Source organism: Petromyzon marinus, chromosome 3 (genome assembly GCF_048934315.1).
Source record: "Petromyzon marinus isolate PM22_M1 ecotype Great Lakes invasive population chromosome 3, UKy_Petmar_22M1.pri1.0, whole genome shotgun sequence".
Lineage (NCBI taxonomy): Eukaryota > Metazoa > Chordata > Hyperoartia > Petromyzontiformes > Petromyzontidae > Petromyzon > Petromyzon marinus.
Window position 1 is genome coordinate 20,730,275 of NC_133669.1, and position 55,967 is coordinate 20,786,241.

The 55,967-nt window shown below is 50.0% G+C and overlaps 1 protein-coding gene across 1 annotated transcript; it reads left to right on the top strand.

Annotated features, from left to right (window-relative positions):
* Positions 1-26,600: 26,600 nt before the first annotated feature.
* Positions 26,601-43,730, top strand: LOC116958643 (lipopolysaccharide-induced tumor necrosis factor-alpha factor homolog). Its single transcript, XM_032981378.2, has 4 exons — positions 26,601-26,690; positions 33,841-34,020; positions 38,874-39,120; positions 42,499-43,730. The coding sequence occupies exons 2-4, from the start codon at positions 33,867-33,869 to the stop codon at positions 42,602-42,604; spliced, it is 507 nt and encodes a 168-aa protein (XP_032837269.2). The 5' UTR covers positions 26,601-26,690; positions 33,841-33,866; the 3' UTR covers positions 42,605-43,730.
* The last annotated feature ends 12,237 nt before the right edge of the window (positions 43,731-55,967 follow it).

Genomic DNA, 55,967 nt, shown 5'->3' on the forward strand with positions numbered 1-55,967 from the left:
ACCCCCCCCCCTCCCCCTCGTCACACATCGTCACAAATGTCTGACGCCTCCCCCCCCCCTAGGTGCGTGACGTCATTTATGGACGGCCCCGTATGGTCCATCAGTCTGTCTAAGCCGAGTTCTACTCTATGGGTCTCATCAGCAAACGCTGCTGGATGATCACCAGATGTTATCGGTGAGCGGACTCCATATAACAATACGGAGCACCGTTCAAAGCAAAACATCAGTATTGATTACGCGTGGTTTTATATCTATTAAAATGACAGCACGCAAACAACGCATGATGATGATGATGATGAGGGACACACAGGACAGGCTGATAGAGGAGGGAGACACGGGGGAGGTGACGGAGACACGGGGAGGTGAGGGAGACACGGGGAGAGGAGGGAGACACGGGGAGGTGAGGGAGACACGGGGAGGTGAGGGAGACACGGGGGAGGTGAGGGAGACACGGGGAAGGAGGAGGGAGACACGGGGAGGTGAGGGAGACACGGGGTGAGGAGGGAGACACGGGGAGGTGAGGGAGACACGGGGGTGTGAGGGAGACACGGGGTGAGGAGGGAGACACGGGGAGGTGAGGGAGACACGGGGTGAGGAGGGAGACACGGGGGTGTGAGGGAGACACGGGGAGGTGAGGGAGACACGGGGAGGTGAGGGAGACACGGGGGTGTGAGGGAGACACGGGGAGGTGAGGGAGACACGGGGAGGTGAGGGAGACACGGGGAGAGGAGCGAGACACGGGGAGGTGAGGGAGACACGGGGAGGTGAGGGAGACACGGGGAGGTGAGGGAGACACGGGGAGGTGAGGGAGACACGGGGAGGTGAGGGAGACACAGGGGAGGTGAGGGAGACACGGGGAGAGGAGGGAGACACGGGGTGTGAGGGAGACACGGGGAGGTGAGGGAGACACGGGGAGGTGAGGGAGACACGGGGTGAGGAGGGAGACACGGGGAGGTGAGGGAGACACGGGGAGGTGAGGGAGACACGGGGAGAGCGGGGAGACACGGGGAGAGGAGGGAGACACGGGGAGGTGAGGGAGACACGGGGAAGTGAGGGAGACACGGGGTGTGAGGGAGACACGGGGAGGTGAAGGAGACACGGGGGAGGTGAGGGAGACACGGGGTGGTGAGGGAGACACGGGGAGGTGAGGGAGACACGGGGGAGGTGAGGGAGACACGGGGAGAGGAGGCAGACACGGGGTGTGAGTGAGACACGGGGAGGTGAGGGAGACACGGGGAGGTGAGGGAGACACGGGGAGGTGAGGGACAAACGGAGTGAGGAGGGAGACACGGGGTGTAAGGGAGACACGGGTAGGTGAGGGAGACACGGGGAGGTGAGGGAGACACGGGGAGGTGAAGGAGACACGGGGTGTGAGGGAGACACGGGGAGGTGAAGGAGACACGGGGTGTGAGGGAGACACGGGGAGGTGAAGGAGACACGGGGAGGTGAAGGAGACACGGGGTGTGAGGGAGACACGGGTAGGTGAGGGAGACACGGGGTGAGGAGGGAGACACGGGGAGGTGAAGGAGACACGGGGTGTGAGGGAGACACGGGGAGGTGAAGGAGACACGGAGTGTGAGGGAGACACGGGGAGGTGAAGGAGACACGGGGTGAGGAGGGAGACACGGGGTGTGAGGGAGACACGGGGAGGTGAGGGAGACACGGGGAGGTGAGGGAGACACGGGGAGGTGAGGGAGACACGGGGTGTGAGGGAGACACGGGGTGAGTAGAGAGACACGGGGAGGTGAGAGAGACACGGAGAGGTGAGGGAGACACGGGGGAGGTGAGGGAGACACGGGGTGTGAGGGAGACACGGGGAGGTGAGGGAGACACGGGAGGTGAGGGAGACACGGGGAGGTGAAGGAGACACGGGGTGTGAGAGAGACACGGGGAGGTGAAGGAGACACGGGGTGAGGAGGATGGAGACGCTGTCATTCAGGGTGTTCCAACACTCCAGTCCCCGTGGCCCCAAAGACAAAGATCCCCCGTGTAGCCTTGACACACAGTTGGGCCAAGTGCTGCTCGCGAGTAGCACCCACGAAGGCCGACACGGCACACGAGGCGGTGGGTGGCCATCGCCACGCCCGGCCGCCTTTGTCTCCCCAGTGGCGAAATTTACACACAGGCACCCGGAACTCATTCGAGGCTGAGTCGACCTCGGGGAAGCCCAGGACCGATTCAGAGACTCGTCACCGGTGTTGGTGGCCGTGAGCGGGAATCGATCTGGGGTCGTCGGGTTCGTAACGCGGCACCACTCTCTTCACTCGCGAGCCTCCACACCACCACCACCATCACGCTCCGTCTCTCTGCTGTCACCAATTCACATCCTCCCCGTACAAAATTCCACGCTGCACGCGCCCGATGATTGTTAAACACGTCCCACGTGACGCGCGAAGCAATTTAAACGATGCCTGCGTTCACAGAGCCGATGCGCATGAGGATTGAGATCTGAGTGTGCGTGCGCGCGCGTGTGTGTACACGTGTTCCGCGTGCCGCGCGTGCACAGTAATACTCGCATTTACGTCGCCCCCTTTTTACGTCGTTTCGCGAATACGTCGTCAATTTATTACCACCACCAGCTGATTTGCGTCGCCTCGACCTACACTTACGTCGCAGACAGCATCATCGTCCCGTCCTTTCTCGATATCCGTCGTCTTCGCAGCCTTCACCACCAAACACCACCACCACCTACTTACTACTACTACCCTGTGCATCGCTTCGATTGACGTCGTTTCGATATTCGTCGTCGCACCTTTACAAGGAACGCATCCACGACGTAAACCGGGGAACTTACGGTGCACGTGTGTGTGTGTGTTGTACTTGTAGTGGGGAGCGGTAGTGTAGCGGTTAGCGCTACGCTGCGCTATGAACCTAGCGACCCAGGTTCGATTCCCGCTCACGGCCAACACCAGTGACGATTATCTGAACCGGTCCCGGGCCTCCCCTAGGTCGACTCAGCCTGAAATGAGTACCTGGTGCGGTGTGTAAACATCGCTACTGGGGAGACAAAGTCGGTCGGGCGTGGTTGCTGGCCACCCACCCCCTCGTGTACCGTTCCGGCCTTCATAGGTGCTCGCTAACAGTACTTGCCCCTACAGTCTGTTGTGGCTATACGGGGGATCTTTGTACACGTCCCGTGTGTGTGTGTATGTTGTACACGTGTCCCACGTGTGTGTGTGTATGTTGTACACGTGTCCCACGTGTGTGTGTGTTGTACACGTGTCCCACGTGTGTGTGTGTATGTTGTACACGTGTCCCACGTGTGTGTGTGTTGTACACGTGTCCCACGTGTGTGTGTGTGTATGTTGTACACGTGTCCCACGTGTGTGTGTGTTGTACACGTGTCCCACGTGTGTGTGTGTATGTTGTACACGTGTCCCACGTGTGTGTGTATGTTGTACACGTGTCCCACGTGTGTGTGTATGTTGCACACGTGTCCCACGTGTGTGTATGTTGTACACGTGTCCCACGTGACGCAGGCGGCACCGTTAATTCATTAGCGCGTCGCGTGGGGCGCGTTTAGCAATCATCGGGCGCGGGCAGCGTGGAGCGAGCTAAATAATGTTTGAATCGGGATGAGTGAATTGTTGGAGTTTGAAAACGTTGCTGTGTGATGTGTGGAGTTGAAGAGAAGTTGTCGTCGGCTGACTTGTTGACTTGTCTTTGTGTTTCCTCATACACACACGCACGTACACACACACACCGCACATGCACACACGCATATACGTGCACATATTTGCACGTGCACACACCGCATACATACGCACGCATACATACGCACACACGTACACATTCATATGCATGCACGCATAAACGAATACAAAGTCAAAGATCCCTCCGTATAGCCTTAACAGCCTGCATGAGCAAGTGCTACACACGCACATATACATACATAAAGACATACATATATATACACACATATACATACATACACACATACACACAGACCACGCCCACCCACCCCATAAACACGCAGCAACAACCGCAACCGCAACCACCGATGAAGGGCAAACAACCGCCCCCCCTCCCAGGGAACCCGCCCGGTGGCCCCGCCTACCCCACACAGGGCAACCCGCCCCCTCCCCCAGGGTACTCGCCCGGTGGCCCCGCCTACCCCACACAGGGCAACCCGCCCCCAGGGAATCCGCCCGGTGGCCCCGCCTACCCCACACAGGGCAACCCGCCCCCTCCCCCAGGGTACCCGCCCGGTGGCCCCGCCTACCCCACACAGGGCAACCCGCCCCCTCCCCCAGGGTACCCTCCCGGTGGCCCCGCCTACCCCACACAGGGCAACCCGCCCCCTCCCCCAGGGTACCCGCCCGGTGGCCCCGCCGACTGCCCGACTCAACCTCCAGCTGGGGCCGTCAAGTTCGGCCCCATGCCGGTGGGATCAGTGCCGCCACATGCGGGAGGTGAGGTGGGGGGGGCTGGGATGGGGGGTGGGGCGATGGGGGGGGTGCCGCCGGTTCTCCACACTGTGCGATGCCACTCCCCGTCCGTGTATTTGTCAAGCGGACGTCTAATAATAATTACCATCGAGACAATTCGTGTACGGCATCTGTCCTTCCACGTACAACAAATATTTTTACACAACCCATCAGCCACACGTGTTTCTTGGAGTGACATTTCCGCAGCATCGGTTCACCACAACGCAATTCCTGTGCCCCGTCAGCAGTCAGGTTTGCTTGAACCAATGCTGGGGAACTGGCCCAGATGTTCAAGGCAAGGGCCCCACCTCCATTAGATATTGAGTCTGCAAAACTAACCGCACTAAACATAGAAAAATATAATTATTCGTTGTGTACAATATAAGTAACCAGCGTCCTTCGCCGCTTGTTGTTGCAGAAGTTCGCGGTTCGATTTCCAGCGGCCGCCCTGGTTAATGGGCGCGAGTGTATTAACCCCCCCCCCCCCCCCAAGAATATATATATACCCGCCGTCTGCTTCAAAGTGGACATTTAAATACCCAGTGACGTAATTCTCAAGAGTAGGCCATTGCACAATCACAGCCACGTCGACGATGGGCTATCATCACGTGGCCAGGTAGCCTCTGAAAGAGAGCTAAGAGCTCAATGGGCTTCACCTGCGAGATAAAATGCTGTGCCTTAACTGCAGTCTTTAGTTTTAGTCGGGAATATAACCAATGTTGCTGTTGGTCATTCCAATTACTCGAGTTACTTTAACGAGCAATTGTTCTAACCGACTGTTCCCCCACCCCATACCACCCTCCTGCCCCCCCCCCCCCCCCCCCCCCAACAGTTGGTCAGGCCGTCGGTCCCAACGTGGTGTTCATGTCCCAAGTTCCGAACCAGCAGTTCAGATCCAACCACTCCGTGATGGCCACGTGCCCGTCCTGCGGTCAGTCTGTGATGACGCAGACGCAAGGCATCGTCTCCCTCTTCACGTGGATGTTCGCCCTCTTACTCTGCCTTATGGGGTAGGACAGCGGTTCTCTCGTCGGGAGGGCGGACGCCCACGGTGGCGATGTGTTAACTACCTCGCCTGGTGTACAGGAGGTCGTGGGTTCGAACCCAACCCTAACGCCTACTGTATGTATGGATGTTGCGTCTCTCTCTCTCTTTTTCCCCCGTGGTCGTGTGGATTTGTCTCCGGGTACTCCGGTTTATCCCTCCACGTTTAGAAACGTGTGTTTAGAGTATTTGGCTGCTATGCATTTCCACACGAGTCACTTCGTTGTGGTATAATTTGTGGCCAGGTCGCCAACCGAACCAACTTCACGGGCGGATTCCGAAGCTCTCTGTGTAAAGTCGATGCTGACCTGGAATGTAGATAAGTCGCTATAGTCACGGAACAGTGACATCGTCTTGCAGTAGTGGGCAATGCAGAGAGGTGGCCGTACGATTGGTGCATTGAATATGGACACATTGTATATTGAACTTCTTTCGCACCATTCGTAACCAACTGTGCTAATCGGAGGTGCGGTGGAAATACAGCAAACTAAACACAAAAAGAAGTTCTATAGAAATGAGTTTCAATTTCGATTTAACAGTTCATAGCTCCAGTGGCTTCCGAAAATAATAATTATTTATACTGTAAGAGCGTTCCAGACGGCCGCAAAAGCGCATCTGAAAGCGCGCAATGCGGTGACCGTCTTTGTTCGATGAGGTCTCTTGGGAGATGTCGCGTGTGTAGTGATGGTGGTGGTCGGCGATGTAATTAGAGCAATGTAATGAGGCACAGGTCTTTATAGACTGTTCTGAATCTACTCTTGTCCTCTCTTTGCCCTGCCCGCTTTGGACGCCGTGCCAACCTGCCGCAGCTGCTGGTTCTGCTGCTTCATCCCCTTTCTGGTGAATGACTGCCAGGACATCGAGCACAGCTGCCCGTTGTGCCACGCTCACATCTACACCTACAACAAGATGGGGTGAGCACGTGGCGTCCGCCCCCGCGCGTGCGTGCGTGCGTGCCCACGCGCGTCCTACCACGTGCACGACGGCGTCTACCAAACGAGATATGTGAGCACGTGGCGGCTGTCACGTGTGCGTGTGCGCACGCGCGTCCTACCACGTGGACGATGACGCCGACCAACGAGATCGGATGAGCACGTGGCAGCTGTGTCACTCACTCACGTGCACGGTCACAGGATACAATGAATCCGCGATGGAATGACGCGTTATGTTCGTAGAGAAGGAAGGCAATTAGCGTCAAGGGGCGGCCTAATGTTGGGTTTTTTTCGATCCACAAATCGTCGGTTTCGATCCAGAAATGTTGTGACAGGTATCACTTTAAATTTCACGGATAAAGCATGGACCAAGCTTTGTATCGTAAAATAAAACGTCGATTCCCTTTCCAATATTCCTTATATGGGCAAAGCCACGCCCCATTACTCCATATATGGGCCAAAACATTAACATAATGTATCATTCATTCTATCGCGGATTAATTTTTTCCTTTTACAGCGCACATGCGTTCGACGACGGGGGTTGTTGAAGGCGGGCAGCGTAGACGTGGGGGAACATAGTACAGTAGAACAACAATGGGTGTTGATGCATTGCCAGCCGTGGGCCAAAGCGTCGCTCAGCCGCAGCCGCTTAGGGGCCGTCCATAAATGACGTCACGCGATTTTGGACGATTTTTGACCCCCCCCCCCCCCTCGTCACACGGCGTCACAAAAAGTCAGACCCCCCCTCAAATGACGTCACAAAGCTCTGCCCCTCACCCCCAAAACCATGTTTCCATTTTCAAAATAAAACATGCTTCAAATCGCTTTAAACTATTGTCATTGTAGTGCGTATTTAATGTGGCGCTGCACTCTGATGTTGTAGGAGTGTTGTTGTAACAATTAGTGTTGTTATAACAATTCTATATTTTCTTTGGTTCTTTCGGTAAAGTCACGTAGAATGAGAATAAAATAATAAATTGATAAAATAAAATAACACAATAATATTCTCACGACGTTTCGGCCACAACACAAGCGGCCTTCATCAGGTGAAGGGGCGAGACTGTCTGGTAGGACAGCGCTGGAGTGAGAGAGCCACGTTCAGATCACGGCTTTTAAGCTGTGTGAGAGGAACAAAGAGCCTTGACAAAGGAATTAGCATATAATTTAGCATTGACATGGCTGAATGATTAGCTTGTGACTGGTCACAGAAATAGCTATGTTGAAAGTTAAAGCATACACATCCGCAGAGGCACCCATTGTTAAAAGGAATTAGCATAGAATTTAGCATTGAAATAGCTAAGTTAAGGCATACACATCCGCAGAGGCACCCCTAGACAATGGAATTAGCATAGAATTTAGCATTGAAATAGCTGAGTGATTCGCTTGTAACTGCTACAGAAATAGCTACGTTGAAGTCAGAGCATACACATTCACCGAGGCACTTAGTACAAATCAAACAGGAGAATTTAGCATTGAAATAACTAGGCGAATTTAGCATTGAAATAACTGAGTGATTTGCTAGTGACTGGTCACAGAAATGACTACACATCTGAGCTATTCATAGTACTATATAGTGAACCAATAAAAACTAAAATATAAATTACCTTCATGTTATCAATAAACTCTATATTCTCCAATCAGCTAAGCTACCAACAATAAGTCGTTATATATCACAATGCTATATGGCGAAAAAATGGGTGGATTCTTACCCTCAAATTTCAGCAACACGGATAGCTACGGGCCCCGTTCAGACGGACGAGTTCGTCCATGGTCGGAACAGAGGAGGGGGAGAGAGACAGCTGCGAGGCCCTAGTATACACCCATTTTTTCGCCATATAGCATTGTGATATATAACGACTTATTGTTGGTAGCTTAGCTGATTGGAGAATATAGAGTTTATTGATAACATGAAGGTAATTTATATTTTAGTTTTTATTGGTTCACTATATAGTACTGTGAATAGCTCAGATGTGTAGTCATTTCTGTGACCAGTCACTAGCAAATCACTCAGTTATTTCAATGCTAAATTCGCCTAGTTATTTCAATGCTAAATTCTCCTGTTTGATTTGTACTAAGTGCCTCGGTGAATGTGTATGCTCTGACTTCAACGTAGCTATTTCTGTAGCAGTTACAAGCGAATCACTCAGCTATTTCAATGCTAAATTCTATGCTAATTCCATTGTCTAGGGGTGCCTCTGCGGATGTGTATGCCTTAACTTAGCTATTTCAATGCTAAATTCTATGCTAATTCCTTTTAACAATGGGTGCCTCTGCGGATGTGTATGCTTTAACTTTCAACATAGCTATTTCTGTGACTAGTCACAAGCTAATCATTCAGCCATTTCAATGCTAAATTATATGCTAATTCCTTTGTCAAGGCTCTTTGTTCCTCTCACACAGCTTAAAAGCCGTGATCTGAACGTGGCTCTCTCACTCCAGCGCTGTCCTACCAGACAGTCTCGCCCCTTCACCTGATGAAGGCCGCTTGTGTTGTGGCCGAAACGTCGTGAGAATATTATTGTGTTATTTTATTTTATCAATTTATTATTTTATTCTCATTATACGTGACTTTACCGAAAGAACCAAAGAAGATGAATCATTGCAGTCACGAAAGCTTTAAATCGAAATTCTATATTTATTTAAAGTTGCGCATTTTGATGTGACGTCACATTTCTCAAACCCTCCCTCCCCCTCGTTACACATCGTCACAAATGTCTGACCCCCCCCTCCCCAGGTGCGTGACGTCATTTATGGACGGCCCCTTATTATATTATTACATTTTTATTTAAAGCTTTCGTGACTGCAGTAATTAATATTCTTAGCTCTTTCGGTTTCCCTTCAACGTGACTTTACCGAAAGAGCTAAGAATATATATTCTAACACTTATTTTGTGCGTCGTGGTTTTTACATTGTGCCTGGAATTATATACATATACGAGTATATTAAAAAAACCTGTTAATTGCAGTGTTGTAAATGTGCTAATTATAAGCACGACAAACACACACAGTTATGATTCTCAATCCGATTATTGACAATGACGGCGACTAAATAGAGTGCTGTAATTGTTTTCGGAACCGATAATAGTGTACTTAAATGTGTTTTCACTGTGAAACGGAGCGCAATGCTGTAGGGGTTTACTCTCATTCGTAGCATTCTCAAACACGTTGCCATACCCTGCAGATTATAAGACGCCCCCGCAAAGTAAGACAGAACACTCCACACTTGTGCCGGCTGTCAGTAACGTTGTACATATCTGGCCTCGCACGCACGCACGCACACACACACGTATCGGACGATAAGATGCATCCCCAACGTTTCTTTATAAGACGGGGAAAAAGAAGTGCGTCTTATTATCTGAAGAAAACCGGGAATGTGTGAACACCGCGCGTTAAGCGAGGACTTACTGTGTGTGTACATAAAAAAAAACATATTTGACGATGCTGCTGCATCGTTGCCAGTGGTGCACAAGCACAATACAAACACAAACTCGAACACACGTGTTCCTTTGTATATGGGGGTGGGGTGGGGGGGGTTGCTGCTCAATTGTTCTCACAAGAACACAGCTTGCCACGATGCATTGTGGCAGCAAACGTTAAAACACATTTTTATACAAATTAGGTTGTTGAAGAATAATTTGAATGAGTGAAGAATTCGTCTGGCACTCAAATAGCTTTGATGAGATAACTGTTCACGTAACCTGTTTAGAAACTGGTCATTCGAAAACCGATTGAAATCGTAATTCTCAGCCAGGCCCCATGCTGAGAACAAGCATAGTCCCCAGCTCTTATTTCCCATGTCGCTCTGGGCCTCTCTGTTCATGTGGTATGAAGAAGGGCCATTGACCGAAACGTCGCCGATTATATATTATTTTAAGACGGTAATGCATATATGGTTATTGGGGGTGGAATGATACATGGATTCATCGGTGAACATTTTTTCCTGAGTGTATGATAACAGGCATCAAACAGCGAGTGTTAAGAATCATTTTTCGAATGTTTTGTATGATGAATTTCACTGTGCACCTCCAGCCGCTAGATGCCGCTACACTGATCAGAACGTTTAGGGAAAAAAACCGATTCTTTAATGTCATTGTTACTCTGAATGGTAACAATTAATTGCATCTGGGGGGTAATAATCTGTCCACCCCTATCAGCTCTGCACGCATGAATATCCAGTATTCACCTTGGCCCAACCAACCAACGTTGGACTAACGTTGGCCCCACGTTGGTTCATCGGTTCCAACCACATGCCAACGTTGACCCGACGTCGTATGACGGGCAAATGTGTGTTTAACGGGTTCTATCATTATTTGTGATCATCAGTGCAGTAGTGTTATCTTTGGAGAAGTTTTTTTTTCAGGCAGTTGTCTTAATACCGGTTTCAACATTCTTTGTAAACCATCGGTGCAATATTGTATATCTTGCGATTGTTTTAATACTGGTTTTGAAACGTTATTGTAAATCATCAGTACAGCATTTCCCGTGCACCGCGTACAAGGGAGATGTGCGTTAGGACTGCTTTCACCCTTACCAAAGTTTGTCAGTTGCAGTAAAGCTCTCAACAGAAGCCAAACGCCATCGTGAAATATTAAGGAAATATAAAATGTCGAATCAAACTCACACCGATAATAATAAAAATCATGATGTGTATGTATATATATAAAACAACAATTCTGATGATGACTGAATTGATTGAGCGTGCGTCTCTGCGTGGGAGCGGTGGGGCAGCAGTTGGCGCACCGCGCTCCCAACGTGGCCAACTCAACGGTGGCGAAGCTATGAGCCGGTCCTGGGCCTCACCTGAGGTCGATTCAGCTTCAAATGAGCACCTGGTACGGTGTGCACACATCGCCACTTGGGGGAGAGACAGAGGTAGGAGCAGAGAGTGGTGTGAGCCACACACACACACACTCGCTCACTGCCCTGCGTGTGCCTTGCCGGCCTTCATCAGTGGTCACCACGAGCAGCCTCAATAGCTGTTAAAGGCTATAACCGGGGAATCCTTGCCTTTGTGTTTGTCGGTGAGCGACCTCAATGGGAGCTCGCTAACCATGCCATGATTACAGCGCTGCTGTCTCGTGAAATACACCCAAATTGCAGGCCACAGTGATGACTTTCAGACGCGCTGTTTTTTCGCCCTCCCCTTCGTGAGCGGGACGAGGAAGTTCTGCAGCGCTGCTTTGCATGAAGTCGGAATGTGGGCTGACTCGTGTCTCTATTGCGAGACGCTGCATTCTTCCCGAATGTGACTAAGTTAATGCTGCCCTACGCGTCGTTGAGAAAGATCAATACGTGTGAAACTTGAAACGTCAAGATATATACGAGTGATATTTTGTCTTTGTCGTGTGTGTGTGTAGGTGCATGTGTGTGTGTGTGTGGAGCGGTAGTGTAGCGGTTAGCGTGCTGCGCTATTAACCTGGCGACCCCGTTTCGATTCCCGCTCACTGCCAACACCAGTGACGATTATCTGAACCGGTACCGGGCCTCCCCTAGGTCGACTCAGCTTCAAATGAGTACCTGGTGCGGTGTGTAAACATCGCGACTAGGGAGACAAAGGCGGTCGGGCGTGGTTGCTGGCCACCCACCCCCTCGTGTACCGTCCCGGCCTTCATAGGTGTTCTCTAACAGCACTTGCCCCTATTGAGGCTATATGGGAGATCTTTTGTGTGTGGGTGCATGGGTGGGTGTGTGTGTGTGCGGTTGTGGTGAAGTGGCCAGCGCACTGCGCTACGAACCTGGCAACCCGAGTTCAGGCTATACGGGGGACCTTTGTCTTTGCGTGAGTGTGCGCGATCGGCACGGTGTGGCGTGTACAGGTGATGCGTCTGCCACTCATCTTCGTCACCCCATGGCACCTGGGTCTGTCCCGTGACCTCCTGCCAGCAGCGAGCCTTTGACATTTCACGTGGCCTAAAGAGTGCACCCATCCTAACACTTCGTGGCGAATGGTGGCTGTTGTCGTGTGCGATTCAATAGACCATCAGACAATCGGCCAGGTCTCTAGGTGGGTTATTCTTCATACTTTCGGGGTCCCTGACCCACTGCTCACAATCATGAAGGACCTTCATGACAGTGGGCAGGCCCGGGTAGAGCCAGACATTCCCTGTTCACCTTGGGGTGGTGCTACAGAGATGCCCCCTGGCTCCTACATTAGTTCATAGCAGTATATATCTCGACAAGGTAGTTCGAGAAGCTTTCTAGAGCTGTGCCAGAGGAATCTCAACACATATTCAACTAGTACAGATACAGTGGGAGGCTGACCAATGCCCGGGTGCAGTGAATATATGGCTCCCTTTTAGTCAACCATGTTTTTCTGCATGCTAATGATCTGGTATTTGCTGCTCACTCAGAGATAGGAGTGGGCGACTCCACCGGCTGAACCTGGAGGGTGCCACTGGGGAAAACAAATGAGGCCGGGCGTGGTGCTGGCCAAACCCACCCCCTCGTGTGCAGTGATGGTCTTCATAGGTGCTGTCCAACAGCGCTAGCCCCAACAGTCTGCTAAGGCTATACGGGAGAACGTTGTCTTTGTGTGCGCGTGTCAGTGCTGTGCATATTGGCATTAGATGCTGCATACATTCACATTGTTACCCAGTCAACTGTCACAACCTCACCTGTGCGTGCAGGCGAGGTGTCTATCGTTGACGGGATGTTAACCACCTCGCCTGGTATGCAGGAGGTCGTGGGTTCGATCCCGACCCTGACGTCTGTTGTATTTTTGGAGTTTGCGTGTCTCTCTCTCTCTCCCCTTGGTCGCATGGCTTTTTCTCCGCGTCCTCCGGTTTCTCCCCATCCACATTTAGAGTCAACATCACGCGTTGAGAGTATTTGGCTGCTATAAATCTCCACGTGATGATGATGATAAGCCACTCCGTTGGGCTGTCATTTGTGATAGCCAGGTCGCTTCTGAAAAACAGCTCTCTAGCTCAGTGGGCCATTACCTGGTAAAATAAAAAAATGAGAGCTTAGTTGAGAATGTGTAGTCAGTGCGTTGCGATAAAACTTGAGCACCAGCGACGCAAAAGCGGCTTGGTGTTGATGATAAAGGTTTTTTGGTTTGATCGCGTTATTTATAAATGTGTCGTAACCCTCCACCACCCGACACGGCCAATTAGTAAAAAATGTGTCACGTTGACAAAAGACAAATAGTTCACTACTTTAGCCCACCGGTGTGTTGAAGAGTGAATCCACAACATGTACAATTATTTGAAGGAGGGGACATAGTTGCTGGTGATGGAATGAGGATGGTGACGATGGTAATGCTGCTGGTCTTGATCCTGTGGAATTCGTTGTTGTGTTAAAGACTGCGATGGCATTGAGGAAGTAAGACTCTGAGGGGGAGGGGGGTTAGGGTGAGGAATTTGGGGGTGGGTGGGGGGTCAGTAACTATTCTTTTGTACACAGCCGTCTGCGGAGCAGGTGTTCGCGATGTGTGTGGGGGAGTGGGTTGCAACGTTTGGGCGGGGGGGGGGAAATAAGCCGAACATAATATGAAAAGAATCCACCCATTTGTTGCACAAGGCACCCCTTCCCCATGCGGCACGCGAGCGGTGTATTTTATAAAGGAGTCTCGGAGCGGGCGAATCTGGATTGTCCACTCGAAAGTCCGCACACAATATCATCGGAATAATAATAACAACAACGGTGCGAATGTTTCGTTTTATATGCAGCGTCGTCATCGTTCGTTCAAATGGCAGCTCGCAACCTGCCGGAGGATCCACCGATGAGCTGGAAGGCAAAACCAGCCAGGCGTCGCCAACAATTGCCCAATATCCGCAGTCTTCTACATATCAAGTTATTTACAGACCAACTGACGGTTCACAGTGGGTGCTCTATAATGCGCAGGGGGTGAATAGCGCACGTGCCCAGAGAAAACGCACACGTGCGAATCTTCACGTGGACCTCCTTACACTAGGTCAGCGTTCTTCACTCGTTTTCAGCGGGAGTGTGGGACACAATCGCCGATAAGACATCAATACGACAATGATGACGGGGGGTGTTTTCACTATTTGTGTTGTATTGTTGGGGGCCCCTGGCGTGCGCCCCACCCCCCCCCCCCCAGTGGGGCGCACGCCAGGGGCCACCTGTGACCTGCGGGCCTTGCGATGGAGAACACGGCTCTCGGTCGACTCAGTACATCGCGAGTTAAGACGGTCAAGGTGCGTGACGGTGGAATTTTGATGACATCACAACCAACCGTGTTAGGCCCATGACTGGAGGAGATGTTCACAATCCTGGCAGTTGCCTGACGATGCTGGTTGTAATTACCAGCAGGCCTGGACTGGCCATAGGGTAGTCCATTGGGCAAATGCCTGGTGGGCCCGTTCTTTTCGAGGGCTCCCGGTTGGCATTAAGTCCCTACCATATTGAACAGCGTCAAAAGATTCTTCTTCCTCGCCCGGGGCCAATTTATGTTTTCTTTGGACCCAGCCCAAATGGGCCAATGAGAAATTTCACGGCAATTGGGCCCGCTGTGTTTGCAAATGCCTTGGCCGATTTTTTTTTCATCCCAGTCCGTCAATGACTACCAGCGAATATTCGTACCCCAATTGTTAAATGTAGACTTGTTGTTATTGCCATTATACGGTCCAAAAGAAATAATAATCTGCGATGCGCGTCTCATTGGTTATTAAGTTCCCAGATTTCGCACGCAATTTGGATCAAAAGCATTGAACATAGCTGCCCCGAAGTGTATTTGGAACCCGCCTCGTTTCGTCTCTTGTCCTCATTCAAACTGACCCTATTGCAATGTGGCTCTCAGAGACACCGTCTTGTCTTCATGCATATTTATTATGAATAAAGTCCGCTGACAACTCACCGAGTAACCACGAGTGACTCTATACACTTGGGTAGTTAGGCGACTCTATTCTGAGACAACATAGCTCTAGCCTCAAGACAACTCGAAGATGATGGAGTCGCCCCATTCTAAGGCGACGACGACAACGGCGATTCCCCACACCGACAGCCCCCAGGTCCGGTTCGCGCCGGCTCTGATCCCTCGCACGACCCGGCCACGCCCCTATTCCAGAACTCTCGCTCACCGCACCTGGCCCTGTCAATCTCCGCCCTTATTACACTTTGCCGCAGTTGGATCCCGAGCTTCCCCTCACGTGACCCTGTCAACGCTTGTCCCATCAATCATCATTAGCACGTCCGATAGTAACCATGGCCTCATACTGTCCCTCTATCGCTCCGTACTCTCTTTACAGGTAGTCCCCGACTTACGATGGAGATGCGTGACGACGACCCCATTGTAAGTCGAAAATATCGCAAGTCGAAAATGGCCGAGCCTACCCAGGAGTCTTAATGAATGGTGATAATTTAGCAAAACAGAACAATTTACAGTACCGTACTGTATAAACTATATACTGTATGTATTCATTAATTACAATACTGTATTGCACAGTACAATTTAAAATAAAAAAACAAGGTAAATTCTTTGCCTACCTATATGAACTGCAATTTCATAGAAAGTTTTTTTCAGTAAACAATCGTATCTGCTATAAAAAAAACTTTCAACATGCATTGAACGTATGTACAGTGAGGGAAAAATGTATTTGATCCCCTGCTGATTTTGTACGTTTGCCCACTGACAAAGAAATTATCAGTCTATAATTTTAATGCTAGGTTTATTTGAACAGTGAGAGACAGAATAACAACAACAAAATCCAGAAAAACGCATGTCAAAAATGTTATAAATTGATTTGCATTTTAATGAGGGAAATAAGTATTTGACCCCTCTGAAAAACATGACTTAGTACTTAGTGGCAAAACCCTTGTTGGCAATCATAGAGGTCAGACGTTTCTTGTAGTTGGCCACCAGGTTTGCACACATCTCAGGAGGGATTTTGTCCCACTGCTCTTTGCAGATCTTCTCCAAGTCATTAAGGTTTCGAGGCTGACGTTTGGCAACTCGAACCTTCAGCTCCCTCCACAGATTTTCTATGGGATTAAGGTCTGGAGACTGGCTAGGCCACTCCAGGACTTTAATGTGCTTCTTTTTGAGCCACTCTTTTGTTGCCTTGGCCGTGTGTTTTTGGTCATTGTCATGCTAAAATACCCATCCACGACCCATTTTCAATGCCCTGGCTGAGGGAAGGAGGTTCTCACCCAAGATTTGACGGTACATGGCCCCGTCCATCGTCTCTTTGATGCGGTGAAGTTGTCCTGTCCCCTTAGCAGAAAAACACCCCCAAAGCATAATGTTTCCACCGCCATGTTTGACGGTGGGGATGGTGTTCTTGGGGTCATAGGCAGCATTCCTCCTCCTCCAAACACGGCGAGTTGAGTTGATGCCAAAGAGCTCCATTTTGGTCTCATCTGTCCACAACACTTTCACCCAGTTGTCCTCTGAATCATTCAGATGTTCATTGGCAAACTTCAGACGGGCATGTATATGTGCTTTCTTGAGCAGGGGGACCTTGCGGGCGCTGCAGGATTTCAGTCCTTCACGGCGTAGTGTGTTACCAATTGTTTTCTTGGTGACTATGATCCCAGCTGCCTTGAGGTCATTGACAAGATCCTCCCGTATAGTTCTGGGCTGATTCCTCACCGTTCTCATGATCATTGCAACTCCACGAGGTTAGATCTTGCATGGAGCCCCAGGCCGAGGAAGATTGACAGTTATTTTGTGTTTCTTCCATTTGCAAATAATCGCACCAATTGTTGTCACCTTCTCACCAAGCTACTTGGCAATGGTCTTGTAGCCCATTCCAGCCTTGTGTAGGTCTACAATCTTGTCCCTGACATCCTTGGAGAGCTCTTTGGTCTTGGCCATGGTGGAGAGTTTGGAATCTGATTGATTTATTGCTTCTGTGGATAGGTGTCTTTTATACAGGTAACAAGCTGAGATTAGGAGCACTCCCTTTAAGAGTGTGCTCCTAATCTCAGCTCGTTACCTGTATAAAAGACACCTGAGAGCCAGAAATCTTTCTGATTGAGAGGGGTCAAATACTTTTTCCCTCACTAAAATGCAAATCAATTTATAACATTTTTGACATGCGTTTTTCAGGATTTTGTTGTTGTTATTCTGTCTCTCACTGTTCAAATAAACCTACCATTAAAATTATAGTCTGATCATTTCTTTGTCAGTGGACAAACGTACAAAATCAGCAGGGGATCAAATACTTTTTTTTCCCTCACTGTATTGTGTCGTGGTAACCTTAAAATGAAATCGCTAAAGTTACATATCATACATGCATTGAACGTATCGTAACGTATTATATTCTACTGTACTCACCAAGATTCTGTCCGTCGTCTGCATACTTGAACGATGTTAGGTTGTTGATGGCTACGTTAACTTAGTTGTCGGAAGAGGAGGATGGCGATGGTAAAGCTACAGTATCGTACCTCGTACGCTGCTGCGTTTGCCTGCCACGCGAAATTAAAAATATTTTAACACATTCTTGCGGAGGGAGCTGGTAGGAACGTTGGGTTGCTCGGTCAACGGCCAGGGTCAACGGCGGCACGTGGTGTATTCCGCAAATATGCCCGACTGTGAGGGCGGGCACAAGCCGGCGTGAGTAGGTTAAACGTTGAGTTTTATAAGGGCACCACGGGGTGACCAGCCCTTCCCCACTCAATCCCACCCCTCCCACCCCCCACCCAGCCCCACCCTCCCCACCCAGCCCCTCCCCACCCTCTCCACCCAGCCCCTCCTCACCCTCCCCACCCAGCCCCTCCCCACCCTCCCCACCCAGCCCCTCCTCACCCTCCCCACCCAGCCCATCCCCACCCTCCCCTCCCCACCCTCCCCTCCCCACCCAGTCCCTCCCTCCCCACCCAGCCCCTCCCCACCCTCCCCTCTCCACCCAGCCCCACCCCTCCCATTTTTGGATGCACGACAGACGGACGGACACACCAGTACAATTTTGTCATATTGCTATCGCCATCATAAGATCGCAATATCGTAAGTCCGACCATCGTAAGTCGGGGACTACCTGTAATTAAAATCACTTATGTTTAAGTGTGAATGAAATTTTACAACATAATTGCTCTTCATAATAAAGGTTTTTGGGTTAGATGCACGTAAATATACATGTTCTTTGGTTCTTTCGGTAAAGTAACGTAGAATGAGAATAAAATAATAAAATAAAGCAATAAAATTCTCACGGCGTTTCGGCCACAACACACGTGGCCTTCTTCAGGTGAAAGGAACAAACCTGTTGGGACGACAGAGCTACAAGGAATGCTGCTAAGATTTGCAGCGTCTTTTAAGCTGGTTGAGAGAGGTGAGGCACCTTGACAAAGGGGTTTAATCAGAATCAGAATCAGAAAGGGTTTTATTCGCCATGAAAGTTCACACCGACACGGAATTTACTTTGGCAGGATGGTGCATACATTCAACATATAGGAATCTAAAATCTTAAATAAGTTTTAAACAAGTCTTACTATAATAATAAGGGTTAAAAGTCTAACTAACACCAAGGGGCTGAAGTATGTAAAATTGAATAAATATCGAATATAAAATAGCTTTAAGATATAATTATAAAATAAAAAATACAAATAGGTTAACATAGTTAATATCGGCAAGGTGTCATTAATATCGGCAAGGTGTCATTACATATCAAACAGGAGAATTTAGCATTTAAACAATTGAGGGATTAGCTTGTGACTGGTCACAGAAATAGCTATGTTAAAGTCAAAGCCTACACATCCACAGAGGCACCTCGTACATTAACGCCAAAGGGGCTGCAACAACTCAACTATCATACAGTAAATCGATGTGAAAAAAAACCTAAGTCTAAATTACATCAATAAAATACATGTACTCAATATATTCTTCAATAAGCGGAGCTATAAACAGCAACTGGGTATACACTACACTATATAATGAATACCATATAGTAAACAGGTAAAAAACTAAAATATAAACTACCTCAATGTTATCAATAAACTCTATATATTCTCCAATCAGCTGAGCTACCAATAATAAGTCGTTATATATCACGATGCTCTATGGCGAAAAAATGGGTGGATTCTTACCCTCCACATCAGCACCACGGACCACTACGAGCCCCGTTCAGACGGACGAGTCCATCATGGTCGGAACAGAGGAGAGAAACAGCTGCGAGGCGCTGTTATAATCATGTTATAAACCATACCATTAACCGTGGTGTGAGAAGTATTTAGAGTCAATGCCAGCGAAAGAGCTGCGGTCTGAAGGTCACCATAAAATAATTAATTAAGAACCGACATGGTTTAAAGCATCTTTCCAATGGTTACTAAACCAGAATCAATCTTCTCGGTTGAAATTGTCTTTGTGCTTGTATATGTGGATAGCCTCATGAACAAATCTCTCATGGTAGCCGGTTGGCTTGCAAAGAACCTCCGTCTTGGAGAAGTCAATGTCATGTGAGCCCACTGAATTGTAACAGTGATCTGCTACGGCGGAGGAATTCGTTCTACCGTATTTCAAGTCTGCTTTATGTTCGCGGATGCGGTCCGAGATATGTTGTTTGGTTTCTCCAATGTAGCTACTACCACAGAGGCACTTTAGTTTGTAAACGCCCGGGTACTGTATGTCTGGAACAGAATATTTTACAGATGGAACCAGATCACGGATTTTATGTACTGTGTTGAATCGGACCTGGATCTTGTGTTTATTTAGGATTTTGGAGATCTTTTTAGTGGCCCCTGCAATGTAGGGTAAGGTGATAGTTTTGAGTGGCTCCACAAGAGGATCCATCTTCATGACTAGAGTGATGGCTTTGCGGATTGTGTAGTTGGAGTAACCATTAGCCCTGAGAGCCTGGTGTACGTGTTTGAGTTCACTGGTAATGTGTTCCTGGTCGGAAATGCATTGGGCTCTATGGTATAGAGTCTTGATGAGGGAGTTCTTCTGGGATGGATGGTGGTGGCAATCCGGGATCACATCAATTCCATACACCCAGCCATCAGATTTTCCTATGGAGGTGGAAAAAGAGGACAAGCTTCCCTTTTTGGATGTATTAATTAAAAGGAGACCTGATGGCTCAATGAGCCACTCTGTCTACAGAAAAGCTACCCATACAGATGCTTACTTGAAACCGGATTCCCACCACCATCCATCCCAGAAGAACTCCCTCATCAAGACTCTATACCAGTGGTTCTTAACCTTGTTGGAGGTACCGAACCCCACCAGTTTCATATGCGCATTCACCGAACCCCTCTTTAGTGAAAAATAAAATGTGATTTTTTTTCAAATTCAAGACATAGATATGTTTTTTACTGGTACACAAAATGAGCCGTGCATGAACATTACCTTGTTCAAAGAATAAAACCAACACAATGCATAAACTCACAACAAATTACATACCTGAAAATCAATGTGACTTCTGCTGTTGCCTTTGAGAGATCAGTTCAGATATGCGTGGCTTCACCTTGGCAAGTGCCACTCTCATGTCATTTTCACAGCAAAGTCTGTTCCTTTTCTTCGTTTTTATGTCCAGCATCCTCGAAAAGGATTGCTCACAAAGATATGTTGTAACAAATGGTATAAAAAAAATCCAGGGCTTTCTTAGCAATAACTGGATACTTGTTCATTTGTCGACACCAAAACGTTGAGAGCGTTGTTGTTCTGAAGAGTTGCTGTTGAACCTGGCTCTGCTGAATTTCAATGATTTCGTCGAGGAATTCATCATTGACATCTGCTGTTTCAACAGCAAACGTGAACGGCTGTCTCACCCATGCTGGATATGACTCTCTTGTAGGAAAATATCCGTCGAGAGACTTTGCAAGCTCATCTAAGTGCGTGGCAATTGTTTTGCTTCAGTTCCGTGGATACAGAAATATCTCAGATTCCAGACACACCTTCGATCTTACTTGCACAGTCGTCCAGAAGCGGGAAGTTTGCGAAGTTATTGTTCTCTGTTCGTCGTTTCCATAACGGTAGCTTTTTTTGAAAAGCCTTCAGGTGTTCTTCCGCTTCCATGATATTGACTCCACCACCCTGCATCTGCTGATTGAGATGATTGAGAGCTGCAAATATATCAGCCATGTACGCTAAAATGAGAATGAACTCAGGATTTTTGAAGCAATCTGCATGGCAGTGTTGGTGCTCTTGCAAAAACAGGGCTAATTCCACACGCATGGCAAAAACACGATTCAGCACCTGTCCCTGGGATAACCACCGAATATTAGAATGGAGCAGAAGCACCTCAAATTCAGAGCCCATTTCTTTACACAGCTCACTGAAGATGCGGTGCCTCAGAGCACTTTTTCGCACATAGTTCACACATTCCACCACAGTTTTTAATACTTCTGCCATTTTTGGAGGTAAGGTTTTTGTTGCCAACGCATGCCTGTGCAGAATACAATGCGTCACAATGATGTGTGGTGCATCGGCCTTTACTAGCGCACCAAAACCAGACTTTCTTCCCAGCATGACTGGAGCTCCGTCCGTACAAACTGCAGAAACCATATCCCATGAAAGATTGTTGTCTCTGAAGAAGTCATCCACAAGCTTCTTCACATCGGCTGCCTTCGTTGTTGTTGTAAGAGGCTTACAAAATAAAAACTCTTCTTTTATCATGTCGTCTTTCACATAGCGTACAAAAACAGCAAGCTGGCTTAGATCAGAAACGTCTGTGGTTTCGTCGAGTTGAAGGCTGAATTTTGCCGGGCTTGAAATCAGATCCGCGACTACTTGAGCCAAGATGTCTTTACTCATGTCTTCTATTCTGTCACTGACGGTGTCATTTGAAAGGGGAATTTGGGATAATTTACCTTCGGCCGCTGTTCCAAGTATCAGATTCGCCATCTTTAATGCAGCTGGTTTCACAAGTGTTTCACCAATGGTGTGTGGCTTGCCCTGCTTTGCGATCAGGTAAGCAACTTCGTACGATGCTGTCAGGATCGGTTTGTTAACAGGTACAAATCCAAGAGCAGGCAGAGTGGCCCTTTCATCGAATCTGGATCTCTTCACCCTGAATTCAGCAAGTGTTGTGTTCTTGTATTCCCCGTCTCCATGCAGCTTCAAGAAGTGTCCCTTTAGTTTTGCCGGTGCAAGACTAGAGTTGCTCAACTTGGCGTTGCAAATCATGCAGATAGGACGCTCACTCCCATCACGTTCCGTGATACATGAGAATCCATGTTGTACATATTCGTCCGACCACTTTCTTCTTTTGCCCGACATAGTTAGTATGGATAAAATATTAAAGAAATCACACGACGTACGACAACAACAGTCACACGTTGACTACTGAGTACGCACTAAATTCCCCGCAGCGCTGATTGGCCAAGCAGTGTAGCATGATCATCTGCAGCCAGTGATGGCCAAGCGGGCCGTGTGTGTCATCACAAATTTACACAATAATTCAAGTGTGTCCGGACCTCCGTGGCGGGGGCTCTGCCGAACCCCTGAGATCGACTCACCGAACCCCTGGGGTTCGATCGAACCCAGGTTAAGAACCACTGCTCTATACCATACAGCCCAATGCATTTCCGACCAGGAACACATTACCAGTGAACTCAAACACGTACACCAGGCTCTCAGGGCTAATGGTTACTCCGACTACACAATCTTCAAAGCCATCACTCCAGTCATGAAGAAGGATCCTCTTGTGGAGCCACTCAAAACCATCACCTTACCCTACATTGCAGGGGTTACTAAAAAAGATCTCCAAAATCCTAAATAAACACAAGATCCAGGTCCGATTCAACACAGTACATAAAATCCGTGATTTGCTTCCATCTGTAAAAGATGCTGTTCCAGACATACAGTACCCGGGCGTTTACAAACTAAAGTGCCTCTGTGGTAGTAGCTACATTGGAGAAACCAAACGACATATCTCGGACCGCATCCGCGAACATAAAGCAGACTTGAAACACGGTAGAACGAACTCCTCCGCCGTGGCAGATCACTGTTATAATTCAGTGGGCTCACAATACATTGACTTCTCCAAGACGGAGGTTCTTTGCAAGCCAACCAGCTACCATGAGAGATTCGTTCATGAGGCTATCCACATATACAAGCACAAAGACAATTTCAACCGAGAAGATGGATTCTGGCTTAGTAACCATTGGGAAGATGCTTTAAACCATTTCGGTTCTTAATTAATTGTTTTATGGTGACCTTCAGACCGCAGCTCTTTCGCTGGCATTGACTCTTAATACTTCTCACACCACGGTTAATGGTATGGTTTGTAACATGATTATAACAGCGCCTCGCAGCTGTTTCTCTCCTCTGTTCCGACCATGATGGACTCGTCCGTCTGAACGGGGCTCGTAGCGGTCCGTGGTGCTGATGTGGAGGGTAAGAATCTACCCATTTTTTGGCCATATAGCATCGTGATATATAACGACTTATTGTTGGTAGCTCAGCTAATTGGAGAATACATAGAGTTTATTGATAAAATTGAGGTAGTTTATATTTTAGTTTTTTTATCTGTTTACTATATGGTATTCATTATATAGTGTAGTGTATACCCAGTTGCTGTTTATAGCTCTGCTTATTGAAGAATATATTGAGTACATTTATTATATTGATGTAATTTAGACTTAGGTTTTTTTCACATCGGTTTACTGTATGATAGTTGAGTTGTTGCAGCCCCTTTGGCGTCCATGTACGAGGTGCCTCTGTGAATGTGTAGGCTTTGACTTTAACCCAGCTATTTCTGTGACCAGTCACAAGCTAATCCCTCAATTGTTTCAATGCTAAATTCTCCTGTTTGATATTTAAACCCCTTTGTCAAGGTGCCTCACCTCTCTCAACCAGCTTAAAAGACGCTGCGAATCTTAGCAGCGTTCATTGTAGCTCTGTCGTCCCGACAGGTTTGTTCCTTTCACCTGAAGAAGGCCACTTGTGTTGTGGCCGAAACGTCGTGAGAATTTTATTGTTTTATTTTATTATTGTATTCTCATTCTACGTGACTTTACCGAAAGAACCAAAGAAGATGAATCCTTGCAGTCACGAAAGCTTTAAATCGAAAAGTATACATGTGTCGTAACCCGCCACCACCCGACTCACCCAGTAAGTATTGTCACATAAACATTTAGTTACTACTTCAGCCCACCGGTGTGTTGGAGAGTAAATCCACAACATTTACAACTTGAGTACGACGTCTCAAAAGCAATGCACGTAGACATCTAGTTAGACATCTAGTTAGACATCTAGTTAGACATCTAGTTAGACATCTAGTCAGACATCTAGTTAGATATCTAGTTAGACATCTAGTTAGACATCTAGTTAGACATCTAGCAACGAAACAAGTAGAAAGTAGCACAAAAACAACCATCCGGGGTCACGTGCTGGAATCTCCGAGACCACGAGGTTCGGGTTCTCAGGCTTAGCGGGTTTATGATTATCAGCCTTGAGACCAGGACCTGCCAACACACCGCACGTGCACCCACATGAGTCTATGTCACTTCGTTTGGCTAAATTCCAGCTTTCGAAATGAAGGGGGGGAGACTCCCCACCCCATTTGGTTTAACTACCACGTGACAAAAATGTCTCTGTAGAGTGCAGTGGCTATAGTGCAGTCTTAGTGTGCGGATGAAACAGGTCATTAGAGAAGGTATCTCAGAAGTAGTTCTGCGATGTCTGCTTCTGCCGACCACTCTCTACCACAAACACACACACACACAAGTGGCGATGCACTGCACAAGCAACTCACATGCCAAAATGTGAGTGCTGGAGTCGCTCTTGTTTCGACGTCGGTGCGAAATCTGTAAACCCAGTGGGTGCCGCGGTCAGTACGGCCAATAAACACCGGGGCATCGGCACCGGGGAGACAAAGGCGGCCAGACAAGTGGGTGGCGACTGCACCCCTCTCCTCCCCTCCCTCGCGCGTCGCGGCGACGCCGGCGATCGGCGGACGTCCATGCCGCGTCCCGAGCGGGACTCACGGGATGACCCCCGGCGCGAGGAATGAGCCGGCGTCTCCGCGCTTCACCCGTCGACTCCCGTCACTGACGGGGGAATGAAAGAGTCGCCCTGTCGTCAGCACGGTGGAATGCTTGCAACCCGTCTATTCCCCGTAACCGACCAACTTGCCCCGCGGTCACGCGAGGAGGCACGGACGATGCGTGCCGAGCAACTCCCGCTGCCGCCCAATGGGTTGCCCAGACTCGGCCTCGTTATAATATGCTGCCAGTTGCACTTCCTATGCCGTACGTGAGAAGTAGAGAGGGGGGGAGGGGGGTGGGGGGCACTAGGATTCAAACATGGTTAGGGTTCAATCTCGATTTGAAGTTTTCGTGACTGCAGGAATCCATCCTCTTTGGTTCTTTCGGTAAAGTCACGTAGGTAGAAAACTAAATAATACACCACGACGTTTCGATCGCAACGCAAGCATTCGTCGTCAGGTGGAAAGACACAGCAGCAGAACTTCTGAACAAGAAAGGGCTGCTGCAACACGAGGTTATATGTAGAGGTTTGAGGTGGGCGTCACCCAAGGGTTAAGTGGGCGGGGTCAGAGATGGAAGGAGCCCCGTCGCCGCAAGCATGCACAGTAGCTGCGCCAAAGGGGGATTGGCAATGTTGATGTACACGGAGCACAACGGGAAATGAGCCCCGTAGTCGCACACGAGCACCGTCTTCGTACGCACAGCAGCTGCGTTAAAGTGTCGCGATCGAAACGGCGTGATTTATTATTTATTTCTATACCTACGTGACTTTACCGAAAGAACCAAAGAGTGTGGTTAGGGTTTATAACTCGCTGACCCGCCCATACTGGACATCTGTGTAGAAGAGCTTCATAGCTCATCGGATTCCTCGTGCAGTCTAAATAAAGGTTCTGATTCTGATACCAGCCCGGCGAGCAACTCGGAATGGAAATGTTGCAAGTTGAATTTCCCGTTCGGGGTTTGATCCAGCCCATCATCTCCAAGAGGGTTCGACACAATTAGTACCACTTTGTGGGGTAGTCAACAGTGGTTGTCCTATGGATAAGCTCGCCGCCGACAAATGAATGTAGAAATGCCACCACTGGCTCCGGGCTGTTAAAGGGGCGACGATCAGCGTCGCCGTGCTCGTTTGAGAAACAAAATCACTTTGAAAAAACACACAAAAACAAACAATGTAGGCTACGGAGATTGCGATCATTCCACTCGTCAAATGTCCCTGGAACGATGAGCAGCGCGCGGCGCGCGCTCCCCTGCCGCACCCACCCCAGAACGCCGACCCCTCGCTCCTTCCTCGCTCCCCCATGGAGCGAGAGGCGGAGTCTCAATCACGAATGCGATCCCCCAGACGGCCAATCACAGCGCGATGCGCGCGTCCCATCAGCTTGAATATAAATCCCTCGGTTCCAATCGAGCGCAGCTGCAAAAACCTCCGAGGCGAGACGGCACCACCAGCACCTAGCCTGGTACGAGAACGCGACGATGCACGGCGTTGATGATGTTAATGACGTTGATGTTGACGATTATGTTCATGATGATGCTATCGACGACGACGATGATGATGATGATGACGATGACAATGACAATAATATAAATTGCCATGATGATATTGTCATTGGAAGTGGCGGAGCAATTCGCATGGGCAGCTGTGGCATTTGATTGGCACCGCGCTGTTCACTGCGTTTCGCGACATTTCTCTGGACGCCCACGTGTTTTAGCTGCGGTGCGCTTTGCTTGCATTCAGGGTGCGCGCAATGTCATTTATCTGGGCAAACTTATCTTAGAGGCATTTCAATGTATACTCTTTGGTTCTTTCGGTAAAGTCACGTAGTTAGAAATCAAATAACTCCGCGACTTTACCGAAAGAACCAAAAAGTTTGGATTCATGCAGTCACGAAAGCGTCAAATCAAGATTGAATTTCAATGTAATTTTAATGTCGATGCGTGCGTGCGTGCATACAAAGACTGCGGCCGCCGCCGCAGGCGAGCGCTTCCAGACGCGCGCGCCTGCGGCCGTCTGGAACGCTTCTTTCTTCCGATATTGGGAAGCCACTGGGGTAACTGTGGCACTTTTAAATCATCGTCATCATCTACATTGACAAACTCGTTTCTTTAGAGCTGAGTTTTGTGTTTAGTTTGATGTCCTTCCCCCGCACCTCCGATTATCACGGTTCGCTGCGTACGGCGTGAAAAGAAGTTCAACATAGACATCAATATTGGTGCGTTAATGTTGATGCCTCCTGTAACGCGGTTCTTCTGCTCCGATTTCGTTTGCTTCTTCCTTCTGCTCCTGCGGCTTTGGTCAATGCGGATGACCCAGGGCAATCTTGTGGAGTTCGATTCACGCCCACGGTCCTGGGCCTCCCTTAGGTCGACTCAGCCTCAAATGAGTACCTGGTGCGCAGCGTGTAAACGTCGCCACGAGGGACACAAAGGCGGCCGGGCGTGGTGCTGGTCACCCCCCATCGGCTCGTGTGCCGTGCCCAGCCTTCACCGGTGCTGCCACTCGCTAACAGCACTTGCCCCCGACAGCCTGTTCAGGGCTGTACGTGGGATCTTTGTCTTTATAGATAATGGTGCAGTAATGTCGATGCTTCCCAGCCACGCGGTTGTTCTCCTCTGATTCTGTTCGCTTCCCCTTGCCCCTGGTGCCTTCGGTTTGGCTTTGGTCAATGTACGATGTGAGGAGGCCCTCATCCAGCGGTGGACTGACAAACGGACTGATGAGCCCCGATGTGGGTGAATCTTGGCCCGTGTTGCCCCTTTCTTCTGTCGGGCCAATCACTGGCGATAGCAACGAGCGCACTTTCAAACGCAATCTTACATCCCCCTTGGTCAATCCACTGTTGGATGGAGGCCTCGCCACGCCGTGTCGGGCGTGGGGTGTTGTTTGATGGTGCTTCAGTGGCGGGTTTGCAATCCCGTAAGCTGGGAAATGCAACTCAAGGGGCGCCGGGCATTTAATTACCATTCAGTATCAATTAGCACGCACATTGTCTATGCGATGACAATTCACGTGAGACAGCCTGACTCAAACAAAAACAACTTTAAAAAGAGAGGCTTCAATTTGCGATAGTTTAACGAATTTTTCTCTCTCTCGACGATAAACAATCCGTGACAGAGATGACCTTCATTGGACTTTACGTGGCATCGCGATTTGCCTCTCTCTGTTCGGGGCGGAGGAGTGGCGATAGGGGGGGAAGAGTGCCCCAGGCATGGAGTGACGTTTCTGCCTCTCACTCACATCTTCTTCCTCTTCAAAAAAGTGCTGTTTTTGCTTTAAAAAAAAAACGGCTCACACTTAGCCGTCGGTAAGCATCGCCTGTGTACAGCCCTGCAAAGAGCCAGTGGTGGAAAAAGCCACGATTCCTAAGGCGCGGGGGCGAACTTACTAACGCGACAGCCACCTTGGACGATGGTGATGGCTGGTTACGTGTGATGTTTCAAATCAACACTTTCCAATGAAGACTTCAATTCAACACAGATGCCCACCTACTTACCTAGCCACCTACCTGCCTACCCAGCTGCCAACCTGCCTGTCTACTTGATTTGATATCTATCCGCCTACCTGCCTACCCAGCTACAAACCTATCTATGTACCTGCCTACCTTTTCACTTGGGGGTCATCCATAAATGACGTCACGCACCTAGGGGAGGTGGGGGGGGGTCAGACATTTTTGACGATGTGTGAGGAGGGGGGGGGGGTGGTTGAGAAATGTGACGTCACATCAAAATGCGCAACTTTAAATAAATATAGACAACAGGTTCTACTTAATGAAATAGACTTTTTAATAAATGTTTTCTCCTGCAACATCAGAGTGCAGCGGCACATTAAATACGCACTACAATGACAATAGTTTAAAGCGATTTGAATCTTTTTTTTTGGTGGTGGGGGGGGGCAGATCTTTATGACGTCATATTTGAGAGGGGGGGGGTCTGACTTTTTGTGACGCCGTGTGACGAAGAGAGGGGGGGGGGTCACAAATCGTCCAGAATCGCGTGACTTCATTTATGGACGGCCCCTTGCTACCTCGTTGCCTACCTTTACCTTGATACCCACAAGCACCTACGCAGCTATTCACCAACCGAGCCACCAACTCGCCTGCCTGCCTGCCCACGCACCGGCCGCGCGGTGCAAGCTACAACCGAGGGAGGTCACGATGCACGTCGCCTCGTGGACGACTTCACCCTCCCCATGCTCACATCGAACGCCCGCCACGTGGTGGAAACGTCCACGGCGACGGTCAAGCACGCGACGAGAGGGGAATGCGTTTCGTCTCAGCGCTTCCGCTCACGTCCGCGCAGGCAAATGAGCGCAGCCCCGAGGCTCTGCCGTTGAAGGGCACGAGGGAGTGGTGGCGCAGCTGACAGCGCAGTGCCACAAGCCTGCGGCGACCCGAGCAGAGTTCAATTCCCGGCCACGGCTAAACATCGGTTCAGCCGTGGCCGGGTGTCTGGACCGGTCCCTTGCGACCGGCCGCTTGCGAAGACGGCCGCTTGCGTTGTGGCCGAAACGTCGTGAGAATTTTATTGTGTTATTTTATTGTTTTGTTCTCATTCTACGTGACTTTACCGGAAGAACCAAAGAAGATCGGTCCTCAGAACTTCAGCACTCCACCAACCAGTACTGACCATCGCGGGGAAGTATGGCTAAATCATCCCCCCCCCACCCCCATCCCACGCCATGACGAACAAGGCGTGGCAAGGCCTTCACCACCCAGTGACGCTTTCATCCAGCAGTGGATTGAACATAGCTGAAAGGGCGCCACGGTGGATGATATGTTAACTACCTCACCTGCTATACAGGAGGCCGTGGGTTCGATCCCGACCCTGGCACCTGTATATTTGGAGTTTGCGTGTCTCTCTCCCCGTGGTCGCGTGGATTTTTTTTCTCCGGATCCTCCGGTTTTCCCCTCCAAATGTTGAATCAACATCACACGTTTAGAGCATTTGGCTGCGATACATTTCTACGTGATGAGAAGCCACTTCCTTTAGCTTTCATTTGTGGCCACGTCGCTTAAAAAAAGCCACATAGCTCAGTGGGGCTTACCTGGTAAAATATTTCTATTCTTGGTTTCTTTCGGTAAAGTCACGTAGAAGCGAAACAAAAAAAAAAAAAAGACATCACATCGTCTTTCCTGGAGTCGATAAAATTGGTACCACTTTGTGAGCAAGTCAGGAGTTATTGTCCTATGGAGAGACTTGCCCCCGTCATGGGAACGTGGAATTTCCGCCACTGGCTCAGAGTTGTAAAGAGGAGATGCGCACCGCCTGAATGCTGGAACACAGCGTGGTGGTGTGGTGGTGGTTGAACACAGTGGTGGTGGTGGTGGTGGTTGAACACAGTGTGGTGGTGGTGGTTCAACACAGTTGTGGTGGTTGAACACAGTGTGGTGGTGGTGGTGGTTGAACACAGCGTGGTGGTGGTGGTGGTTGAACTAGGGGAAAAAACGGTGATCCAATCTCCGACCCCAAGGAACAGGTTTGCAGATTTACTGAGCATTTCTGTGAGGTCCTGGGGGAGGGAAATCCCTAAGCCAGGAAAACATCGTGGCACAAAGTGAGGATGACCCTGCTGAGGCTGCGGTGCCTCAAATATTGGAAGAAGTCACCCCCTGTGAGTGGCTGGCTGAGGTGCCATCTGTTGAGGAAGTACTGAAGGCGATCCGGAGTCTGAGACCAGGAAAGGCAGCGGGCAAAGATGATCTCCCAAGCGAAATGCTGAGGGAGGGCGGCGTTTGTGCACAGACTGCCCTATATGACATCATAACAACAGTCTGGACCACTGGACGGGTTCCGCAGAATTGGAAGGATGCCCTGGTGGTCCCCCTGTGCGGTCCCCCCTTTTAAGAAGGGGGACCGCACAGACTGCAACAATTACAGGGGCATCTCACTCCTCAGTGTGCCGGGAAAGGTCCTGGCAAGGATTATTCAACATCGCCTTGCCAGGCACGCTGAGGAGAGGCTTGCGGAGCCCCAATGCGGTTTCAGGAAAGGGCGGTCCTGCACAGATGCCATATTTTCTGTCCGTCTGCTACAGCAGAGGTGTAGGGAATTCCAACAAGACCTATATCTCTGCTTTATTGACCTGGTCAAGGCCTATTATACTATCAGTAGGCCTGGGCTCTGGGTTGTTCTTCGTGCTTTTGGAGTACCTGACCATCTGCTCGCGATCATTAAGGACCTTCATGATGGTGAGCGGGCCCGGGTAAAACTACGTGGCTGGGAGTCAGAGCCATTCCCTGTACACCTTGGGGTGCGACAGGGATGTCCTCTGGCTCCCACATCATTTAACATCTATTTTGACCACGTAGTTCGTGAAGCCTTCAATAGCTGTACCGGGGGAATCTCCATATGGTACAGATATAATGGAAGGCTGATCGATGCCCGGGTGCAGTCAAGGGATGGCTCCCTATTGCTCAACCACGTTATGTATGCTGATGATTTGGTAATAGCTGCTCATTCAGAGGAGGAGTTGGAGACGCTGCTGCTGAGACTGGAGCGTGCCACTAAGAGGTGGGGCCTTTCCAGATTTAAAGCTTTCGTGACTGCTAGGATCCATACTCTTTGGTTCTATTGGGTATCATCAGCCCCACCAAAACTAAGCACCTGCCTGGGTATTTTGTACCATCGGACACTCCACCCCCACAACTCCCAATCGGTGATGGGGCAGTTGTGGAGATAGTGGAGAGTTTCCCATACCTGGGCAGTGTGCTTATGACCGGCTCCAGTCTAACAGCAGAGGTCTCACTCCGAATCAGTCGAGCGGCAATATCTTTTCATCGGCTGCGTAACGCTGTGTGGAAGCTACCTGGCCTGTCGCTCCGCACTAAGCTTCAGGTCTTCTCGGCCACGGTCATTCCCTCCCTTCTCTACGCTTGCGAAACGTGGACCCCCCTAATGGAACATCTTCGCTAGTTAGAAACATTTAGGCTGGCCTGCCTACGATCCATCCTGGGTTTAACCAGACTGGATTGTGTGTGGAGCTCACAAATCCTTGAAAGATCTGGGCAAGGTCCCATCGGTGAGCTCCTCTGGTGGGCAAGGCTGCGATGGCTGGGTCATGTAGCCCGCATGCTCAGTCACCGCATGCCGAAACAGCTTTTGTTCGGCCGGATTGAGGGGGCTAAACGGGCGCAGCACGGGCTAGAGAACAGATGGAGTGATGTGGTACAGGAGGACGTGGAGCTGAGTGGACTTGCCGATGACTGGTACCAGCGGTGTCAAGATCGGCCTCTGTGGAGGAGGCTCGTGAAGGATGCTACTGGGCAGTTGGAGGCAGTCGCCCTCCAACAACAACGGAGGGCAGAGGAGCGACGCTCACAACAACGAGCGGAGCGCCGGGTGGCTGAAGCACAGCAGGTTGGCACAGTAGGGGACACAGGTGGTGCACCAGCCAGTCATCTCAGTCAGTCGACCCGTGGCACCTGGGTCTGCCCCGTGACCTCCTGCCAGCGGGCGTTCGACAACTTCACGTGGCCTCAGGATGCACATAGCCTGGCACAGCGTCGTGGTGACGTCACCGCCACTTAGTGGCGAATGGCGGTTGTTGTTGTTGTTGAACACAGTGTGGTGGTTGAACACAGTGGTGGTGGTTGAACACAGTGTGGTGGTGGTGGTTGTGGTGGTGGTTGATCACAGTGTGGTGGTGGTGGTTGTTGAACACAGTGTGATGGTGGTTGAACACAGTGTGGTGGTGGTTGAACAGTTTAGTTTAAAGAAGATTACGGTGATGGTGATGGTTGAACAGTGTGGTGGTGGTGGTTGTTGAACACAGTGTGGTGGTGGTTGAGACCAAGGAGGACTCGCGAGTGAAGGCCATACTAAGAGTAACCTTGGCCAGTAGCGATCTCACACTTCGCTGCTGCGAGGATGACCAGAGTTTGCGTGGTCTGTGCTTTTTAACGGTGGTGGCGCTGCAGTTGGTGGTGGTCGAGATTTTGGGGGTTGCGGTGGAGGTGCCGGAGGTAGCTGTGGTGGTGGTGATGGCACTGTTGGTGGTGGTGATGGCACTGGTGGTGGTGGCACTGTTGGTGGTGGTGGCACTGTTGGTGGTGGTGATGGCACTGGTGGTGGTGGCACTGTTGGTGGTGGTGATGGCACTGTTGGTGGTGGTGATGGCACTGTTGGTGGTGGCACTGTTGGTGGTGGTGATGGCACTGTTGGTGGTGGTGATGGCACTGTTGATGGTGGCACTGTTGGTGGTGGTGGTGGTGGTGGCACTGTTGGTGGTGGTGATGGCACTGGTGGTGGTAGCACTGTTGGTGATGATGGCACTGTTGGTGGTGGTGATGATGGTCGAGGTCGTGGAGGTTAATGGAGGTGCTCGATGTGGACGACGCTGGTGGTGGTGGTGGTCGTGGAGGTTAATGGAGGTGCTCGATGTGGATGGCACTAGGTGGTGGTGGTGGTGGTGGTCGTGGAAGTTAATGGAGGTGCTCAATGTGGATGGTACTGGCGGTGGCGGTGGTGGTGGTTAATGGAGGTGCTCGATGTGGACGACGCTGGTGGTGGTGGTGGTGGTCGTGGAGGTTAATGGAGGTGCTCGATGTGGATGGCACTGGCGGTGGCATTGACCGTGGCGGGGTTTGCGATGTCCGTCTCGGTCGCGCGCAGCCCAAAACGCGCACCGCATCGTCGCCATGCAGATGAACGTGAACAACTACACCGCCCCACCGCAAGCCGTGGCATACAATCCCGCCGCGCCGCAACCCGTGGCTTTCTTGCCTACCCCGCCGCAGCTGCCCGGCTATGGATACGCGCCGCAGCAACAGCCCACCGCGCCTCCTACCAACGGTGAGAGACCCGAGCGCGCAACTCGCAGCCCGGGTGCCGGGTTGACCCGTGTCGTGCCACGTTCTTTGTTACAGGAGCGGCGTCTCGTGCGTTCACGTTGCGCTTCCTCTTATTCTGACATCCAGCGTGCTGTGAACTAAGAGACGCCGGGGCCATGGCACGGCACGGGGAGTGTTTCAGTGACGCGAGAGGAGTCGTTCGCCAAGTCAACCCGCAGCTGAGGAATTGTCGTCCGCGGAGGGGATGGACACGTGACTGCTAGGCACAGCCGTGTGTGTGGTATGTGTGTGGTGTGCGTGTGTGGTGTGCGTGGTGTGCGCGTAGTGTGTGTGGTGTGCGTAGTGTGGTGAGTCCGTGTGGTGTGTGCGTGTGGTGTGTGGGGTGTGTGTAGTAGTCGTAGATGGAGACGGAGTCGTAGTAGGAATTAAACACTTTTATTGATGTCCTTAACAACGATTCCCTAGGTCCTTAACACGAAGGGGTAACGGCCCATTCTACCCACAACCTAGGGAGGTACAGCCTCCGGGCTAGCTTACTCTAGCTTTGGGTCTGACTACTACTCTAACCCTCCGGTTAGCCGGACCTAGGGGAGGCTGACCCACCGCTGGCACCGGTGGGTCTTCGACCACTGGCCCGTCCAGACCCGGCCCTGAGAAGGACGTTGGGCTGAGGGAACCTCAGGGTCCTAGCCTGCTGATCGCTGGTACCACACTGAGCCCCGGCCCTCAGAAGGACGTCGGGGCATGGGGTCCAGGATCTCCTCTTCAGGCGGCTCCACGGCTTCGGCTTGAGACGGACTGCCTCCTGCTCTCAGGAGCCCGCCTTTTATATGATTTCCCACCGAGGGGCGGGGTTTCCGAGGGATCACAGATCCCTGCTTGTTCGACCCCACTTTCTGTCTAGGACCAGGGTTATGGGGGATCCCACACACACACACTCCACAGCCTCCACCCCTCGGGCGGGGTCTCAATCAGGGTTATGAATGACCCCGCTCTGGTAGGTACTGTGTAGGGTGTGCGTGTTTACAGAGTGACCACCACGTGTGTACCACGTACGTGGAACTTCTATCGCACCACCGATACGTAACTGCGGCATTCGGAGAGGCGGGGGGAGATGAGAGGCGCACGAGAGGAGATGCACCTGATATTAGGGTTGCCGGGGTTAAAGCAATGCAAGAAACCCTCGAATATCCCGGGGGGGGGGGGGGGGGCTTACGTTCTTGAAAAATCCCGCAAAAGCCAAAGCCGCGATATTCAATGCTTAAACCGGACCTAAATACTGGGTTTTAGGTGCACGGCAACCACAAAAGGACATCACAATTTAAATAAGTACCGTACCGTAGGCCAAATAAACTGAAAACTAAATAATAAAAAAATCAACGTGTGCAGTGTAAGTACTGAGGCGCACACACTATATTTGTGGAGGCAACGCGTTTAATAAACAACTCACTGATCACCGGGTTCGATTGTTACTGTCCTAGACTGTTCGCTATGTGTGTGCGAGTTAGCTATCGCCGGGTCGGTAGCACACTGGCCACGAACCCACGTCCCCCCCCCCCCCGACTAAACCTACACGACGACGAAGAGCGGCAGCCAAGAACGAAGAGCAGAGTCCTGAAGAGTGCAGATGCCTCTTCAGTGGATTCCCAAAACGAGCCCCGATTCACCTCGGCGCTCCCCCTTTATCCCCTGTTAAAAAAACCCAAAACAAAATAAACATTCCGACACAATGAATAGGAGTGTACTGAATCAATACTGGGCTTTCCCGTGAAGATGATCCAAGGTGTGTGTGGTGTGGGTGTGTGTGTGGTGTGTGTGTGGTGTGTGTGTGTGGTGTGTGTGTGGTGTGTGTGGAGTGTGTGTGTGTGATGTGTGTGTGTGGTGTGTGTGTGGTGTGTATGTGTGTGGTGTGTGTGTGGTGTGTGTATGGTGTGTGTGTGTGGTGTGTGTGGTGTGTATGTGTGTGGTGTGTGTGTGGTGTGTGTGTGGTGTGTATGTGTGTGGTGTGTGTGTGGAGTGTGTGTGGTGTGTGTGGTGTGTATGTGTGTGGTGTGTGTGTGGTGTGTGTGGTGTGTATGTGTGTGGTGTGTGTGTGGAGTGTGTGTGGTGTGTGTGTGGTGTGTATGTGGTGTGTGTGTGTGGTGTGTATGTGTGTGTGGTGTGTGTGTGTGGTGTGTGTGTGTGGTGTGTGTGTGTGGTGCGTGTGTGCGTGTGGTGTGTGTGTGTGTGTGGTGTGTGTGTCGTGTGGTGTGTGGTGTGTGTGTGGTGTGTGTGTGTGGTGTGTGTGGTGTGTGTGTGTGTGTGATGTGTGTGCGTGTGGTGTGTGTGTGTGTGGTGTGTGGTGTGTGTGTGTGGTGTGTGTGGTGTGTGTGGTGTGTATGTGTGTGGTGTGTGTGTGTGGTGTGTGTGTGTGGTGCGTGTGTGCGTGTGGTGTGTGTGTGTGTGGTGTGTGTGTGGTGTGGTGTGTGTGGTGTGTGTGTGGTGTGTGTGTGGTGTGTGTGTGGTGTGTGGTGTGTGTATGGTGTGTGTGTGTGGTGTGTGTGGTGTGTATGTGTGTGGTGTGTGTGTGGTGTGTGTGTGGTGTGTATGTGTGTGGTGTGTGTGTGGAGTGTGTGTGGTGTGTGTGGTGTGTATGTGTGTGGTGTGTGTGTGGTGTGTGTGTGGTGTGTATGTGTGTGGTGTGTATGTGTGTGGTGTGTGTGTGGAGTGTGTGTGGTGTGTGTGTGGTGTGTATGTGTGTGGTGTGTGTGTGTGGTGTGTATGTGTGTGTGGGGTGTGTGTGTGGTGTGTGTGTGTGTGTGGTGCGTGTGTGCGTGTGGTGTGTGTGTGTGTGTGGTGTGTGTGTCGTGTGGTGTGTGGTGTGTGTGTGGTGTGTGTGTGGTGTGTGTGGTGTGTGTGTGTGTGATGTGTGTGCGTGTGGTGTGTGTGTGTGTGGTGTGTGGTGTGTGTGTGTGGTGTGTGTGGTGTGTGTGGTGTGTATGTGTGTGGTGTGTGTGTGTGGTGTGTGTGTGTGGTGCGTGTGTGCGTGTGGTGTGTGTGTATGTGGTGTGTGTGTGGTGTGGTGTGTGTGGTGTGTGTGTGGTGTGTGTGTGGTGTGTGTGTGGTGTGTGGTGTGTGTGGTGTGTGTGTGTGATGTGTGTGTGGTGTGTGTGTGGTGTGTGTGTGGTGTGTGTGGTGTGTGTGGTGTGTGTGTGTGGTGTGTGTGGTGTGTGTGTGGTGTGTGTGGTGTGTGTGGTGTGTGTGTGGTGTATGTGGTGTGTGTGTGGTGTGTGTGTGGTGTGTGTGGTGTGTGTGGTGTGTGGTGTGTGTGTGTGGTGTGTGTGTGTGGTGTGTGTGTGGTGTGTGTGTGGTGTGTGTGGTGTGTATGTGTGTGGTGTGTGTGTGTGGTGTGTGTGTGTGGTGTGTGTGTGGTGTGTGTGTGCGGTGTGTGTGTGGTGTGTGTGTGCGTGTGTGTGTGGTGTGTGTGGTGTGTGTGGTGTGTGGTGTGTGTGTGGTGTGTGTGCGTGTGTGTGTGCGTGTGTGTGTGGTGTGTGTGGTGTGTGTGTGTGGTGTGTGTGTGTGGTGTGTGTGTGGTGTGTGTGTGGTGTGTGTGGTGTGTGTGTGTGGTGTGTGTGGTGTGTGTGTGGTGTGTGGTGTGGGTGGTGTGTGTGGGGTGTGTGGTGTGTGTGTGGTGTGTATGTGTGTGGTGTGTGGTGTGTGTGTGGTGTGTGTGTGCGTGTGTGTGTGGTGTGTGTGGTGTGTGTCTGGTGTGTGGTGTGTGTGTGTGGTGTGTGTGTGTGTGGTGTGTGTGTGTGGTGTGGTGTGTGTGTGGTGTGTGTGGTGTGTGTGTGTAGTGGTGTGTGTGGAATGTGTGTGTTTGTGGTGTGTGTGGTGTGTGTATGGTGTGTGTGGTGTGTGTGTGTGGTGTGGTGTGTGTGGTGTGTGTGGTGTGTGTGTGTGTGGAGAGCAGTAGTGCTACGGTTAGGGCGCTGCAGGTTGTGTACGAGGGCAGTTGACGCGGGCCAACTCTGTTAAGAGGGCACCACGGCGGAGAGATGTTAACTACCTCGCCTGGTGTACAGGAGGTTTGGGTTCAATTCCGACCCTGACGCCTGCTGCTGTATATTTGGAGTTCGCGTGTCTCTCTCCCCGTGATCGCGTGGATTTTTCTCACGGTCCTCCGGCTTCCCCCCTCCACATTTAGAATCAACATCACGCGTTTAGAGTAATTTGGGGGGGTCTGTAACTTTCCACATGACGATCAGCCACTTCGTTGAGCTGCCATTTGTGATAGCCAGGTCGCTTCTGAAAAAGAACTATAGAGTTCAGTGGGCCTTATCTGGTAAAATAAAAAAATACTATCATAGTTTGGTTTAAGTAAGAGAGAAAAATCACGACAAATGCCATCAGCGCAGCGACCCAAACATCGATCACCCCCTGGTCTCCAGGGCGACAACTCAAGCCACGCCAATGGCCCTGGAGGAGGAATCCGATGAGCTATGAAGCTCTTTTTCACAGATGTCCAGTGGACATCGCCAGTTCCCGATTTAGGCACAAGCTATGCAAGCTACAGCTTCGGGCCTCATAGTATGAAGAGGCCTCTAAATACGAACAATTAAAGACGAATAATACGAAGATTCACTTTTCACATACTTGGTAGCACCTTCTCCTGTGTATATATATTTTTATATTTATATTTCCATTGACATATTAAAATAAGAGTCCACTTTTATTTTGGTAATGGTGTGGAGCAGCGGCTAAAGCTTGACATAGTTTCTGGGGCCCCCATCATGTCATAACCAGCCCTGTTCATCGGTGTTGCAGTCACAGCGGCATTTGCTGCTGTTGTTTAACATTGTTGTTGTTGACCGACAGACGGACAGAACATCATCGTCATCAACAACCAGCCGGCAGCTGCGCCGGTAGCCGCTCAGTCACCGGCCGTGGCGCAGCAGGCCATCGGGCCCGCGTCCAGAGGCGCGGCCTTCGTGAACCCGGTCCTCAACACGGATGATCCGGCCAACACCGTGTGCCCGTCCTGCCAGCAGCGCGTGCAGACGCTGACGCGCGGCGTCAATGGGACCTTGACATGGGTCGTGGCCGGATCGCTCTTCTTTCTTGGGTGAGAGGTGGCGGCGGCGGCGGCGCCCGGGGGCTCGTGGTTTGGTTCGGTTGCTCGGTGGTTGTGCGGGTGGTTGTGTGGGTGGGTAGGTGGGGTGGTTTGGTTGGTGGGTGGTTGTGTGGATGGGTGGGTCTGTGGATGGGTGGTTGTGCTGGTGGTGGTTGTGTGGGTGAGTAGGTTGGTTTGGTTGTGCGGGTGGTTGTGTGGGTGGGTAGATGGGTGGTTGTGCGGGTGGTTGTGTGGTGGGTAGGTGGGTGGTTTGGTTGGTGGGTAGGTGGTTGGTTTGGTTGGTGGGTGGTTGTGTGGGTGGGCGGATGGGTGGTTGTGCGGGTGTTTGTGTGGGTGGGTAGGTGGGTGGTTGGTTGGTTTGGTTGGTGGGTGGGTGGGTAAATGTGTGGGTGCGTGGGCGGTTGGGTGCATACTTGGTTTGGTGGTTGGGTGGTTGCTTGGCAGGCCGGCGGTAGCGGTGGTGGCTACGCACGTGGCCTGCCAATTCAGCCGTGTGGAGAGCCCCCGAGGTGGTTGGTGCGTCGCACAAAAGTCGTGGAACGGCTTCTCCCGTGTAGGCGTCTCGAAGAGGTGCCGTAACTTTTGCCTGGCTCGCCAAGAGGAGAAGGGTGGTCACGGAAAAATGTGGACTCATTTCCATCTGTTCCTCCTGTGTGAGATAGTTGTGTTGTCCCTTTGCACGCGTGGGTTTCCTCCGCACGTGCAAACACTAGGCTGAAAACAACTTAATGTGTAGGGGTTTGCAGAGCTTGGGCAATTGTTGGCAACGGCGGCACACCATCTGGCTGCTGCCCTCTCGCTTCGCCTGTGGTTCCTTGCACGTCGTAAGTCGCGCTCTCTCTCTTCGGTAGACAGCCGAATACCGTGCTGGCAGGCGGCGCGTTACAAAATGTAACTTCTCAGCATCGTCGCCAGCGTCGTTAAACCAAAGGGATGCTTTTGTCGTTCAAAGTGGACTTTTTTGAGAGCGTCCACCGGGCCAAGGGCAAACCGACTCCCGAGTTCCTAGCGGCGAACCTCTGCCATCAGTGCCGGGAATGTCGTGGCGAAGCTTTGGCGATGTCTGCGAAAGCAGGCCTGGCTCGGGGGGGGGGGGGGGGGGGTTGAGGGGGGGCAGCAGAACTGTTGTGTTGGGGGGGGGGCACTGTAACAGTGGGTGGAGGGGGGCCAAACGGAAATTTGGTGGTTTAGGGTCCAACCCAGCGCCTCCTGGAGCGCCGGCCGTGAACCGAAATGATGCAGCCAAGGAAGGATGCAGGCCCTGTGCCCAGCCACGCTCTCGCTGCTGATATATCTGCAGGAATGTATGAAATGTACCTGTGCAATTTGTACTTCTATACTTGATTTCTTTTTAGCCACGTGCTTACTGAACCTTTCTCTCCCTTGTGTTCGTATCGTATTTTTTTCACGGTAACGAGGAGATGTTAACTACCTCGCCTGGTATACAGGAGGTCGTGGGTTCGATCCCGGACCCTGTGAGATGTTAACTACCTCGCCTGGTATACAGGAGGTCGTGGGTTCGATCTCGGACCCTGTGAGATGTTAACTACCTCGCCTGGTATACAGGAGGTCGTGGGTTCGATCCCGGACCCTGTGAGATGTTAACTACCTCGCCTGGTATACAGGAGGTCGTGGGTTCGATCCCGGACCCTGTGAGATGTTAACTACCTCGCCTGGTATACAGGAGGTCGTGGGTTCGATCCCAGACCCTGTGAGATGTTAACTACCTCGCCTAGTGTACAGGAGGTCGTGGGTTCGATCCCAGACCCTGTGAGATATTAACTACCTCGCATGGTATACAGGAGGTCGTGGGTTCGATCCCAGACCCTGTGAGATGTTAACTACCTCGCCTGGTATACAGGAGGTCGTGGGTTCGATCCCGGACCCTGTGAGATGTTAACTACCTCGCCTGGTATACAGGAGGTCGTGGGTTCGATCTCAGACCCTGTGAGATGTTAACTACCTCGCCTAGTATACAGGAGGTCGTGGGTTCGATCCCAGACCCTGTGAGATGTTAACTACCTCGCCTGGTATACAGGAGGTCGTGGGTTCGATCCCAGACCCTGTGAGATGTTAACTACCTCGCCTGGTATACAGGAGGTCGTGCGTTCGATCCCGGTCCCTGTGAGATGTTAACTACCTCGCTTGGTATGCAGAACGTCGTGGGTTCGATCCCGGACCTTGTGAGATGTTAACTACCTCGCCTGGTATACAGGAGGTCGTGGGTTCGATCCCGACCTGCTGCTGTATATTTGGAATGTGCATGTTCTCTCTGTCTCTCCCATGGTCGCTTGGATTTTTTTCCGCGTCCTCCGGTTTTTGTCCTCCACAATTAGAATGAACATCACGCCTTTTGATGATTTGTCTGCTGTATATTTCCACGTGATAAGCCACTTCGTTGGGCTATCATTTGTGGCCAGGTTCCTTTTACAAAAGAGCTATATAGCTCAGTGGGCATTATTTGTTAATCCAAAAATATAAATTTTCCGTGGATCTTTATGCCAAATACCACTAATATAGGTATAAAATATGCTTCAGGTAAAAAAAATTAGTTTGTTAATGAACAAATCAAAATTAGTAGTTTCGAATGTAATCTTCTTTTATTACAAAAGTCCATTAAAAACACACGCACACTCAAACAAGTTTGAAAAATCCTTTCCTGTTCCCGCGCAGAAGACTCTGCCCACTAAGTGGATAGCAGCAGTGCCACGCCAATCAACATCAATCAAACTCCGCCCACTGTGTGTAAAGATATTGCAACTACTGTACTGAAGAGGCGATCACGTGGATTTCGGATTAACCGGAGCATTTATTTGGTCGGTTTAAGCACGTGACCTGTCGTAAACATTTACAAGAATAACAAATGTATAACTGTTTTAGGTTATTAATTTGGGCCTAAGGGAAAATCCATGACGCATTAATTTGTCAAAATCTCAGGTGCGCGGTTAATCCGCAAATCGGATAAACCGCACGCGGATAATCGAGAGTCTATTGTAGTTTACAGTTATTTTTTATAGTTTTAGTTTAGGCCCCCGCGCCCCCCTACTGGACATCTGCGAAAAACAGCTTCATAGCTCATCAGATTCCTCCGGGATAAATAAAGATTGTTACTCTGAAGACGTGATGGCTATCCGTCGTGACTAACTACGGAGTGGCAGCCAACGAGGGAGCGATGAAATTGGATCGCTTGCAGGGGCTGTACAAGTTGTTGCATCGCCGGGCCACGAGCGACGACGATGGCATGGGGGGAGGCTTTCGTTCGACAGCGGCCGAGGAGGACGATGAAAACGTCACAATGGCAACGTCCAAATCGGGTTGGTAACAACGTGAGATCGCTCAACTTGTCCTGCCGTATTCTCTTCCACACAGCTGCTGGCCGTTCTGCATCATCCCCCTGTTCTGCAAAAAGTGCCAGGACATCGAGCACACCTGCCCGTCCTGTCAAGGCCACATCTACACCTACAAGAAAATGTGAGCACGTGGCACCATTGCCACGTGCACGCGGGCGTCGTGTGTGGGTTCGGCCGTCCGATCGTTATCTGAGCACACGGCGCCTGTGGGCCACGTCTGTGGTCTGTAAGTCACCCCGCCCATTACTCAGATAGCCCCGCCCACTACTTAGCTAGCCCCGCCTACTGCTGAAAGGCAACAGACTCGGACACTCGATGAAAATCACCGGTCATCGATCAGCCCCATATATATGTGTAAGAAAGTAGGCGTGGCTTTGCCCTTAGGGGCGTGTCTCTGCCCATATATGTTCTTGTGAAACCCCAATCGAGGTGGCCATTTACTACTATAATGAGCCAAGAATGTCTGTGTGTCCCGCGCGTGACGTGACTCCACGTCGACCAGCCCTCCTCATTAATAATCATGAAGAGGTGACGTCCTCCAAATGGACACCTCCCCCCCCATCCATTAATAATAATTAGCGGGTGACGTCCCTCCATATGGGGGGAGGGGCGAGGCGCCTCCTCCCCCCGACTCAGCGTAAACTTACAACCCTCGCTACAAAGGCAGAACCTTCACGTCACGCGATCTCCGTGACGCTGTTGTTGAGACATCAAAGTAAAAAGGACGTCATGATGAAATAAGTCTGTGTCACCGCGGCCTTACGAATTTCACACGAATTGATGCAATGAATATATCACGTCGCGTTCTGCTTTTCGCTTGCAAGTTTCAGATTTACTGCAATACACCCGTCCTTGGACGGGCAAAAGGCTAGTTACGACTATAATGAGTCAAGAATGTCTGTTTGTGTGTAACGTGCGTGACGTCACTCCACATGCCGCACCCCCCCTCCACCTCATGAATATTCATGAGCGGGTGGATTTTTACACTCAGGCAGAAGGTTGAGCGGAAATGGGTTTTTTTGGCAAATTCGCTTTAAGTTTGACGTTTCTTTATTGAAAGTGTATCTAATAAAGGATTCTACGCAGCAACAAAGTGGATTTAGTGTCTTTATTTATTTCTTCAGCACTTGAGACAAAAGGTAAGTCTAATTTATGCTTCTATATTATGCTAAAATAGTCATTTCTCAGTGATTTTCCAGATATTTGATCGAATTCCAATTTATTTCAACCCCAGCGACCGAAAGCAGAACAGAATAAAGTATCAGAGCAGTGAATTTGAACAAATTGAAGGTCGGTTTCATACAGTGCTACAGCGACATGAAGTGAGGTGTTTTATGACTTCGTTTTGTGCAAGAATCACTGCCATTAATACAGTGCTACAGCGAACTGCAGTGAAGTGTTCGATGACGTACGTTCGTGCAGGATTCACTGCCATGAAATTTGCACAAGATACAGTTATACTCCGGTTCAAACTTTTCGTAAATGTTACAGCTTCCGTCCTAGGACGGGCAAACAGAGCCCGTTGACCCCCCGGTATTCTTGTGCCGGGAAATTGAGTTTTCAGGTCCATACGAGGACCAAAAATTAGTTTTGTGTTAATTTGTTTGTGTTTTTCCCTTGTGATGGGACTTTGTATGATGAACGTTGAGATTTGTAAGGGGCATTGGGTGACCAATGAGGTCTGAATTGGTCTCTAATAATGTAGGGCACTGACAAGGGGTTGACGGATATGGTTTTATCGATCCGAAAGCCATGCTAGGGTGTCGATTTGTGAAGGGCTAAATCACTGCGTCCGTTCATTGGCAAGCGATCCACGGATGGAGTTATCCCATTGGTTAGTATAGCGTCATATGAAACGCCCCCCTGTTTTTGATTGACTAATATTTGCATGGGGGCAGGGGGTGCCTTGCCCCCCCCCCCCCCTCTGGTGGCCAAAGCTACGAGTTGGGCCCTCCTTGACAACCACCAATACAGAGTTAAAAAAAAAATAACAAAAGCTTATTTAAAACGCGGTGCGATTTTTTTTTTGCACATGAAAATGCGTTTGTTTACGTTTTATCTTAATGAGAACGGTAACTTTTGGCTTCCGCAAAGTGTAGGAAAATCACAATATTGGGGCCCCCACCTAACCCATCGCCGCACCCCCTGTGCTGACGATGTCGTTACCCTGTCACTGATGATTGGTGGTGATTGGCTCGCACTCCATGATTTTTATCGCGTTGCATCGCCACGCGCGAAGTGTCGCTGTACGCGCGCCCCCTCGCGTTGCCTGCCCGGTATTACTTGGTCTAAAGTTTATATTTTTTATAATTAGACCTCCTTTGCCAGTACCAAAATGTAATAATAGGGGGTTTTCCCCTTTTTTCTGGCAACAAAACTGAAACCTTTTTACGAGGATTCATGTCTGCATTAACCACAATACCTGCAGTCAAAATGCAAACAAAAAACACACTATGATAATATATGCATTGTCCTTGAAACTGATTGGTCCACACCAAGGGACGGCTTTCTTTTGAGCCTCGACCGAATTGGTGCCCGACCAGTTAACCTCCAACGGTATAACCCCTAAACTAAAACCCCGAATCCTAAGCCAAAAATAACCACTCATTTTAACCCCTAACTGTAAAACTAACCCCAAATTTAGAAACACTTAGCTCCCTAACCCTAAATGGGGCATTCGCCTAATAGTTCATCGCCTGAGGGGCTGTGATTGGGCAGAAATCGGTGTACGAAGAACGTTCCAGCAGACCGTTGCCGCTCGAGTTGAGGCGTATCAGCTGTGAGAACGACCTTAGCAATCAAGCTGAATATTCCCGTTTGAGATTTATAATCCCTCTAGGAGATTGACGGTGTATAATTTGGGGGACTTTTATATTGTAGCGCTTTTCAACGGAAGAGACGTTTGGACGCAGGGGTCACGAAGGTCAGCCTCTCCATGGCAGTGGTGAAGTATGGGCAGCATGGACACATTTCTATAAACCACCATCACGCGAACTCGGCGTTCCTCGCAGCAGCAGCAGCGGCTTTTGTCTGGCCATCGAACAAAGACGGTTACCGGCAATCGCGCGCTTTCAGGTGCGCTTCTGCGGCCGTCTGGAACGCTCTTCCTTCCGATATTAGGAAGCCACCAGAGCTACGCACTTTTAAAATTCAGGTTGAAAGCTCATTTCTTTAGAACAGTTTTGAGTTGTTGTTTAGTTTGCTACCCTTCCTCCACGCCTCCGATTAGCGCGGTTGGCTACGTACGGCGAGGCAAAAAAAGTTCAACGTAGAAACATTTCACGTGGACAGGTTCTCGACACGAAGCGAGGATGTGGAGAGATTAGGTGGTGGGCCATGTGTACTGAACCAGTGGCAAGGAGAAGGCCTCATGCCAGATGAAGGTGGTGATGGTCGTTCGACTGTAAGAGTCGCCCTCCAAGGTCCTGTCGTCTGTATCGGGGCCAGGACCTCGAAGAAGAGCCTTACAGCTCATCGGATTCCTCCAGTATAAATACAGATTCTGATTCTGAGATGACGGTGGTAGTCGAAGTCGTTGTGATGGTGAGGCTGTGAGATCGGTCCTCAGAGGCCGGGTATCAAACTTTGGAACAACTTCAGGATCTAGCGGATGGAAGGAAACGAATCACAGATCTGGTGGCAAAAGCAGCATTGGGCGTAATGACCTTCTTTCGTACTGCTAATGTAGATGCAGAGCAGCAACTACAATTTCACATTCAAATGATCAGCCCAGACAACTGCGTGTGGAGTTGCGGAGATGTATCCCAGTGCAGTAAACCTTCGTATTTGTGGATCGGGCATTGGCGTCGTTACATGTTGCCCGGTATGTTCTGGATGACCACAGTCGCACACTGCTATTGGAGAGTTTTTATTTTATTTTCCACTTTACCAATGGGCGTTCTGTAATCGAGTCGATGATTTTGCATGAGAAGCTATTAAGTGCGTGAAGCATATTGTTCCCAATTAAAGCAGTGAAAGCCATTCGACAATTGAATGCATCAACATATAAAATTTAATTAAACATATATTGTTAGATTCTTAGATGTATGAGTATATTTACAACAGGGTGATCAATAATAATAATACTAACAGTGGCAATCTGAGCCTGAGAATACCTCCACCGGGGAGATGGAGTAATGAAATCAGTTCACGTGCAGTATTGCATTGCAGAATCGTGGGAGGTGGTGGCACCTTGGGGACGCCTTCATCCAGCAGTGGATTTATCATGGCTGCTGCTAGTGATCATTATTTACAACGGGATCTGATAACATTAAAAAAAAACATAAACTTTACCATTCCTGGCAAGGATACAAGAGGTGTTAAGTTGTCCAAAGGGGCCGTCCATAAATGACGTCACGCGATTTTGGACGATTTTTTTACCCCCCCCCCCCTCGTCACACGACGTCACAAAAAGTCAGACCCCCCTCATATATGAGGTCACAAAGCTCTGCCTCCCCCCCCCCTCAAAAAATATGTATAAAACATGCTTCAAATCGCTTTAAACCATTGTCATTGTAGTGCGTGTGGCGCTGCACTCTGATGTTGTAGGAGAAGACATTTAGACATTTATTTAAAAGTCTATTTAATTAAGTAGAACGTGTTGTCTATATTTATTTAAAGTTGCGCATTTTGATGTGACGTCACATTTCCCAACCCCCCTCCCCCCTCGTCACACATCGTCACAAATGTCTGAGCACCTCCCCCCCCCCTCCGTAGATGCGTGACGTCATTTATGAACGGCCCCAAACATCAAATAGATACCTATTATCACAATAATAGGTATCTATTTGAACCACACGTGCTTGTGGCAAAACATGCAAACCAACATGCGTTGATAATAATAAGAATAAGATATGCATTGTCCTTGAAAGTGTTTGGCCTACGACAGAGCCACAGCCTCCTTCATATCCTCGTCTCTACACCGGTGCTAGACGGGAGAACAACGCCAACAGGCGAACAGCCCAAAGGCAATACTAATATCAAAGTATATAACAGCTCAGGTCGAACAGTCATATCTCATAACAATACAGTATACTACGGATCCATCACTAATCGCATTATCCTAATTGCAATTGTATTACAATGATAATTGAACCCATGCAGGAATGCATCACTTTGTGATAAAAAAAAACACACACACTGTCAATCATGATTTGCTTCAATTGTAATTATTTTGCCAGGCCTCGTAGTATTTAAATAGCTGTAAACAACTCGTACACGCTCTACAAGTGATGTGAAGAAGGGTCATTGCCCGAAACGTCGCCTATCATATATTGGTTTTCTTTAAGGCTACAATGGTATCGATGTGCTGAATAGAATTCATTCTTACACTCAGGGTACATGCCACGCGTAATCACCGAGTTATAACATGATCTATGTATCATATGCCTCTACACCGCTGCGGATATCATATGACTGGATATTAATATTAACAGCGAGTCGATCGAAAAAGTCGCGCGTGGTGGGGTAAAGTGTGGGTACTCTCACATCTGGCCCCACGGTGGCTAGGAGATGTTAACTACCTCGGCTGGTAAACAGGAGATCGTGGGTTCAACCCTGACGCCTGCTGCTGCTGTATATTTGGAGTTTGAATGTCCCCCCCCCCCCCGTGGTCGCGTGGATTTTTGTTCCCTCTCCATTTACAAGCACGCCTTAAGATTCCTGTATTTGGATGCTATAAATGTTCACGCGATAAGCCACGTCGTTGAGCTATCATTCATGGCCAGGTCGCTTTTGAAAAAAGAGCTATACTGTATAGCCCAGTGAGCCTTACCTGGTCAAATAAACAAAAATAGTTTAGAGTTGAAATTTTAAAGGTGATCTTCCAAGACAGTCTGGCCATCGTGAGAGAGGAGGCCAAACATCCTCTGGAGCCATCCACAAGACTCGACCAGCAGATGGCAGCAAGAGGCTGCACGTGGGCAGACCGGCACCTCTCCAAAAGTCATTGGCCAGGCTCAATCCACGATGGCCTCCATCCAAGCCGCCGCCACCTCTTACGATCCTACGACAGAGCCCTCTGTTCAGTTTTCTAACATTTGTGAACGATCATTACGCAGAGCGCTGTCATTCCACTTAACTGATGAAGGCCTTTCCTCCATTAAATGTGTTGGTCATGACTAAGTGTGACCATACTTCACTACGCTGGTCACCAGGGGAGTTGGTATGGATGGTGCGGGCGGCTGTGAACGCTTGATGGATTATGATAGAACGTGATTTATTTCTGAAGTCGATACCCGAGGTGAATTTGTAAAAAAAAAGAAATTTGCGTGAGATGCTGCACGTGTGTGACGACCGTTCTCGTTCGAGTTTTAAGTTGCATAGCTGCGGTAAAGGCGCAGCCCGGCAATTGCCTGCTCACGCCACTGGTGGCTCTAGAGAGGCCCCTCCAGCTCCGGGTGTTTTGGCCTAATCTTCCACGCTGGCTCAGTTGTCTGGGAAGAGAAGTGGGGGGGGGGGGGGATATTTTTGTTGGGTACACTTTGATAGCGCGTCTGATTGTGTTAATAGTGCCCAGATTTCGCACACGATGTGGATCAGGAGCAGTGAATGTGGCGGCTGCCACGTTTTGGAACCACCTCGCAAGTTTCGTCTCTATGCTCATTTAAACTGACTCAATTAAAATTACTAGGGTTTAAGTGTGAATGTCATTTTGCAATATCATCGCGATTGCGTTTTTTTGGAATTTTTCAATTGCGCCTCCGATTAGCACGGTGCGAAAGAAGTTCAGCATACAGTACATACATTGATGTCGTCTGCCGGCCGATTTGCCCCCCTTCAACAAGAGCTTCTTAGCTCAGTGTGCTTTACTCGATGGTAAATAAACTTCTGATTCTGTACGTTGTTTTTGTTATTATTAGTATTACTACCACAACGAGGGAGCCACAGAGAAAGATAATGAGGCGAGAGGCACCTTGCAGAGGGAGGGGAAGGTGACCCGTGACTCGGTGACTGTGAATGAACTCGGAGAGACACGTGGAGAGAAGGCGAGAGACGTATGTTAAACTTCTTTCGCACCGTACATAGCCAACCGTGCTAATCGGAGGTATGGAGGAAGGGCAGCAAACTAAGCAACAACACACAAAACTGTTCTAAAGAAAATGAGTTTTCAATATGAATTGTAGAAGATCTCATTGCGACCTCCAGTCAACAGCATGCAATGCGCGTCAACCACAGCAGTACCGCACACGGAGCAGGATGAACAGCCATTGGCAAGCGGTGTTGATTTTGATTCAACAGTTCCGGGCTTCCTCTAGGTCGACTTAGCCTTAAATTGATCGCCTAGTTGGGGTGTGGAACGATTCACACACCCCCCCCGCCGCACCCACGGAGGCGATTCGACGAGGAGTGGCGATTTGAATCAAGACACGATTCTGTAATTGGGGTGAAACGTAGCGCCTCTAGTGGCTGCCTAATAACAACATGTAGAGTCTTTATTAAAAAACAACCACACCGATTCTTACGCGAATAGAATCGATACATCGATGTGTAACAGATCCACTCCGAATTCATACTTGGTGGGGTGTTTTACCATCAGCAGTGGGGATACAAAGGCGGCCGGGCGGGGTTGCTGGCTACATCACCCCCTCGTGTGCCGAGTTCGTGAGTAGGTATAGGACTATAGGTGCTCCTCGCTAACAGCACTGGCCCCAGCAGCCTGTAAAGGCTCCACGGGGGAGCCTTTGGTGGAGTGTTTACGTAGAGCATCTGTGCAGGTGAAATTACATCACTGCCTCGCGTCTTGAATCGCGACAATAAATCTCAATCGCGACCAGGGAGGGGTGAGTCGTGTTGCCCGTGATGGTACGAGCCATTGGTTGTGCGTTTCAGCACCCGGCGAGTGGACAGCTCCTCGTGGTTGTTCCTCCCTGACCAAAGGCTTAATCAAGTAAAACTAAACAATGGTTTTGATCTGACCAGGTGAGGCCCACTGAGATACATAGTTCTTTTTTTTTTACTAAAGCGAACTGTGCCACGAATTATAGCCCAACGAATTTCCAGATGGTAAGTCGTCTGGAAATTTATCGTAGCCATATATACTCTAAACGGACGTTCATAAATGTGGTGGGGAAAACCGGAGGACCAGCAGAAAAAAAATCCACGCGTCCACGGGGAGAGAGACACGCAAACTCCAAATATACCGCAGGCGTCAGGGTCGGAATTTAACCCACGACCTCCTGTATACCGGGCGATGTAGTTAACGTCTCGCCACCGTGGGGCCTTCACTCTTTGTTCACTCGTTGTTGAGGGTCCGCGTTACAGATTGATGCCGTATTCTCTAGATCATAGCACGCACTGCCATGCTCCCTTCCCGCCCAATCCGCCCGCCTCATGTATGTTAAAGTAAAAGTTGGAGGTCCGGTGAGTGTGTGTGTGTGTGTGACCAGATTTGTGCAACTTAATTGACACCCGGCATATGTTTAGGATGCGTCTTGCTTCGGTTGTGGAAAAAAAAATCAACAACACTGCCTTAAAATCAAATATAGAATCGGCGACGTTTCGGGCAATAACCCTTATTCATAGCAAGGCGATGTTTCGGCTATTGCCCAAAACGTCAACAGTCGTATTTATTATACTTCCACTTTTGGTGATCTGCGCCTAACGCATCAAACCCTGTACGCTGTGTGTAACGCTGGGTAGGCTACGTGGATTTTCATGCAATTTTAGATAAATCTTTTTTTTGTTTTTCATGAAAGCAATTTACACCAAATGTGATAGATATTTTTTTGTTATGAAAAAAAAGTTATTCAACACAATCTTTTAAACAAATCATTACATTTAGATTTTATTAACCCGTCATATAATGGGCAATTACACAAGTTATATTTTATATATATTTTAACCATGTATTGAGTTTGTTTTTGTAAATTGTGCTTGTGCACGACTGCAAACGCAGCAGCAGTAGCAGCATCGCCATGGCGCCTCCGATTAGCATGGTTGGCTACGTACGGTGCGAGCGAAGTTCACCAGACATATACACACATACACCACATCATGTGCAGTATTGTGAGAGATATGGTGTAGACGAGAGAGAACCATGGCGTTGGCTGTTGAGAGCAGAGCGCTCCAGGCCACACTAATTCAATCAATATAACCTATACTCTCTGGTTCTTTCAGGTAAAGTCACGTAGATAGAAGAAGAAAAAATGATAAAAGAAAACACTACGTGACTTTACCGAAAGAACCAGAGAGTATGGATTCCTGCAGTCACAAAAGCTTCAAATCAAGATTCAACATAACCTGTTTCGTACTCACTGTTAAATCGTGCAAGCGTAGCGATTTGTGACCCGACTGTCGTACATAGCCACCGATTGGCGTTTACGTTACCACGAGGCTGTGTGCCAGGCTGGGTCCATTTTGTGGTCACGTTGGTTTGGAGAGAGCTCTCTTGGCAGGAGTTCACGGGGACAACACGCGAGTTTTGTGCAACACGCACAATCACACACAAAGACAAAGATCTCGCGTGTAGCCTGAACAGTCGCACACACGTACACACGCACACACAACAACAACAGCCGCCAATCGCCACTTAGCGGCGGTCACGTCACCACGTGCGCTCGTGCCAGGCTAGGTGCACCTTGAGGCCATTACGTGATGTGTGGAAATCTCGCGGGACAGACCTAGGTGGTATGGGTTAACTGACTGAGATGACTGGCCGATGCACCACCTCTACTGCCCACTCTGTAAAATGGCAAAGACAAAGAGCTCCCTTATAGCTTCAACAGATTTTTGGGACAAGTATTGATAGCGAACAGCTATGAAGGGCGGCACGCTACACGATGGGGTGGGTGGCCAGCACCACACCCAGCCGCTTTTGTCTCCCGAGTGGCAATGTTTACACATCGCACCAAGTAGTCATTTGAGGCTAAGTCGACCTAAGGGAGGCCCAAAACCAGTTGAGATAATCGTCACTGGTGTTGGTCGTGAGCGGAAATCTAACTCGTGTCGCCTGGTTCGTAGCGCTGCCCACTAAGCGCAAAACACACGCGCATACATTCATATAAACGTACATCTTATTTTGTGGTTGAGGTATCTGCACAACTGAGGTGAGATGTTAGGACTTAGTAACTGGGTAAGGAGTTGGTTTGCTGCTGCAAACCACGAAACATGAATTCTCGCAAGAGGAGCAGGAGGAGGCGGCGGCGGAGGAGGAAGATAATGAGGAGGAGAATGAGGAGGAGTGGAACCCGTCTGGTGGATAATCCTCCACGCCATAAACAAACACAAGTAAAAGCGGCAACCCAAAGACCCCGAGCACCCAAGACGCCGCCTCGGGCCAGACTCTGGTTTGGCACCGGGCAAAGGCCAATTTCCACACCTCTGACCTCTCCCCCTCCCCCGCCCCCGTGTTTGTGGAGAGAAAAAAAAAACCCCAAAACAAACTCAACACAAAACACCGCCACCGGAGTCCGTGGACATTCCCGAGAGTCAAAGAGGAAACGCGCCGCCGCCGGTGGTGGTGGTGGTGGTGGCCGAGTGGCGCAGATGCTGAGCCCGGCACCGCTGAGAGCCCCCGGGTTCGAATCCCGAGTCTCAGCCGCCTCTAAACTCACCCATTGTTCCGCTAGCTCAGCCCGCGACCAGCGACGGGGGTTTTCCCCGCACTAAATGCTTTTGAGCTATCCAATTCCGGTTCAGTGATTCTGCACTCGCTCTATTACTTAAGGGCTATACCGCCTTCAACTTTTATGAACGACTGGGTGTTTAAGGTTAGCGGTTTGTCGTATTATCTGGCTGTATAGCGAATGAAAAAATACAATTACTTTCCTGTGCGAGTTAAACATTTGTGTGCTTTTTTAAAAACATTAGGGCCCCTTTAAAACATATTATACAGGCCCCGCACTAGCTTAATCCGGCCCTGCCAGCGACTCCTTAACCCCCACCTCATAACCACCACTGTTCCTGTTCCCTCTTCATATTCTCGATACAGGGCTACCCCTCATTGCCCGTTCATTCCCCGTCCATTCGTCGTTATTCGCTGTCGCCAATGTCGCCTTCGCCCAATTCACGCATCACAGATTCGCCCCCATTGCTGCCTCTCGCCTATTTCATTCACCTCGTCGCTACCACACGCGCGGCGGTGTTGTACCGTTCTCGATTCCATGCAAATCTCCTTCGCTAAGGCGCGCTATATATAATGCGTCGAGATACGATTCTCAGGCGGGGCTGATGTTCGGAGTTGATGTTCTCAGCTCGGTCACCAACGACTGTTTGGCGCACACACACGCACGGAGATCCATTGAGCTACGCAATTTGATTCTGCACAACGCTGCCTAAGTTTGACCGCTGTGAGAATTGAAAACTATAGGAGGGACGGGTTTTGCTGTCGTGCGAGGGATACGACTCGCGGTGACAGCGTCCCTGCTGCCACGTGGAGGCGCAGGACTTCTTTTGACGATGGGATAACACGTGCCACTGGGGATCGTCATCAGTGGCTGCGACCGCAGCGCTGCGTTGCGAAGCACCTGCAAAACTTCCGTCATAAACAAAGATCCCCCGTATAGCCTTTTTTAACAGACTGTTGGGGCAAGTGCTGTTCGCGAGCAGCACCTGTCAAGGCTGGAACGGCACACGAGGGGGTGGGTGGCAAACCCCACGCGCGGCCGCCTTTGTCTCCCTACCAGTGGCGATGTTTACTACACCGCACCAGATACTCATTTGAGGCTTAGTCGACCTAGGGGAGGCTCAGAACTGGTTCAGATCATCTTCACTTGGTGTTGGCCGTGAGCGGGAATCGAACTCGGGTCGCCGGCTTCGTAGCGCTGCGCGCTAACCACTGGGCCACCGCTCCCACACGCGAGAACACACAACAACCGCCGTTCACCACCAAGTGGCGGTGTCGCCACCACGGCGCTTGTGCCAGGCTAGGTGCACCTCGACGCCACGTAAAGTGTCGTTGGTTGCTGGCAGGAGGTCACGGGACAGACCCAGTTGACTGAGATGACCGGCAGACGCATCAACTGTGTCCCCTACTGTGCCAACGTTCTGCCTTTTATCCGCCAGGCGCTGCGCTCGTTGTTGTGAGCGTCGCTCCTCTGCCCTCCGTTGTTGTTGGAGGGCGACTGCCTCCAACTGCCCAGCAGCGTCCTTCACGAGCCTCCTCCACAGAGGCCGACCTTGACACCGCCGGTGTCAAAATCCACACGGTGAGACAAAACGACACAAACTTACGTAGATCACACAGACACACATGACGATGACACACACACACTAATCACCGCAGGTTTTGCTTTGCGGTGAAACCAGTTCCTAACCTCAGACCTCGTGCCCGACGCATCGAGCGAGGTGGGAATTCATAAGCAGCTGCAGTCTCGAGGATCGTCACCATATTCTCCGGATGATGAGACGCTCCCAAAAGTAAGGAGACGCACTCCAAACGCGCGCTCGGTGCCATTAAAGTTACAACAAATCTGGTCACAAAGACACAGATTCCCCCCGCCCCCGTGTAGCCTGTAACAGACTTTTGAGGCAAGTGCTGTTACCGAGCACCACCCATGAAGACCGGCAAGAACACTCGATGGGGTGGGTGGCCAGCACCACTCCCGGTCGCCTTTGTCTCTCTCAGGTCGATGTTTACACAACTGCACCAGGTACTCATTTGAGGTTGAGTCGACCTAGGGGAGGCCCAGTACCGGTTCAGATAATCGGCCCCTGGTGTTGGCCATGAGCGGGAAATGGAACTCGGGTCGCCGGGTTCGTAGCGCAGCGCTGACCGCTGCACCACCGCTCCCCACGACGCACCCGCGCACACACATATCGGATAATAACACGCGCCCCCAACTGTTGCTTTAATATACAGGCTGGGGAAGCGGAGAGAGAGAGAGCGTCGTATAATGCGGAGAATGCGGTATTCCTACAGCACTGTATCGTAACTAATTAATATTCAAACGAGCGCCGACTCAGCGAATCATTCCTCCGGGGCTAGACGTGAGTCGTTATTTGTGGAACGCTGAAGGGTGTTTGTTCTTTGGGCAAACGACAACTGGCCCCTACCATAGGAATGTGGGATGTTAACCACTGAGGCCGCCTACGGAAGATGAGCGCCAGCGTCCCAAACGCGCTCGTCGGAGCAAGGAGACGGTCGTGGTACGCAGGGCCCGAGTTCTAAATCTACTGCTGGATGGTGGCTTCCCCACGCCAGGCGAGTCGTTGGGGTGACTTGACCATACTTCGCCAAGATGCTCAGTACATGTTGTTGAAGCGGTGGGGGGAGGGGGTGGCGCATAGGCAATGGGAGCACAGCAGATCAAAATCAGAATATTTATTTGTCCTGGAGGAATCAGTTTACTATATGGTATTCATTATATAGTGTAGTGTATACCCAGATACTTTATGTTAATAGCTCAACTTATTGAAGAATATATTGAGTACATTTATTATATTGATGTAGTTTATACTTAGTTCTTTCACATCGGCTTATTGTATGATAGTTGGGTAGTTGCAGTTGTTTAGCGTCAATATACTAAATGCCTCTGTTGATATGTAAAC

Coding starts and splice junctions, on each gene's coding strand:
- LOC116958643 (XM_032981378.2), top strand. CDS start 33,867: ATGCAGATGAACGTGAACAACTACACCGCCCCACCGCAAGCCGTGGCA. Junction 34,021..38,873: donor CACCGCGCCTCCTACCAACG/GTGAGAGACCCG, acceptor GTTGACCGACAG/ACGGACAGAACATCATCGTC. Junction 39,121..42,498: donor GGATCGCTCTTCTTTCTTGG/GTGAGAGGTGGC, acceptor TCTTCCACACAG/CTGCTGGCCGTTCTGCATCA.